Genomic DNA, 72,089 nt, shown 5'->3' on the forward strand with positions numbered 1-72,089 from the left:
CATAACCATTATCATAACCCTGACCCTTTACCCCATCAACATTAAGATCAAGAGACTTCAAAAAGTCTCAATCTAGATTTATCATCAACCTTCAAAAACTCTAAAAAGTACTCCTCAATTTTTATTTTATTAGTTGACATATTCACACATCGTACTATTAGAGTCATTTCTTCTTGATGACTAATATCAAGGGTACAATCAAGAATTATAGAAAAATATTTTGCCTATTTGATGGTCTTAATTATAGAACTTTTAATACTACCACTAAAAGGAAATCAACTCATTTTGAATTTTATGCCCATGATAATGATAATGATAATGATAATGATAATGATAATGATAATGAATTTCATGGTTTTAAATCGTCTAACATGATCTTGCATTATCACATCAAATTTCGTATTCGTTTCAATCAATCCTAAGAAATTACTATTATTATCTTGATAGAGTTTTTCATTAGATCCTCGAAAAGCTAAATTATGAGTAGCAAGACATTTCACAACTGAAAATATTATGAGTAAAACTTGCCTACATCACTCTTTCTCTTTCATAATCTGTTCTTACAAGCTTTTATCAATTGTTTCATTTTTTATCTAACCTTACTCTCATTTCATTCTAAGTATTCATATTAGTCATATGCTCAATATTGTTCCCATGTTGTTTGAGTCCTTCACTAATATGCCTCCAATCACTTAAACCCTCATTTGCTAACAAACTTTTGTTACTAATAGATTTGAACAACTTACAACAAAAACAAAATACTTTGGCAACATGTTTGGAATAAACCAACCATCTTCTATCGCTAATCTCACAATTGCTCAACTTCCTAGAAAAAAGCATATAAAAATTTCTATTATTATTATCAAGAGGAAAATCAAGATTCATTTCTCTTAATATAGGTCCCTTTTCAACTAAAATGTTTATTGTTTTGTTATCAAGATTAGCCCAATTTCTAGGATCATAAATATATAAAGAAGAAATTGTTTGTTCTTCATTAAGACTAAGATTTTCAATATTGGATACATTTGGCACATCATTAGGGCTCATTTGGATAATTAATTTCATCATTTTCATTGGCATCATTATGTAAACTTTCATTTAATTGATCCAAATTTTCATTAGAAATTACTTTTTAAAACAAATTTATCAATAGCACATTGCTATGATTTTTTAACTCTTCACATATTTTCTCTTTTTCTTTTTCACTTCCGAGAAATGCTTTTAGGTAACATTGTATAAAAAAGATAAATCGATACTCAAGTAACACAAGAAAATAAAATAATAGCACTTGATAGAAGAATTCCAAGTTGAATATTTGTTTTCATATTTGCTAATTCCAAAAGTCAAATCGAGTCACTGGAATTACGTAAATATAATTATAATAATCAATTACAAATAGACATGGTAATTAACAATATCCAATTATTTGTGAGGGAAATACAGCTAAAAAATTAAATGAGTAATAAAAACAAATAAAATTTCAATCGCATAAAGTTATAAAGAAAAGGTATGCAGTAGTATATTGTACTATGGTTCATCAAAAAAGGAATTAAGGGGGGAATCTAAATATAAGGCTGGCTTAATGATTTTATTAGTTATGTAACACCTCAAACCCGGCCTAGACGTTACGACCAAATATCAAAAACTACATTAGCAACATACGAAATCATTTGTTTATTTTGAAAAAATAGAGGTTTGAGTTTGAAATCGTAAAAATTTCTAAAATTGACTAATTTTATTTCTTCAAAAACTATTTAGTAAAATATATTTATTTTTAAAAGAAAAGCATCATTTAATTGTAATATTGTTTGAAAACATCTAAAATGAAGGATATTATATTATAATTATAAAATTAATTTTTATAAAGAAGCCAACAACGGATTTTCATAAATCTATTTGAAAATTCACGAATTATTATTTTGTTTAAAATTTTGAAAAAACATAATTAATTTAGAAGAATGACATAATTTAAAATACTTAAAATTCCATAATTTTGCATGCATGCATGATAGTTTTAAAGTCATAAAAATATGAATCACAACCAAAATAAAGTAAAGTCCAAAGTCCAAAGTCCAAAAGTCCACAAAAACACAACCCAAAATCAAAATAGTTAAAAATCCTATAAATATCCATGATGTAAAATTTTCTGAGAGCCTCCACCAAGTGCTGATCCAAGTCCTATGTTTGAGTGTTACTTAAAAGGTTGAAACACTAATGGGGTGAGCTTTTGAAGCCCAGTGTAGATTAACACAAACTCATTCACAACATAAAACATATATGATACAAAGTCATAAAATCACATATCTCAATATTTCATAAGCATATCATGCATGATCATGTCAATGCATAATTCGTAAAACAATGCAGATTTTAGGAAAACAGTCCTACCCATCTCTGCTACACACCATAATTGAGTTTACCCAAAACTCGTCCAACCAACACATCAAATTGTGAACAGTATCACAGTAATGCAAATAAACTGCCATATAAACAAAATCATGGACAAGCCACCAAAGTCGCAGATAAACTTTCATATAATCAGAATAATGAACAGTGTCACATTAATACAGATAAACTGCCATATACTTCCACTTTTCACATATCCCATCCCATGCATGTGATATGGCCAAAACACTTGAAATCATATAGGCATGTTTAGCATGCAAATCACATACATAATCAATGTACCAAATTTTCACATCTTATTTTCATACGAATATTATATATGCCATATAATCAAATAACATGAGAATGAGATGTACATATTTTCATATTATTAGCAAACATCAATATCACACAACATGTTTTTCATAAGTATACGGTTTAAGAAAAACACTTACTTGATAAAAATCCATAAGGATGACTTATCTCACTTTATGGATACATATAGTATCCCCATCAAATAACATTATTTTAATAGCAACATTTTAGCAATATAATAATAGTATTAATTTATTTAGTGTTAAAACCCACACTTGATCATAGATCTGATGTGCAATAAATCTCTCAAAACCCTTACACATGGATTTACAATTAAATTACCTAATTGAGCAACAAATAATGATCTTGAGTTAGGACTATCGTCTTAAGAGTTAATCCGATAAATTGATTATTATTAACACTTACCCTTAAAAGATCTCTTGAATTAGCGACTTAATCCCAACGGTTAATGGTAAACGGTTAATCATTGAGAAAATAAATCATTAAGGTCCCCCTTAAAGTAAACGGCCAATGGAGAAACAGTGAGGGAGGAGTGATTCTCATTCAGCCCTTGTACTTACTTTATTTTGGTCGAAAAAGAGAGATCGATGGATCATCTTGATTTTGATCCAAGAAAATTGAATGATCTAAAGAGGGGGTTGATTAAGAGTAAGTTTACGAAATAAAGACTTAGAATTTAAGAAACTAAGTGAAATAAATAGTGCATAATTTTATTTACTAAAAGAAATTATGTAGGTTGAAAAATGATGAAGAAAAGAGGAGGAAACACAACCGTCGGCGATGGTGGTGCTACGGCGACTACAACGATGGTCCAGTGATAGAGGTGAAAGTCCGACGAAGGAGAAAGAAATGATGAGGGTTTCGGTCGCTAGATTAAAGAAGGAGAAAGAAGAAGAGAGAAAAAAAGAGAGAAAAGGGTGATGTTTTGCAGTGGCACGCAGTGGTTGTCACGGTGGTAAAGGGTGGCACTAAAGGCGGCAGTGGAACAAAAAGAAGAAGAAAAGTGATGTTGCAATGGAGGTTCGATGGTGGTGAAGGTGGTTCAAAACCAAAGAACGGTGGAGGAGAGGAGGAATTAGAGAGAAAATGGATGGTTGATGGCTAAACAAAAGAAATAGAATGAGAGAATGGGGAGGAGCTTTAGGGAAGTGTAGCAATGAGAGGGGAAGAATGCAAAGATGGATGAAAATGAGTGTTGACAACATGTCTAGGTTTAATGAACATCACTCATGGTAAGGGTGAAGACAATGGCAAGTTATGAGGACAAAAGAGTGGAAAGGGGATCATGAGAGTGAAAATAAGGCTTAATGAAGGAAGGTTGACTCACACAAAAGGAAAGAATTTTCCCCCATTCATGGTAACTAGCATGGACAGTTTTGATGGTGTTGACAACTAAAGTTGGCAAAACAATTAAATAAAAAAATGGAATGTGTAGAGACTTGAACCTAGAACCTTTAGAATACTAATTAAGTACTTAAGTATAAAACCAACTCACTTGATTGTTATCATTTTAACAGAAATATTTAAAAGCATAGTATGACCTTTGCTAAGGGTTTGAAACAAATTTGCACTTAATAGAAATTAGTGCGAGGGAAGGGATTTAAACACAGATCATCAAAGATAGCTTCACCACTACTCAATCACAATAATTGATTTTTATTTATCAAAAGCGTGAAGATAACCTTAAAAAAGTCAAGGTGTGACAGCTCTCAGTTCACTAAGTCAATTTCTACTAACCTGGATTTGGGATGTGACAAGTTAAAACCCAAATACATTATCAAATTAGAATGAAAAGATTACAAGAAAGAAGAGGAATGAGGGAGAATTATACCTGCAACAATAGTAGATCTGGTAGACCGCAGATGGGAGGCACCATGGGTAGCAAGTAGGTGCAATGGCCAATTGAATACCGACAGTCCGGCACAGTCACATAGGACAACAGGAGAGAGAATGACTATCATGCCAAAGCCGTCGTCAATCGTCGGAAAAATTATTTTAGAATCTCAAACTCTCGATCTCTCAAATATAAAGTAAAATTAATAACTTCAATGGATTGATGCTGATAACTGATGACTGATGACTGATGTATTACTCAAATGTAATTTGGCCCTATTTAACTTGTAAAAAATTTCTCTTGTTGCCATAATTATGAGAAAATAAAGAAGGTTGAATGTTTAGTAACCATTGAATTTGTTGAGGAAAATTGAAATTCTCCATTACCTTTAATGGTAGGAGTTGGAATTTAGGAACTACAGGAGGTTTGGAGAAGCCAAAGAGTTGGAGATGAAGTGTTTATGACGAAGAATTGCAAGAGCTTTTTATTTTATTTTTTCCTACCTGCAATAAAGTATCTGATGCGTAAAGGAGGTAATCCCTTAGGCATTTCAGAAGGAAATACATCCTCAAAATCCTACAAAAGATCAACAAAGCAACTAGGCAAATGTGTATTAGGGTTAGTCAAAACAAAGTTTTCCCTAAACCTAATAATTACAAATGTTTGTTTTGTACAAAGAGCAAATTTGATATCTCGAAACCTAGCGAATAAACTCACTCTCTCATCTCGTGACTTGTGTGTGCAATCACTCACCAATGTTGGGCCTTTAAGTTAGCTTTTAACACTAAGGGCCTCTTTACTCTCAGCCTTTTTCAATGATTTTACCTCACTTCCTTTACCCATCTCACTAGCAAGTTTGAGTTGATCATTGTAGACTTCTTGAGGAGGAAGTGGAGCCAAAGTAAACTTCTTTCTAAGGAACACAAATGTATATTGGTTAAGGAAACCATCATGATTTACTCGTCGATCAAACTGCCATGGCCGTCCAAGTAATATGTGCCCAGCTTGCATTGGAACAACATCACACAAAACTTTATCAGAGTATCTACCAATGGAAAATGAAACTAAGCATTGTTTAGATACTTTTACCTCCCCACTATCATTCAGCCATTGCAAGCGGTATGGCCTTGGATGCTTCACACAAGGTAGGCCAAGTTTCTCAACAAGGGAAGAACTTACCACATTGGCGCCACTTCCACTATCGATGATCAATGAACTAGGTTGTCCACCAATCAAACATCTCGTGTGGAAAATGTTATCTCTTTGTTCACGCCCTTCCTCTATAAACTGGACATTTAAAGCCCTTCGAGCAACAAGTGCTTTCTCACCATACTCCAAGTATTCTTCATACTCATCATGAGTATGCACATCATCAACATCTTCTCGAATCACCAATGACTTTTTATTAGGGCATTCTCGAGCATAGTGACCCCTTCCTTGGCATTTGAAGCAGGTAATATCTTTTGGCTGCTTAATGGCACTAGGAGAAGTAGAAGAAGAAGATGAAGCTCGATTAGTAGAAGTAGAACCTTTAAACGAATTACGTATACCTCTATCTTTGGAGTAAGTTCTAGGGTTATTTGGCTTGAACCGTGCATCTCTCCCATTCCACAATCTATCATCTTGTTTTTGCCAATTTCCTCTTCAAGCAGGATTAGAAACTGAACTAGCACCCCTCGGTGTCCCTTTCTTTCGTAATTGCTTTTCAATGGTGAGTGCGGTTTGAAGCATCTCTTAAACATCCATGTAGTGTTGTAACTCAACTCGATTTGCAATCTCAGGCTTTAGGCCGGCAAGGAATCTAGCCATAGTCACCTCGGCCTCTTCAACAAGATTGGCTCTAATCGATTAGTCTCCATCTCTTTGTAGTAGTCATCCATGATCTATCTCCTTGAACAAGATGTTGGAGTCTTTGATGGAGTTCTCGATAATAGTATGGTAGAACAAACCGTTTTGCAAGATGCGCTTCATTTCAACCCAAGTAGTAAAGGTTGCTCTCTATAAAGAATCCTCGCTTTTACATAATTGATTCCACCATGTTAGTGCATAATCAATGAACTCAATGACGACAGTATGTTACCTTTTTCTCATCGAGTAATTGTAACAAGCAAAGACGCTTCCATCTTTTCCTCCCAATCAAGGTAAGCATCAGGATCATTCTTCCCTGAGAAAGAAGGAAATTTTGGTTTGGGGGTGTCATTGTTTCGTTCCAACCTTTCTCTAGGTACATACTTGGACTCAAAGTCATCATCAAAAAATGGTCCTCCCTTCGTTTAAAAGTTCGATCTCACGAATTTGATCGGCTTATAAAGGCTTCGTTCAACTTCTTGTAATTATCGGCAATGTATCTCTCTTGAGTTGTAAGTTTTGTATCAAGATACTCCCTTTGCTCTTGTAACATCTGGGTCATGCGATGTTCGAATTGAGTTTGCAACTTTTTCATCTCTTTTTGTAACAACTCGACCAAAGGATCGTTCTCTCTTTTTTGCTCATCCTCTTCATTTTTATTAGTTTGGGATCTAGTGAGCGGCATGATATCTGTGAAAGATCAAACAAACAGGAACAAGAAAGAAAAAATAATAATAACCTCACTCGTTAGCTCTCAAAAGAATAACTCTTTGAATGATTCAAAACTTGTAAATATGTTTGTAGAGGGTTACTAATCAAGATCAAATAACGGAGGTGCAAACTTCAAAGAAACAATAAAGACCCTAATTGCTCTAAGAGGCCAATAAACTTGACGAGAAAATTTGTAATAGAGGCTACACGGATGAAGGAATTGTGCGTGCCTTTAATATCTGCTAACACAAGAAGAAACAAAGTGTTAGAAAGTGTAAGAGAAACAAAAAAACGTAGACCTGCAACAATCTCTAACTCTAGAGTCAAAGAAAAGCTTTAATAAGAAGAACACTTAAGAAAACTCTACCCAATTTTAAAACAAAAATCGGAAACGTTTGGTGTCTTAAGATTTTCAAAAATTGAAGCTTGAATTATACTTGAGTCAAGAAAAGAAGAAGGAAAAGAAATTCAATTTTGGGAAAAATAAAAATAAAAATAATAACAATAATAGGAAAAGAAGAAACCTACGTATGAAAGGTAGGCAACTTTTTTTTTGCGGTTTTTTTGCGCTTTTTGCTTTTTGTTTTTTCTTTTTTTTGACTCGTTTCGGATATGATTTTAGCTTCAAAAATAACACTGGCCTGAAACTGATACCAACTGATGCGGAAACCCGGATCTAGACACAAGAGAAACACAAATTAGAAATAAAACGAGAATAAATAAAATTAGTTAAATAATAATAATAAACAAAAAGAAAAAAAAGGATAGGTTTGCCCTATGGAACCCTTGGTTAACTTGCAACCAAAAACGCCAATGATTGAGCAGCTCCCTACGAAACCCCTAGAAGAAGAACCTCTAGAAACACCGATGAACGGGAAAGAAATTTGAATGTTTGTAACTCCGAAATACCCTCGAAAGTAACAAACTCCAAACTAAATAGCAAGAGAAGAATCACTCTACTCTCAAAAAATTGCCTCACGCAAATTTTGGAAGAAAACAAATACTCTCTTTTTATTCCACCCCCTCAATGTGTAGAAAGCAAGCCTATTTATAGGTAAAATACAAGAGTAATTGAACCCTAATAAAACTCTTTAAAATTATCTAAGAAAATAAATAAATAATAACCTAACCAATAAAATTACTTAAAACTCATAAGTGATGTGTCCCAACCAATGAGAATTAAGTAAATAATAATACTAAGATACATAAAAGATTAATCCACCAATTTATGGGCTTTCACTATTCCAAGATTGGTCCAGTGAATTACATTCCCGTATTTGTTAACGTCACGAACATGATGAATTAAATTTGTAGCAACAAAGTCTTGGACAAAAGCATACATCTTTGATTTTAATTGTCGTGCCTTGCTTCGAGTGATTGGACCACTAGGAAAAACAACCCCTTGAGTGTCACCTCCTTGGCTCGTATTAGTATCAATGAATAAACTTAAAAGGATGAATTTTTTTCCCACATTAAATGCTTTGGGCCCCTTCTAGCCTTGAGCACTGGGCAGCCATACTCCGAGGCTACCCCTAAGGTCGAGCCTAATTTAGATATGTTGTTTTTTTTTTTTCATATTAGATTTTGAAACATAGGTTGCACTTAGTTACTTTTTAATCTAATTCTTTTTCTTGTTATATATCATGGTTTTTAACATTTGTTGATTTTTAGTTCATGAAATGTTACATTCTGCCACATTTTAATCCGTAAACTTTTATTTCTTTGCTATAGTTATGTTTTTTTATTGATTTTTATACCTATTAATATTATGGAATACATTTTCACGTTGAATCTTAAATTTGGTTTTGTTTTTATTTTCTTATATTTTAGAAAAATAAAAAGAAATGAAGTAGATATAAAATCACCATCAATATAGTTTCTCATCCCAAACGTATGCTTTCTATAGATTATTATTATTATTATTATTTTGAAAAAAGGTTGTTTTTGGTTCATGCAGGAGAAAGCTTGTTTGTAAAGAAATTGAGATATTTGGTTTAATTTTTGATTGCATGTTTGATTAAATTATATGCCATTTTAAATTTCCAATTTCAATCATTGGTAATGAAATATTATTCTGAATCAATAGAAAACAAGTATATTGGAAAATTATTTACTTTTTTATTGTTGAATTTCTTATCTTTTTGTCACGTTCTTACGTAATTGTTTTTCTGCATAAAACTTTATTACCTATTTGAATAGTCTTACGATCTATCCTATAAATAATGAATTGTATATGTTTGTCTCATTTCTCTCCCAAATTTCATTGAAGCTGTTGGCACATTCTAAAATTGAATACAGCATCATGGTACCTAAATTAATATCAAATATTATCTTTCTCTTTTATTTATTAAATTTGCCATAATTATTGAAAAATAAGACAAATATTATATCTTTCCAAATCAAATTTCAAGTCATTTTATTTTGTTTTGGCTCAAAGAAAATGAAAAGTAAAATCTATTTCGTAAAATGTAATATACAGAATAATTAAAAATTAGGTTGATTAAAAGATAATTTTAAAAATATATAGAAAGTTAAACATGCAAAGCATGGTGATATTTTAGGAAAGGGAATGATTGTATGAAAACGGTGACATCACGCCATATGTATCCCTTTTCTAATAATTTAATATTACATCGATATTTTCATCACGAAAAAAAATCAATTCTAAATGAAAGTCCTAAACTTCAAGATAAAATTGCTGATGTGGTATTAAACTATTGAAAATAGATAATATCCTGCTTCATACAATACTTTCTCTTCCCAATCCCCATTAGAATCAGTTTCGTTATTACATTTTATATGCACTTTAAAATTTTAAATTTATACCAATTCAATATATGAATTAACATATCTTGGGTTGTCATAATGCATAGGGGTGTGCAAATTTCGATTAAAACTTATTTAACTGACTGAACCGAACTAATTTGGTTAATCGGTCGGTTAACCGATCTAATTCAGTCGGAGTTTGATTAATAATTTTTTGAAGTTCGATTAACGATTATTTCGGTTCGAAATCGATTAATTAACCAAACTTAATAATTAATATTATATATTAACCCATCAGGCCACTACCCACCCCCACCCAGGCCCCAAACACTAATCTACTCCCAAATAAACCCTATCCACTGAAAATAAACCCAAACATAAAATTCTAATTCCTCCTAAACCTAAAAACAATGCACATGGTAATACACCAGCCACCAGGTCCCAAAATGTCACAAACTCAAAAATCCCTAACCTTAAATTGAAAATCCCTAATTTAAAATCTCCCAAGTCCCAAAATCTCTACCGCTAGTCACCATCGTCCGACGTCCACTAGTCACATCATCCAGCGTACACCAGGTCACCATCATCTTTCGATGTTCGTCTGCCATCGATTTAAACTTCACCCAAAATCCCTAATCGAAAATCTCCCTAAACACTAACCCAACGCAATGACCGGTGACACAACTCTGATTTCGACTTCACTCACCACCATTTGACACTCACCTTGGATTTTTCAGGTGCTTTTCGTCAGGTTTTTTTTATTGAAATGAGTTTTTCTGCTGCTTCTTTTTTTTTGAAAAAATTTTCATTCTTCGATATTTCTGCAATTCTTCTGCTTTTTTTGTTCTCAACATGTGTTTGTGAATGTAATTTAGTAGAAAGGTTACTGACCATATTTGCTGCTTCTTTGTTCTGCTGCTTATTTGTTTTGCAATTCTTGGATTTTTCATATATGCAGGTTAGTTACCATGCACCTCAAATACAAATTGAAACTTTACATTCATCTTTGGATGCATTCCCAATTCTAATGATGATAGCAATCTAATGCCGATTTTCTACTATAACATATTAAAATAAATGCATAATATTATCCTGTAACGCCCTGAACCCGTGTCCGTCGCCGAATTAGGGTCACGAGGTATTACCAAACTAAAGTACAAATTCGAATATTTATGCAAGTCATATTCATATATATATAAAGTATATGGCTAATTAAAGGTTAATCATACAATATAATTCATATTACAATTACAAATCAATACCTCGAATTTTTTTTCGAATCCATACCATGAATATAATCACATTTCAAACAATTTGACATGTCTCAAAGCTATACAATATGTACACATGATTTACAAACATAATACTCAAATCATATGCACAACATCTCAATAGTATTGAATACTTAACAATAATTAAACACTTTATTTCATAATTTCAGTACATGCTTATACTTAAATTAATGTCCATAAGCAAATACGACTTTAACCACTCGTAATATGTTCAAGTATATTCCATTAGTCATTAAAACCTTATGCACAATTAATCACATCAAAATAGATCATTCAAGCATGATCATGTGCACACTTTACCATTCGTTCCATTCTCTATTTGGCTATCAAGTTACAATATAAAATTTTATACCATTCATGCACTACTTATTTGATTAATATTAGCCATATCCTATATCCATTAATAGAAAGATCAATCCACAACCAAAGATACCATAAGCATATAACCAAGAGTCTTACCTATTGTTAGCCGAATATAGACATGCTTGTAATGTAATCATGTGATCAACTATATTAACCTATTTTTAATCCAAATGCAAGGCTAGACATAACTAATTATCATAACTAATTATCACTAATAAATAATCAATCTAATGTGGCCATACTACCATTAATTCATATATATATATAGCATTATACACCTAAATAAAATCCAACCTTTAAATAACCAAATTATCCATCAAATACCAAAACATATATAATCATCATATATCCGCTTACATAATATAATCAAAGTATCCACTGTTCAAAATTGTTTACAACTCAAACTTTCAAAAATTAGCTAACTATCAAACCAACCATTTAATCTATTTACCAATTTCTCATTGCTGAATTTCAACCAACATCCCAAATATATATATATATATATACTAATAACATACTTTTATAATAGGTTCAAATTCTAGCCTAATATATATACACAAACTTTAACATATACTTTCATAATAAGCTTTTACTATAACCGAATACACATAAGTACTAATATCAAAATTAATCTATTTTCGCATGGCTAAATTTATATATAAATACACACATCATAACTAAACAAGACAAGTGCTAGCCTATACATGCCATATATTCAAAGTTTCAAGCTTTCAAAATACCGAAATAAAGATCGATAGTGTGACGGATTTCCTTCATTATCCCCGAGCTCGTAACTAGCTTTCAAAATCTATAAAACATTGAACGAACAAATACACAGTAAGCTTAAATAACTTAGTAAGTTGTAAGCAAAAAGTTTCAAAATTCAAATACAAATTAAACAAGTAGGCTAATTTCACTAATCTTGTACACATACATATATATTCATATATAAGTGATTCGTTCATCTTTTCATGCTATACATATTACTTACCCATATTTTCAACTTCATATAATTCAAACATACCTGAAATTTTTTAATTCAAATACATGTTCGGTTTTGCCATATAATTTCCCTATATACCATTCAAATTCACAGAAAAGATGCTCGGATACCTCAAAAGCTCGTACAACGCCAACGTCCCAGACATGGTCTTACATGTAATCAAATAATGATGCCACTGTCCCAGACAGGGTCTTACACGTAATCATATACGACGCCAATGTCCCAGACATGGTCTTACACGTAAATCTCAAATCGAGGCCAACGTCCCAGACGTTGTCTTACACGATGTCACATTTCAGCATTTCTGTAGTTCGTATCGTTTTCAGATGTTGTAAATCAATCAAATTAGGCTCGTAACTAATCAACCTATGCTGAATTTAATTCGGCAATGTATAAAATAAATACAATCAATTTAACAAAATTTATTCACTTACGAACTTACCTCGGACGAAGACAAGCGGATGGAATCGACTATTCAACCACTTTCGACTTCCTCTGTTCTAATTCTGTTTTCTTTGGTTCTTGATCTAGATAAATTCAAATTTAGCTATTTAAGGACAATTTTCATTCAATTCAAGTCATAACCACATAATTTGGGCAATTTGCACTTTAGCCCCTAAAATTTACATTTTTCACAATTTAGTCCCTATTTCATAAAATCACAAAATACACAAAATTCATCAAAACCATGCCTTAGCCGAATTTTCATATAGTCCTTAGCAATCCATATATTTCTTTTATTTTATATTTAGGTCCCTAAATTTTCAAATTTCACAAATAAATCCCTAATTTGGATTTTTATCAAAAATTACTTAACAAAATTTAATAATCTATCAACAAATATTTATTTTTCATCATCAAACAACAAAAACAACAATTTCTCATTAATGGAAATTCACAAAATTTCACAACCAATTCAAAAATTAGGACACGAGCTAGCTAGAATACGAAGCAACGATCTCAAAAACTTAAAAAATCATAAAAAAAACCGAGCTCAAATCGTACCTTAATTGAGCTATGAATGTGCCGAAACTTAAAATGCTTCAAAGCCTATTTCTTTCTTCAACATTCGGCAAAATGAAGCCATTTGCATGGCCATATTATGTTTTAATGAATTTAATAATAAGTTATTTACTAATTACTATTGTAGCCCTACTTAAAATCATAATATAAGTCACCTAACTCATGGACATAAATATCCACTAATTTTATAATGGTATAATAACCCTTTAAGGACTTCTCAAAAATCAAATCATGACAAATTAACACTTTAACAATGAGAATGTCACTTTTACTTTTTATGCAATTTAGCCCTTTTTTTCTAATTAAGCACACAAACGGATAAATTAAATCACGAAAATTTCACACATGTCAATTCACATACTAAAAGCATGGAAAATAATATTAAAATATTTTTCTAACTCGGATTTGTGGTCCCGAAACCACTGTCTGACTAGGGTCTAAACTGGGCTGTTACATATCCAAAATTCATTCAAAACATTGAAAAAAATAATAAACAAGCTTTGCCAAGTTAGAAGATGAATAAGATGTTGTGGAAAAATTTTCGTTAATTTGGTTAATCGATCGAATTAACCGAAATATTTTGGTTCGGTTAATTTTTTTGGAAAAATTTTGATTCGGTTAGTCGTAGTTCGATTCGGTTAATCATTTGAACACCTCTAATTATGCAGGCTTTGCATGAATGCTTTTTTTACAATGAATAGGGTTGAGAGGTGTTTTTTGATAAAATAAGCATGAGATATACTTGAAACATTTTTCAATTCTTAAGTTGATATAAGTGGTGGAAAACCACTTGAAATATTGTGGGGGTAAATTAACTAAAAAAACTGAGTTATACTTTTTAAAATTTTTATGTAATTTATCCTAAAAATTTGAAAAATACCTCATCAAAATTTGATTTCATACAAAATTTGAAAATCATCCACCAAAATTTTATGAAAAGAATTATTTTATAAAAGAAAAATCCCTAATCTGTTGTAAATCCATTGATAAATGGATGTCTATGACCTCCTCAAATTTATTCTATTGTAACCCCTAAATAATGAATGTCCATAATCCATAAATTCATTATCTTGTAACCCCTAAATCATTTATAGGGTATATTAATGTTGGTCCTTAATGCTTTGTAACTTATGGTACTTGAAGCCCTATAAATAGAGGGCATGTACAAGCGTATTATATCCTAAGTGAAAGTTGAATCATCCTTTCATTTCTTTATATATCTTTCTCTCTTAATCTTTGTATTATTCTTTTAGTTTTACAATATGTTGTCAACACGAGCCTCTACAAGTTCATAGTGAAGTTAATGTCATTGCGACTATATATAACTTGCCCGTAAAGCTCTCGTTGAACTATATACGATATACATATTTTCATCATTGTTTTAATTTGTTCATCATATTTCTACAAAAAGAGAAATATTCAAAGCATACAAATCAATTTTATATACATATTACCAACCCGGTTTTCCAATGGTGTCGGAAATTACGATTCTGAAATGCCATTTTCGTAAATTGTGTTCATAAATATTAATATTTAATATTTATGAGGCTAGTATAAAAATATATTAGAATTTGGTCTTGTAATTTTGTTTAATTGAAAGTTGATTAAGGTACAAGTGTAATGATCCTAAAGTCGTGGTTTTGGAAAATGAGATATTGAGACCTCATTTCCATAATCGAGCTCGTAAATATTTTTATTAAATATTTACGAGTTATTATAAAGGTGAATTGAATTTTGAATAAGTAATTTTGCTGAATTAGTGACTAATTAAGGTATAATGTTTAAATTGTAAAAGTGGTAAAAGTTAATCGCTATAGATTTTAGTTGCTCAAAAGTTAAAAGGATTTGTTTAGAAGTTAAACCAATGTGTTTAATTGAAAGTTAATTAAGATACAAAGTGGTTTTGGAAAATAAGATATCGGGACCTTGTTTACGTAAACCGAGCACATAAATATTTTTATTAAATATTTACGAAGTTATTATATAGGTGAATTGAATTTTGAATAAGTAATTTTACCGAATTAGTGACTAATTAAGTTAAAAGAACTAAATTGTAAAAACGGTCAAAGTTAATCGCAATTAGACCTTATGTGATATAATGGATGGTTAGTGTGATAGTTTTATTAATAATATTAATAAATTAAATTTTAAAGTATTTTAATATGTGAAAGAAACCATAAAAAGAAAAGCTATCATTTTTACTTTCATTCTTCCACCGAAAACATTAAAGAACATAATAAGCCATTGTTCTAAGCTTCTAAGGTTCGGCCAAGTGCATGGTAAGGATTTTAGAGTCTATTTCTCTTAAATTTTATATTTTTAGATCGCTAAAGTTCGATTTAGCTAACCCATATATTATTTTTTAAAGTTTCAAATTGTTTTCATTGATGAATGCTTGAAGTTTGGTGTTAAAATGTTAAGTTTTAAGCTTAGAAATGAAAAATGACTAGTTTGTATAGTTTAATTATTAGTTTTTGAATAAAGGACTAAAGTATGAAAAATTAAAATTGATATTTAATTTTGAAATTATAGATAATAGAGGGATGTAATTGAAATTGGATTAAAAATCGGAGCTTAGTTTTGTAAGTTATAGTTGTTTCAGTTTTAGAAACTAAATTGAATAAAATGCAAAACTTTAGGGCATCTAAAAATAAAACTAAATTAATATATGATTACAATAGGCTATTTTAAAATGTTTGAAATTGATAAATTGAAATAATTTGTTATATAGATAGAGATTTGAGCTAATCGAAGATAATTGAGAAAAAGAAATTACATATTAGTCCCCGACACTATAATTGCTTTTTTTTCCGTAAGTTCATATGAGAGTTACTTTAATAATTGATGATATATTTTATTATATTATTTTTTGGTAAGTTCATATGGGAGTTACTTTATAGTACTTGACCTAACTCAAATTTTTTAAAGAAATTGTCTTAATTTTTGTAAAATATTTTTATATTACAATTTATTTTTGTTTGAATATAACAATGACAACATCTCTAATCCGTTTGGAGGAAGTACATTTCGTAGATCAATTACAAATGGTAAGAATTTTTTATTATATTTAATGTAATTTAATTTAAATATTTTATTGATATATTTTAATTTAATATATCATATTATATATATAGGCGGATAGAATTTTGGAGACTTATATTCTTAATTTACTCGCTTATCCATCACCATCAATCGAATCATACTTAAGAGATGTCAGATTTTTGCACGCAGCTATTACTGGTCGGGGGTTTAAATTAGACCCCACACTTGTAAGCAAATTGGTGGAAGGGTGGAGACTCGAGATACACACATTCCACTTTTCATGCAACGAGTGCACTATCACTCTGGAGGATGTGCAGTTACAACTCGAGTTACCGGTGGATGGGTCGGTAATGACTGGGTCAGTTCACGCAATTGATTAGAGAGACGTATGCGAGCAACTTTTGGGTGGGTTCTGGAAACCATTATTGGAGCCTGGATAGATATGAATTGGCTAAGAAGAAATTTCGGTGGGCTCGATGAGGATTCGACTGAAATTGAAAGAGAACAACACACTCGGGCGTACATCCTTATGATTATTGGGGGTCTCCTAATACCCCATAAGTCACGAAATCTTGTCCATTTAAGGTGGCTTCTAAAACTCGTCAAATTTAGAGAAGTAGACGAACTCAACTGGGGGTCAGTCGTGTTGACGATGTTGTATCGAGAGATGTGACAGACGATCGAACCACATAAAATCAAAATCAATGGTTGCATGCTTCTACTACAATCATGGGCATGGTACCGACTGTCATTTTTATGTCATCGAACGAACTACCCTTATACGTTCCCACTCATAACAATGTAAATTTCATTAGTTAAGATATTTACCATAATAAAATTATTTAAATTTTAAATTGTTGTGTTAACATATTATTTCAATAGGTGGAACCATGAGCCGAGTTACGTAGGACTACCTGACGAGCTTCGAGATATGCGGCTTCTGTTAGACCAACGATCGGAAGCGGACGTATGTATTTTTTAATTTTGAATTATATAATATTAACGTAGTTTATTTAAAAATTAGTAGTATATAGATAATTAAGTTTATTATTATTAAGTAATATAGTTTGAATGAATACCTTACTTAAAGTCGGCAATTCAAGAATGCATCCCCAACGACTCTATTCATGTTTCCAACAACCACAATGGTTGGAAATGAATTAGAGGGTATAAATACCATCTTCCAAAGGTCCTACAACAACAAGAAAGATCATCAAGCCAAAAGATCAATCAATACAACCTTAGTGCTTAATTTTTTCATACTTTTCTTGTACACAGTTGAGAGCCTTCATTGTCATTCTTTAGCTCAAGTGTAATCTTGTTTATTTGTGCTTAATTGGTAAACATCCTGATCTTGTAAGGATTACTTTTGTAACACCTCTAACCTGTATCCGTTGTCAAAATAGGGTTACGGAGTATTACCGAAAACTTTTAACTTAAAACATTCAAATACAACCATTACATAAAACACATTATATTACATTCAAACACATGCATATCCTCCCTTATTTGAGCCCTCGAGGCCATAAAATAACATTAGAAATGATTCGGGACTAAATCAGACACACGACCGTGTCCCAGCCCGTGACCATGCCCATGTAACTCTCTAAATTGGGTCACATGACCAAGCCACACGCCCGTGTGCCAGGCCGTGTAACTCTTGAAATGGTCTCACACGCCCGTGTGCCAGATCGTGTGCTAGGCCGTGTAACTGCTTGACTTGCAACCCTTTGAAACCTATAGGGGACACACGGCTATGTCGCATGGTCGTGTGTCACACACGGCTAAGACACACGCACGGCTAAGACACACGCCTGTGTCTTAGGCTGTGTGGACAAGAAATTGGCCATTTTCAAGCCAATTCTCTCACCCAAAACAAGTTCACCATTCAAGCCATTTGCACCTATGCTCACGCATTCAAAATGTACCTAAAATATGCATATTCAAGCTAGATCATAATGGTATTTATCCATACAACAAATATGCCCAAAAGGCACCTCAATCACAACATCCAAACATGTTTAAACATTTGCAAAATCTAGCCATTAACCAACCATACATTTCTCATCTAATTTCCTTACCAAACTTACCACCATGACCACATGCCAAAATCATACTCAAACATACCAAAATGGTTACTAAAATATACATCAACTTGACCATTCCAACATTACCCATAAAAGCACCAAAATGCCAAAATATCATCAATCATAAAACTACATATATACATGCCAACATGACAACTAGTTCATAAACCAAAATACCATATTTACAAGCCAAACATAATGGCCACTTCATCAAGCACAAAACACCTATACATTCCATTATAATCATGACTAAAAAACATCAAAATCTATCGATATAGCCGATGGATAGTGTGATAGGTCTCTAACAAGCTTCCAACCCGAACGAGCTTCCGATTAACTATAAAACATAGAAGAAGAACACAAAGAAAGCATGTAATGCTTAGTAAGTTCGTAAGTCATAAACAATGCTTACCATTTCAATGCATAAGCTTATAAATAACTATGAATTAATCCAACATAGCTTGGCACAAGCCTAAGCATCATTAACAACACAAATTAGTGACTAAACACATAACTTAGCAAAAATCACCACATGGTAAAATAACTTTCATGAATATAGCATATAAGCATTCATACTTTTCATGAGCATAGCTATACACACTTTGATCATCAACATTTCATACGTATCCATACCTTTATGACATTGCAAATCGAAACACGTGTCGCTCTTTCCCTTTATATGTCCGTTGAATCACTTAGAATAATATCAGATACGGGGGAATCTTACACAATGTGTGCTAACATATGGTCGAAACCATTTCTTTCCTTTTCCTTTACATAGATGCTGTCTCTCGAGCCATGAGTGGGTCTGCTCACACAAGCTGTTGGTCAGAACGTAGCTACACGGTGTTGCTTACACAAGCTGTTAAGTATCCGCAACACATGCCGAAACTCAGCCACCAATAGGACATTTAGGACTAGCACTCGAAACATGGTAACCCTAATAACATATCATTTGTATCCTATATATTCCTAAGGTTCAAACGGGGCTAGGTAGTCGTCAAAACGTCGTTGGATTTTTAATCGAAACATGATAAAATAATATACCATAATAGCATTTAAATCAAACACATTAAAAATGCTATTTAAACATACGAACTTACCTCGATCACAAACTAAGAGATATGATCAACTAGTCTGACACTTTTTCTTTCCCCCCGATCTAAATCTGTATGATGCTTAACTTGATCTAAATAATCAAATTCAATTCATTCAATAATCATTCTATTCAATTCAATCCAAAAATCATAGTTTTGTAAAATTATCCTTTTGCCCCTAATGTTTTGATTTCTTTACATTTTAGTACTTAAGCTTGTAATTTAAAATTCATGCAATTTTATCCCTACCCAAGCTAGCCAAATTTCATATACAGCCATAGCAACTCATACATTCCATTATTTCATAATTTCCACCACACATTTTACATATTTTATAAATAAATCCCTAACTGACATTTTCAACCAAAATCACTTTACAAAAGTTGTTTATAAATAAACTAGGATTCATTTTCTTCCATCAAAATTCATAAAAAAACATGAATAAATTCATGGAAAAGCCCTAATATTTTAAATTTTTTGCAAATTAGTCCCTGGAATAGCTAGATTAAGCTACGACGACTCCAAAAACATAGAAATCATTAAAAACGGGACAAAGTATCACTCACATGCAAAGATGAACTATGGCCGAACCTTGAAGCTTCATTAATGGCTTTTCCTTAGCTTAATTTTGGTGGAAGAAGACAATAACAAAGATGATCTCTTTGTTTTCTTTAATTTTTATTAACCTTTATTTAATAATTTACTTATTTAACCTTATTAATAACCTTTAAAAATCACTTATATAATGTCCATAAAAGTCCACTCATAATATCAATGGTTTAGATACAATATAAACCTTCTGACCATTAAATATCATAGCTATTAAATCCCTTTAGCTTATAGAACTCAAGTTTTGCACCTTTTTCAATTTAGTCCTTTTTACCAAATTAAGTATGCAAACGATAAAATTTCTTAACAAAATTTTTATAAAATAATAACATGCTGTAGATATTAAAATAATAATAAAATAAATATTCTCACATCAGGTTTGTGATCCCGAAACCATTGTTCTGATTTCACTAAAAACAGGTTGTTACAACTTTTTAGTTTGCTATTTGTATTTACTCTTTAAGAGGGTTGAGTCTTAAGGTTTGGATAGAAACCTTAAGGGAGTTGCAATCTTAAGATTTTGGGTAGAAATCTTAAGGGATACTATAAGGTTAAACATTGTTTTCAAAGGTTATCAAATTCGTAAATTTGGGAAAATCCTTAGTTGTGGAAAGCTAAGGTAGTGGAGTAGGCAATTGGGGTCGAACCATTATAAATTGAAGTGTTCATTGTCTCTATCATTTTCTTAGCAACCAAAAATTTTTAAGAGTCAATTCACCCTATTCTTGGGGATTTCGAGTTGAATTATCGAGCTAACAAACATGTATAGCTCAATTGAAGGATGGTTACATCAAAGGTGATAGAACGAAACATATTTCACCAAAATTATTCTTCACTCATGATCTTGAGAAGAAAGGTGATATAGAAGTTCAACAAATTTGCTCTAGTGATAATTTAGTAGATCTTTTTACTAAGGTATTGCCAACTTCAAAGTTTGAAAGACTCTACACAAGATTGGAATGCGTCGACTCAAAGATGTAATTTGATGTTGCCATTAGGGGAGTAAAAAATACATTGCACTCTTTTCATTTAACCAATGTTTTGTCCCATTATGTTTTCCTGGTAAAGGTTTTGACGAAGCAGCTTGTAATAATAGATTATGTGCTCTTTTCCTTCATTAGGTTTTTATCCCATAGGGTTTTTCCTAATAAAGTTTTTTTTTACTAGACATTTTCATTGTTTGACATTCAATGGGAATGTTGTAAATCCATTGATAAATGGATGTACATAACCTCCTCAAATTTATCCTATTGTAACCCCTAAAGAATGAATATCCATAACCCCTAAATTCATTATCTTATAACCCCTAAATCATTTGTAAGGTACCTTAATATTGGTCCTTAATGCTTTGGAGCTTATAGTACTTGAAGTCCTATAAATAGAGGGCATGTACAAGCTTATTGTATACTAAGTGAAAGTTGAATCATCCTTTCATTTCTTTATCTTTCTTTCTCTCTTAATCCTTGTATTCTTCATTTAGTTCTATAATATAATCCTTATTCTCCTTTTAGCACTCATCATTTTTTAAAAATTTTCTTATTCTCTCACACTTTATAGAATTCCTTCAAAAAGGTGATAAATATTTTAATACTTTCAAGTGGGTCTCTCTAATTTGGTAATAACTTCATTTTTCTTTTCAAGTTTTATTGATTAATTTCTAAAATTTAGGATTATGACTTTTCTTGTGATAGTTTAGGATCTATGCAAGATTTTTTATTTATTTATGCAAGATTACTAATATTTTGATTTTAGAGGTTAATTAATATAAATCCTTTAAGAAATTAGGATTGATTATATTTATATAATCTTAAATTTCTTGAATATTGATTAGAAACACAACAATTTTATTTAGAAATTGTTGTTGCTAGTGTGATTATTGTGAATCTTGCGTTTGAAAATTAACATATTGCATTCTCATGATACCAAAAACACTTAAAGTGATTTTTATTTTTGTGAAAGAAAATTACTAGTTGTATGTTGGCTTCATGAAAACTTTTGTAGTTCAGGCTTAGATTTTTTGTTTTAAATGTTTAATAGAAATGAGAAAATATTTCAAAAGAAAATTTACTAATGAAATAGAGGAAGAACAAGAAGAAAATAAAAGTGAATAGCCAAAGTGTGATACAAAACCAATTCAAAAAGAAAAAAAAAAGATTAAAAGAGTCAAATTGAGTTTAGCCTCGAAAACTTTTTAGCCGATCCAAGATTGAGAACTGATATTACAAACTACCATTTAAATGATAGATATAATATAAGAAAGACATATTTTAGCAACATTGACAAAGATAAGATAATTAAGTATTCAACGGTTTCAACATATGAGAAAACATCGTGCACAAATGTAAAAAGTTACAAATTATTTAAATTTATTTAATGTATCTTTTAGTTATTATTTTAATAATTTTTTAATAATCTTACATTTAATCATATATATATATATCGATTTATCAAAAACTAATATTATGGAAAGAGAAAAACCAAAAGCTTTAGCTAGCAGTTAAGGAGAGAGTCCATTGGTGTACATATGGTTAATCCAAAGGTTCTCCATTATTATTATCATATTGATATTCGACATGACACTTGTTTAAAACAATGTAGAAATTTGACAAATAAAAAGAAATTAAAATCCCAAAAGTAAAAGAGAAGGAAAGCTTGACCCGCGACTTCTTTAATTTTGGAAACCACCTCAGCTTATATATTAAGTCACAAGTGCCGTACAATAGAAAGCTAGTTTTCTACCGCGCATGAAATGAAATAAGCCAATCAAAGGCTGGTCCATCCACCAACATATCTTTAGCTGCATTTCGAGCTCTTTTTTTGGCTGTTGTCGTTGTTGCTTTGTCGGGTTTTAGCAGCCTTGTTCTTGTCTGTAACATGTCTTCTTTTGTAATATAATACGAAAGGATTAGTGTTGATTGTGTATTAAGAAAACAATGAGAACGAGTGCAGTGGCATTATTCCAATTTCCAATTGTCCACTAATGGTGGAGAAGATCTATGAAAGCATCCTTAAAAAGTGGTGGGTTTAGGTAACTCCCTTTTGTTAATTTAATCAATAATTGTTACTCCTTTCACCTCCATGAACCTTGTGGGGGCTTTAACTTCTTGTGTTAGCATTTCAAGGTTTATTAACATGCTTTTTTTCCTTATCTGTGGGCGAAAGCTGATTTGGCCTTTGTCCTAAATGAAGACATCTATCTTACACAAATGCTATACCTATTCAACTATGACAATGACTCTTGGATTTATTAAATCAGTGGCAAATCCACCAACACTAATCAGTGGACAGCTACCACATTAAAAAATGTGAAAAAACGAACCCTCTAAAAGAGATGTCCATCCAATGGAATGCCATTTCTAGGCTGTGGGTGTGGCAACTCTCTTCCATTGGTTCTCATTAATCTCTAACCTTTGCTTAATATGGTATAATCTGAATATCAAATATGTAAATGTGATGGCCCAATATTAACAGTGACATTATTCTATTCCTTGAATTGAGTATTGGCCATTCTCAATTTTTGTTACTCTTTGATATCAAAAGACTACATTTTTTTCAGTATCTCTAGAACTGAGCCAACCAAGGAAAAGGAGATGTTAATCATGGACAGCATCAAATATTTGTTTTCTGATTTGAAAACATCTCTTTGACGATTGAAACAATAAATAATAAAACCAAATGCATCATTACTGTAAATCCAACATATGAGCCATACTAAATTAAATGCCAAAATTCTCCAGCAAATGGGGGGGTTTCTTGCAATTGTAAATTCATTACTCTGATACCCTGTTCTTTTTTCTTTCTCTATATATCTCTTCTATCTCTTTCTTTGCTTCAAATGTTATAGCTTTTGTTACTATTTACTCTCTACAAACTGTAGGCTTCTTTGTTTTCATTTTATTGACTTACCCTCTCTGGTAAGTAAGCTTCTCTTCTTCATTCTCTATATTTCTCTATGTGTAATGTATTGTTTCTGTTGTACTTTTGTTTTGTTTTCATAATTTCCAGACACCCTATTGGTTGTTTTCTGTTATACATATGTATATATTTGTTCATGAATGGATATGCTAATATAATCTGAATATGTCAGATGAGTATATCAGCTTGATCTGAAATAATTGTAAGCTTTATGTCCAACATGCTATGCTTTTGTAGGGCGTTTTCATGTAATCTTCTACCTGTTTTCTGATGAACAACATGGCTGAGGAGAGCTGCAGTGACCCCTCAGATTTAAGATCTCAGGATGTAGATTATTCATATGTTCCTGAGCTCAGTGATGAGCTAGAGAGCTTGATCTTGGCTCGATTTCCGAGGTCGGAGCATTGGAAACTTTACTTGCTAAACAAGCATTTCTCGGATCTTCTAAAGAGTGGCGAGTTGAACAAAATCAGGAAGGAAATTGGGTTCAAAGAATCATCCATATTCATGTCACCCAGTGGCCAAAACTGTTGGTGGGCATGTGATGGGCTGTTCAAGTCTTGCAGGAAGCTCCCAGAGTTACCATCATTGGATATATGCTTTATAAATGGAGATAAGGAATCAGTTTGTGCTGGGAGCCATTTAATTGTATCCGGCAGGGAAACATTTGGTTCTGTCGTGTGGAGATTTGAACTCGAAATAGGTAAATGGTTCAAGGGTCCTTCCATGATTGATCCTAGGTGCTTGTTTGCATCTGCAACCTGTGGCACCTTTGCTTTTGTGGCTGGTGGGATTGGGATGGACACTAGAGTCTCGAATTCGGCCGAGAAATATAACCCGGAGACGAAATCGTGGGAGTTGCTGCCTAGGATGCATCAGAAGAGGAAGCTTTGCTCAGGTTGTTTCATGGACAACAAGTTTTATGTGATTGGTGGGAGAGATGAGCACAACAATCAGCTCACTTGTGGGGAGGCTTATGATAAGGACAATAACACATGGGAATGGATCCCAGACATGTTGAAAGATGATAGTACTGTTACCCAACCAGCTGCAGCCGCTGCTGCGATGTTGCTGCAATCGCCACCGCTTGTTGCGGTAGTGAACAATCAGCTTTACTGTCTTGAAACATCATGCAATGAGGTGAGGGTGTACATGAAGAGCAGCAAGACATGGAAGAATTTGGGAAAAGTACCAGTTAGAGCTGATCTTCATGAAGGATGGGGTGTGGCATTCAAGTCTCTTGGCAATGAGCTGCTGGTGATCGGATTCTCGTCTTCCGTTTCAAGTGGCGGCAATGGCAGTGGCATGACTATCTACACTTGCAGCCCGCGGCCGGAGTCGGATGACTTGAAATGGCGGCGCGTTGAGGGCTGCGAAGACCGCCTTAACTTCTTTCTTCTCAACTGTTCAGTCATGGTGGCTTGAATTTGTACTCGCACGTTACTGTTTAATAAACTTTTCCACATATGGCACCCAGAGTCTTTTCGACAGAAATTTTCGGAAAAGACATTAGTAAATCCGTCCCTAAACGCTAAAATTTCCTCCAACATTAATCCATTGGAAAAAATCTTGAATATTTCTCCCCCATCAACAAAATCCTTTCATCAATATTTAAAATTATCAATTATATTAAATTATAAAGATAAGAAAAAACCATATGGCCATTTATTCTACTTGTTGATATTGGTAGAAGACGGGTTGACACGGTTGTACCGGTACTCATAAAAGCTGTTTCTTGATTCATCACACATATTAGGTTCATATCAAAATACTTATACTAAGTTGTTGAGTTACGGGGATGGCATCCTCATAACTTGTCTATAATTATTTAATGAGTTAATCTAAAATCAATTTATTCAGGTTCGTTATAGACAGTTTTTTATATTTTTTAAATAATTTTTAATATTTTTATAAGGTTTAATGGCATCAAAATTTTTAAAAAAAAATCGATAAAGTTCTTTCAAACTTTTTACATTTAATTGAATCTCTAAACTAACAAAATTGATCAAATAAATCATTTGATTGACATTATTCAATAGTGTTTAATAGCAACATGGACATTGTCGTTAATAAACGCCATATTAACACTGTTTGTTGACATAACACTACCACTTCATTTTCAATCACTGATATGGCAGTGCAATGTTATCCTCGATAGCAAAAAATAAAGTATATTTAAAATAAGTACACAATGAATCTGAACATCTATTTGTCCACTACATTTTGAAATTATAAGAAGTTTTTATAAATTTTATAAAAATATTGTTTTATAAAATTTTTATAATTTTTAATAAATTTTTTTAGAAAATATATAAAATTTAATAATTTTTTTATTAATAATTCTAGAATGAATCTAGATAATCGGTGATATGCGGCACTACTACATCAATATTCAGCATGATATGACACTACCACATTAACAAACAATGTAGATGTGGTGTCTGTTAACGGCCACGTCAGTGTTGCTATTAAAAACTAACTGTCAACGTATGTCAAAGGATTTATTTGACCAATTTTATCGGTTTAATAACTCAATTATGAGCAAAAAGTTTGTAAGGATTTAAATTTTTTTTTTAAAATTTGAGGGCTTAAAATACCCTTAACCCTTCTATAGTTATTTGAAAAACCATGTACAAATGAAGATGGACAAAAAAAAAAAGAATATTTATTTTTAGGAATTTACTTTTTTTAAACATGATCATGTTAGCAAGAAATATATGTGTTATTATCTAATTATTTTATCAGTCATATTAATAAATAAAATAAAAATAAATAAAATTTTTAACAAAATCAATTTACTCTTTAATCTAACATATAAAAATTAATTTAAATTTACTAATTTATTAAATAAAAATATAATTCAACTTTTGCGTCCAAAAGATAGATTTAATGAAATCCTTCCATGGATACTTGAATGGTATTTTCTTTTCAATTTAGTAAAAGTGAAATTAAAAATTTACTGTACGCTTTTTAAAAGAAATTATTTATTGAATATATCTCATTAAAATATAATCACTCTAGTAAATGGGATTGTCACTGTAAAACATATGATATTAATAAAATGGGGTGATCCGAATCGGCCATTAACCGACCCATAAGAGTAGACAAATGCTCCGTAGGTTGTTGCTGACTGCTGCTCTTTAATTGCTGGCAAATTCACTCTTTCGTGAGACATCTTTTTTAATAATAAATTTATTCTTTCCATGAATCTTACATTGTAATTCAAATTCTACGTTTCTTGCATTTTCTATCTCTATTCCCTTCACTTCGTCATTGTTGCATATTTAGAAGCTTTTGCTTTTGTGGGGTTAAGTTCTTATTTAGCGTCTTTGAGGTTTAGTTATCCTTTAGGGTTCAATTTATAAAGGTTTGATTTTTTACTGGAAATTTTGCTTCTTTGGGTTGTTAGGTGTTTGCTGAGATAGCTTGGGTGGGTTTACTTTGTTCTGAATGTTATAGATTTTGGTGGCTATTTGATATTTTCTCTGTCTGGAAACTCTGCATTCTCACAGTTGGTTTTCAAGCTCAGAATCAGCTATCCCAAGCCTAGGACCTTGCGCAAGTGAGGGTAGCTCATCCCCAACTCCAAGCACGCTTTCAAGCTCGAGGGTTGTCCCTTAACCAGGCTTAGAATTCTGGTATTGGGAGTTTAGGCTCGTCTTCGCTCTCCATGCCTACCCTGGCCGTGCAACTGCGAAGAGGATCGTTCAAAAGCCCCCTGTGTGTCCTCCTGACGTGCCTATGACAAACACAATGCCCCCTTTGAGAACAATGGAATTTGCACCCCTGCACATAGAAAGAAGCAGAAGCTTTCTGAGAAATAATGACAGGAAAGAGTGGCAGCCATTCTTCCAAAATCTGCCTTGTATACCCAACTTCTGGAGTTCTAGGAACGAGTTGATTTTGAGTTAGCTCGTAAAAGAAGTTGATATTCAGGATGCACTTACTAACCCACCTTCTGTTTGAAAAAACTCTTCGAATATATGTTTTCAACACATATGCTAGTCACATTAGGATAATTCCAAATAAGCCTAATTCAGAGGTCCCTACATAGACCCTTACGATAATTGAGAGGTTCTTGGAAGATGGGGTAGATCCAGATCAGCCCGGGTTTGTCCTAAAATCAAACCCCTTGCACCCTAAGTTCTTATCTTTCTTCAAGAGAGTAACAAATTCCTTGGATCAGGGACTATATCCGAATAATCATATCATTATATGGAAGCATGCACGATGACGTGCACCTCATGTAGGTTTTGAACTGAAGAGAAAAGAAGATAAGGAGTTCAGTGAACTCAGTTCACTGTATATATACGGTTGGAAACAAATTATGTACAGCAGTTCAGGCTTTCTTCAGCTTTAATTTGAAGTCCTTGGTATTGAAGTTGATACGTGCCCCAGAACTTTTGCTGCAATTTGGCATTATGTGAAGGCTAGAAAACTTCAGAACCAGAATGATCCATCTTTCTTTAATGGTGATGAACAACTCCAGAAAGTTTTTGGGGAAAAAAGGTTAAATTTTACCGTGGTTTCGCAGAATATATCACAGCATTTGTCTCCACCACCGATACATTTGAACACAAAATCAATCTTTCCTGGAATAGTCCTGCAGGAACTGCATGCTATGATGTGTTAGTTGATGCCATGATTTGTCTTCTCTGTTGGCAAATGTAGAGAAGTGCAAAGAGATTGATGCTTGTCATGAAGCAATATGTGCTAGTGTAAGGAAAATCCATTAGCACCATAAAAGGTGTGTGTTCTTTCTAGGCTTCAATCAATCACCAGTGGAATTTGTTAATGCTTTAATCGAGCCTCAGAGCATGGATCTAAAATTGGTAGCTCGAGAAGCTAGTCAAAGTGCTGAAAAACTGCAAATCAGAATTCTTCAACCAACCATGGTAAGCTCTTTTTTTCTGTTTTATTACAATTCTTGTTGAGTTTTGAATCATTTTCCTCAAGTTCGAAACCCTAGCCTGTCACTTTGGATGTGCAGTTATTGCTGCTAATGGCATATTGAATTGTGATTGATTTGGTAGAAACCCGTCTTTGATTGGCCCTTCAACATTATTGCTATTTAATATGCGTGCCTTGTCAAAACTATTTCTTGAATCTTCCCTCTGATATCTGAATTCTAAGTAATACCATTTCTCAAGCTTTTTTATGCTTTTACTAGAAACCACATGTGAAACGGCAGACTCGGATCTTGTTTAAGCTTTGAGATTGAATCTTCTTAAAGATTTTTTGATTGATATGTGACCACCTTTCCAATATTTGACATTAACTTTCCTGCGGTAGTTGGAGTCCACTCTTTCATGTGTATAATGCGTGCTTGGATTATACACACTTGGCTTCCCTAAATAAATTTCTTATAGAAAACCTAATGATTGTGAAAAGGATGAAAACATAATCAAGTTCTATTTTGGTCAGTATAAATTTTTAACAGGGTCAAGGATGCTGTTATCTAAACTGCAGGCCAGCTGCTAGAAGTGATGCACCAGGAAGCACATGAATTATCATTCTGAAAGCATTGATAGGCCTCACTTACTTCATTGATTTGTATCATTTACCTACTGTAGAGTGTAGACCTTTCCCTTAATTGAAGTAGAATTGCCAAATATTGTTGGATGGCAATTGAGAGGAATGTATAACAGGAAGCAGCCTTTATAGGCATAATAACCATACTTGATAACAAAAAATGGAAATTAGCAAGGTGGTTTATTATTTTGTTCAATCCATTATTAGCAACACAAAGTAGCTTGTTTATAGCATAGTCTCCTAGCAGATTTCTTGGTTTATATCTATCATGGAAAAGTCGTGTTATGAGTGTAGTTATTTTGTAACTTGGTGAAGCATCAAGGAGAAGACTTGCCAGGACTCAGCTTATCTAATTCTAGCCAATTGTGACACAGAATTCTTTTCCGAGTTTAATTGGTGATGAAGAAGCAAGAGCCGCGATAGTAGGTAATATTCTGGAGAATGGACTTTTGAAGCCTTCAGAAGAGGTCATTGGTGCCACTTGTAAGTTAACAGAAGGTTAGCTTCTGTCTTATTCTTGTTTTATCTTAGCTATTCTTCAAAATTTACCTTTTCCAGTATCTTTCCTTTGCAGGCTACACAGGATCAGATATGGAAAACTTGGTGAAGGATGCATCTATGGGCCTCTTAGGAAGGGTCCGAGACAAGGCATAGAAATTACAAGGATGAAGAAAAAGGATATGCAGCCAGTAATAATTCAGGTAATGACATGCAAATCTGCAGTAAATTGCACCCATGTCCACACAGTGAACACTTATTAGCATGATCACTTGAAGCCATCTTGTGCATTAAGAGGCCAGGCCATCGGTTTCTCTGTAAGAATTGGCATGTATGAAGAATGGAACAATGTAGAAGCTTATCATTAGAAAGACCGATAATTGGTACTCGATGAAGATTGGAAAAGTTTAGAAACTTATCTATGTTTTTAGAAAGACTGAAAATAAGAAAATAAGAAATTGTTTTTTTCTTTCAAGTGGTGGAAAACAACCACAGTTGTAAGCACTAATCAGCGTGTTGTACTGGAGGTGTCTATGAGGGCCCGACCAAAAAGAAAGAAAAGCATGTTGTACCAGTTACATTCATCTTTCTTTAACCTCTATGAAAAGAAAGAAACTTCTTTGATGTCTATTTTGTGTTATTATCTTTGTTTTTCTTGTTTATTTCTTTGTCCCCGAGCAAGATGAGAAAGAACAAAAACAAAATTCCTCATTCTAGTTAAGTGTCAAGTTCTGGGTCTCTATCTAACACGTATGCCATTTGAGCTAAAGCTTCTATTATAATCGTAAAGATTGCTTTGAATATTGAAACAGGATACTGAAGAGGATAGTCTATGTTTGAATATCATAGGTTGCTTTGAATTTTAAAACAGGATGCTTTTATTATACATGCCGTAAGAAATTAATATTATTTTGAATATTTAATACTATTCCCACTTTAAAAAATCAATACATGTGACATAATCCTTCCAAACATGCATGCATGTGCATTTCTGACCGTGTATTAGAGGTGATTAACTAAGCTCATGCTCTTACAATCACAAATTTGTTGCTTGAAGGATAACCACATGATTTTGAGTCAATGATCTAGATTGATGCCAATAATAATGAACGGTCTGATAAAGATTTGTACAAGTATGTGATTGTTTTAGCTAATATTTTTCCTCCTAACTATAATACAGATGAGACATGATAGCATATTGCCATCTTACATTGGTCTTACAAATCTTTTTTTTTTTTTTTTTTTAATTTCTGAAACATTGGCTCTCACTAAATAATGTAATTTTTAAAGCCTTATATTGAATGATCTCGTTTCTTGATCAAAACCTTTAGTCCACCGGCCATGTGAGCCGTCAAGAGTGGCACAAAAATAGGCTTTTCTGATCTGATTGGTTTGATTTCAAACCGTCTCAGTATGGAAGCCACCACATATTTCATCTGAATGAAGGCCATATCTCTTCCAAGACAAATTCTTGGACCTGCCTGAAAAACTGGAAACTTGTATGGACTTACCTTCTTTAGTGATCCTCCCTGGTGACTTGGTTCAATAAACCACCGGCTCGGTCTGAACTCGATGCAGTCCTTTCCCCATAACGCTTCCATCCTCCCCATTCCATAGGGAAAATAGGTTACCCTATCCCCTGCCTGGACTAAAGTACCATCAGGTAACATATCATCCACCATGGCATGCTTTGAGTCCCAAGCTACCGGCGGGTAGAGCCTCATGGACTCACAAAGAGAGGCTTTCAACAATTTCAATCCCTCCAATGATTCATAATCTGACAATCTTTTATCATTTTTCTGTATCTCTTTCAGCAGTTCTTGCTCTATAACTGGATGGCATGAAAGCAACCAGAAGAGCCATGTCATTGCTGCTGAAGTTGTATCCCTTCCTGCCATGATGAAGTTTATGATCATATCTCTTATCACTTCCTCATCACAGCCAGCCAATATCAACCTCGATAGGAGATCTTCACCGCAATTCTCTTGGCTTTCATCCATCTTTTTCTTCCTGTTACGAATGATTTCCTCAACATATGCATGAACTTCTTCAACAGCATCCCTGAGCTTTTTCTCCGATCCAACTCCGAGCCATTTCTTGACCTTCCAAACCAATAACAAAGGAGCTGCTCCACGTTTGGCGCATATCTCCGACGCCATGTCGAAAGCTTTGTTGAGAGGCGAAACAAGCTGAGAAGGGTCTAAAACACAGTGATCCACCCCTAATGAGACCTTGCAGATCATATTGAACGAAAGTCGTCTCAGCAAGTCCTGCAAGTCTACCACTGCTGATGCTGCAGCCAATGATTCTAAGGAAGGTAAAAATTGATTCTCTACCTCTTCTTCCAATGTGCTCATCACGAATTCTCTCAAAGAATTGGTGCTGAAAGCATGGCTTGCTAACTTGCGTTGAATGCGCCAAAGCTCCCCATCCACATTGAATATCCCATAGCCAAGAAAGTCACCCAGAATTTCAGTGAAAGGCTTGCCTTTAGGGAAGTTATTGAAATTGGTTTTCAGCATGTACTCAACGTTCTCCGAGTTTGCAGTCACAATAGTCCTTCGAGCACCAAGCCGGTTAACCACAATTGTATTGGTGTCCGACTCCGCGATGAGCTCTGTATACCAATCTATCAAACGAGTGCGGTTTTTGTAGAAAGAAATCATGCAGCCGATTATAGGATAAGTTGGGGGGCCATGTCCTGATAATTCTGAAACTCTGCAGACTTTACATAAGATTGCATGCAACAAAGAGAAAAACACTGATATCAACACAAACTCCAAGGGAACAAGCTTAAAGAAAGACGTGAATATTCCCATATTAGCATAAAAATGGCAGAATTTGATACTTCTGCAACTGCGACATCAAGGGGGGCTTGCAAAACTAGCTTCCTAGATGGTTGTATGAGAATATATATATATATATATATATATATATATATTCAGCTACCGGTTTCATTATTTTTAAAACATTATGTTATTTTTTTGCTATAGTCATTAGTACTTTTATCAAAATAATGAATAGGTATAGTTGACCCACTACCAAGGTGGATTAAGAGAGAAAACAATATTTCTATAAAATATTTTAAAAAGGTAGAGATTTATTATGATATTGTGCTCTACCTGAGGTACACCAACAATAAATCAATGAAATTTGAATTAATTTTTAATGGTGGCTTTATTTTCAAAACTTACTTTGTTAATCTTCAATGTGTTGGATATGGTAAATTTAAAGGTTTTGAAATAAGATATAGATGGGTGTGTTTTCTTTGCCAGGTTTTTCTACAAGCCTGTAATTATTTCATTGTTTACTCTATTTCTCTTCTTTTACAAGAAGATTCTTTCACAAAGTGATTAAAGAATAGGGCAGTTAATCTTTGTCCAAAGTATAGAACTATCAAAAGTCATTCTTTATATAAAGATTAAGGCAATACTTTGTCAGGATTCAATTGGCTTTTAGCACAAAACTTATTCATCCTCTTCCAAATATTCTACTCAAGTTTCCCATGGTAGTCAAATTGTGACTACCATGTTTTATTATTTGATGCTTTTTATAAACCCTCTTTCAGCTGCTTGATTTTGCTGGTATCAATTATATAAATTTGGTGGATGAGTGACAAAGGACTCATGCTCCAATCTTCCATTAACACCAGCCCTGGATTCAAATGAATTTGGAAACGTGTAAGTCATTGTATTAATGTTTGAAAGCTGGAAAAAACAAAAACACCCTGTCTTCATGTCTGTTATGTTAGCAGACACGTTTGGACCTGACTTGACTAAATCCATGGAAATTGATGTCTAAACTTCATTGAAAGGTATTGTATCCAAACCAAACCCTCGTGCCTTTAAAATGTTGCAGTGAAGAAGATAAACATAACTATGACAATGTTTGTCTTATATTATATATATGATCGAAATGAAACAATAAAAGATGACTACCATCATTACTAACCACAAAAAATGGCCTGCACTACTACCCACGGCTGCGATCCGTAATAATTTGCCCTCATTTTTCCTATCATATTCTTTTATCTATCTGATATATGTATTATTGCATTGAAGCAGACACGAGTTAGCTACAAAGTCGTACTAACTATGCATGCTCTCGACCACACATTGCCAATCTTTTCTTTTATTTTCTTGTTTTCTAGTAAGCAATCTCTTTGTTTTCGCTGTAGCCGACCATAAAATGGCACCCCATGTAAGGAAACGTGACTGAATGTACTAAAGAATCATTAAATCAATGGCTTACTGCACCATTCCAATATATAATAGTGGACTGGATGTGGTTTCTGATGAAATGTGAATGATTGAAATGCTAGTGATTAATATATATATATATATATTGTTAGCCTATGAATGAGACAAAGAATGGGATGGTATTTAACAAATCACCGAAATATTTGTTTCCCATGTCTGTATGCTGGAAAAGTTTTTCCTTGCCTGCCAAAAACAAATAAAAAAAAAGTGGAAAAGTTTTTTGTAGTTGAATGGAAGATTCAAAGGGTTAGCATTATTAATTGGTTCGTAGTGCAAATCCAAGTGTTGGTTTTTTATGGCACGTGGTATGTTAGGACAGAAGCAAACAAGCACAGTAGATTGGAAGTACATTTAAGTAGATGACAATGGTTTGGTTGGTTAATTGGTTAAATGTAGCTACTCAGACCAGGGGAACTTTGGATGGAACCAGTTGAAGAAAAATACAAGAAATTTATCTATCGAAGAGGGGAAAAAGATCAGTTGAAATAGTTTTTGCGTATTCATCAATTCATTAAATAAATTCTAATTTTACATTTAAAAAATATATATTTAAGGGTTCGGAAAAATATGGATAATTTTAGTTATTGTATAAAAATATGATAAAAAACTTATAATGAGATTAAAATTTAAAACTTACTTTTTTTTGTCAGGCATACAAATCTAAGATCTTACCAGAAATTGTGCTCAAAAGGATTGAATAATCATGTATTGCCTGATATGGACTTTCTTCTACATGAACATATTTAATTTTTACACAATTCATCACTTTAAAACTTTATACTATTTACAAGGTTACTTAAACCATATTTTGCAATTTGATAGTTCAAACTTAACCAACTTGGCATATAGTACCATTTGTATATTTCAATCAATGCAACACTATACTAAATCACATGAATGCATTCAACTATCGTTATGCTTAGACACAAATGACAATACCATTTCAAGATTCCAAAATAACTGTTTACATTACAAAATCGACTCAACTTTAGATACATGCCATATATATATTAAAACGTAAAAGAAACCATACAAACTTTGCTGAGTCGAGAACTGTTGATTGGATGCTGAAATCACCTATTGAAACTTTGAAATCCACTAAAACCTACGAACGAAATAGACAAACCGTATGTTAAGCGATAAAGCTCGGTGGTACTTTCATGATTCAAATCAATAAAACATTAGCAATATAAAATGATCACATTGAATTTAAGTTCAATATCAAACCAATACATATTTCATTATGCCATGAAGTTACGTTCCCATTTATATATGTATGCATATAACAATTTGCATACAAGTCAATAACATTGCAAAGAAATTTACCTTACCATACCATTCAACAAGTACCAAACTATTTACCATTTCATTATATAACCATTTACAACATTCAATATCATGTCTTATATTGATGTGTATGCAACAATCCATTTAAGTTTCAAACATATACATTTAACAATTTAATACTCCAGTTTCTTATTAATCAATGTCATTTCATATATTATTATCAACTTTATACCATTTCAATTCAAATCATACATTACAATAGCTTACCAAAATTCATTTTATTTCATTTTTTGATTCCAAGATTTGATTTCAATGTGCCCAATAGAACCTTAGTAAAACGGACTCGGATACACAGGTGAACTACACCACTCCAAATAGCTCGTATGAATTTAAACTACACCACACCAAGGCACTAAATTGCAAAGCCCGTAGGCATCAAATGTATAAATATTTTCAATTACATCCCTCCACCACACCAAAGTTTCCATAAAGACAAATAATAATCGATGATCCACAACAAATGCTAGATCTTAATATAACCTTTCATAATCTTCGTATGATCACATATCTCGTAAAAGTGCTCATATGACCCTATTGACATGTCAATCATATCCTAACCTTTTACTAAGTTCATATGGGCATCAATATTCATATTTTCACTATCATACCTGTAATCACTCTTATTTGCATTTTCATACCTTGTAATCATTTACATTTTCCTATCATACCCTGTGTTCGTTCACATTTGTATTTCCGTATCCTGTATGATGTTCTATCGCATAACAATCATTTATCTCATTTCATTTCATTTTATTTCAATCCAATTTGTATATATAATTTCGCACTCAATTTCAAAATCACATTTCAATTCATCATCAACATACAATATCTCATACCATATAACAGCTTCTAATTCATTCTTGTATTACAAACCATGTTCCACTAAATCATACTACTTTCCATTTTATTCAATTCAGTCCACTATCTCGATATTTAATGTCAATCACAACAAATCAATTCATACGACATGAATATACAAATCGAAATCTTGCGTCACTTGTCAACGACTCTCTCTTTCCCTTTCCCTTTCGACGACTCGGCGTCGTCTTTCGCTGTGATCAATAATTTAATAAATAAACAATATCAGATTTCATTCAATCCACATCCAAATACAAAGCTACACATATTTTGCATTTTATTCAACTTAGTCCCTGAACTCGAGATAAGCATATCTTTCGATATTTAGCTTCAGATCAAAATTCAAATTTATATTCTTTCATTAAGGACCCCGTACTTTCTATTCCTAGCATAATTTCATAGCATGTTTTGAATTTATTCAATTTGGTCCCTTATGTAACAAAGTTAACTATCAAGCTTATTAAGCTTTACAATTTAGTCTTTATCATAATCTAAGCTTAATTTCTATCATTTTCAAGCCTAATTCATCAATTTCTCAACAATGGAAATTTGATAAAAATTCAAAAATTGAACAAATTGATACATGGACTAACTAAATCAAGCTCCCATGATCATAAATCTATAAAAATTACATGAAAAAAAGGCTTGGTTATCTTGGAAATTGGCTTGGCCAAATGCTTAAGCTTCAACCATGATTTTCTTTCTTTTTTTTTTTAACCTTAGACGATGGAAGAAGAAGATGTTATCGTCTGTCCTTCCACTAATGCATCATATACGTAATTAAACTTTTATTAATAAAAATTAATTAAATTAATTATATAATTTTATCTTTTAATCAAAACCAAATAAGTATCATCATTACCATCCACTATTTATTATTCATTATTGGTTTGTTTACCATTTTGGTCCATTGGATAATTGCCCTCTTGGCCCCAAGCCTTTTCTTAGTTAAAACTCCATAGTGATTGAACTTTTACAATTTAGTCACTGAGCTTTAATTAACTACATTTTCGGTTAAATTTCTTAATCGAACTTCAAAATATTTTCATAATAACTCCGTAAATATTTTTATTTTATATTTACAGACTTGGTTTACAAAAATGAAGTTCTGATGCTGCATTTTTTGACACCATTGAAATTCGAGTCATTACATGCATGGTAGAAACTCCACATTGAACTTAGTAACTAAATAACTCACTCTCCCCCCTTTTTTCAGACAAAAATCCAAAGACCTTTAAGGTGCACTAGCTTGAATATCATCCTTATAACAAGCAATGTGACTTGTCTTTGTGAGAAACATGATTTGATTATCTAGATATTTAATTATTATATCCAAATGTTGCAACAATCTAGCACACTCAACTTCAATTTTGCCTGTTGTTGCAACTTGAGTTCCATCTGCCCTAAATCATCATTAGAGTTTAAGTTTGCATCTTCTTAACTACAGCTAGAAAATTAACTTTATGCTTTCCGTTCAACCACTTGTTGGAAAACTTAAGCTTAGATTGCTGCTTTTCATAGATATTATTCTTTATGAGCACACTCTTTTCACTTGACAAACTTTGAAAAATCAGAGATGGAAATGACAACATATGTCTCTTATTCTTTGTTTTTGCATGCTTAACTATCTCACTAGAAATAAGTGCCTTTCCTTTGTCTAATTTTTGTTGGATAATTTTTTTGTGAAAAATCTGGTTTGAAAATGGTTTTCTTGCACAAAAAAAATTAAAACTTTGAAAATCGACCCGGTTTGTGATGTTTATAGCAATAAACCTTAACCGAATTCATACTTGTGTTTTTGGATAAGAGGGTCATTGATGTTTTCTAGCTTGCAACCAAACGATCTTCTTTGCTATTCACATACCATGAATTGTTTCGAGTGTGAGCTCGAACCAATTGAATCAGAACACAGAACTAGGAAAAGTTTTCCTTTGAGGTGAAAATGTAAATTCTCTCTTCTATAATAGAAACCAGTAAAATTGTTATTCTGAAAAATATATTTATAAGTTGAGAATAAATTCTTTTTATTTTTTTGGGAGAATAACAATCTCTTTAAAGTTGTGTAAATAACTCTATCAATGCCATCTATTTATAGGAAGAGAAGGTAGAACCCTTGTAGAGTTGTAGAAGTTTATTTTAAATAGAAAAAATCCTACTTAGAGTAGGAGCTGGGTGAACGAATCACTCTTGTATTTGTACTAGGTTTGTCGCCCCCTTCATGTTATATGAGGGGTTTTGGGTCTCTCTCACATCGGGTCAGTTACGAGTACTTCTTGGGCTTTTTAACCAAGTACTTTGTAATATGATCCAACCCAATTTAGTTTTTCTATTTCTCAAAATAAAATTTTATATTTACATATTAAATAATTTTCTCATCCTAATTTTACTCTAGTAAAATTTGACGATTTTATCCCCGATAAAATTTCGAGAAAATTCGTTCAATATGTTACAACTCAACGTGTTCACTATGACCAAATGATTTATTTTCATTTTTGGGCTTCAAAATAGTCCAAAAAAATAAACTCATTCTTCCATCATTTTTAAGTAATTCTATATAGGATTGCAAATTTCTATTTCTATTTCCATTTTTGGAAACCTGCATTTTTCTCCAAATGATTCCATTTCTCCATTTCGGAGAAAATCATAATCATTCTTGAATATTTTCCATTTCTCTTTTTTTTAATTCATTCATTTCATTTTTATTCAAACACGTAATTCATTTATGGTTTCGACGAGCTAGTGGAGGGACCAATTGGACATATATAGTTGAGGTTCAAATGATTTATAATTAAGTTCTGGCTTTTCGCCCATTAATTATAAACTCATTTAGTCATAGTCATTCCACTATAGTATCATGGTTGAGCTCTCCCTAACGACTTAGTGCTACCCTCATAGGATATCCTTGATCTCTTTGGAATAATATATGTTCTCTCAATATGATCCTATTTGATCTCATGATAACCATTATATCTTCCTTCATGAAAAGTCAATAATTATCAAATAGTGATCAAGTCATCCATCACAAAGATGGATGACCTGTGGTCACATTTACTTTTCATCAACCATGTAATGCCAATGACAAGATATCATTTACCTATGTTTTGGGAAATGAATTCCACTGTTGTGAATGACACTACATACTACAGAAGTCGTACACCTAAGGCACCAGCTTTTGGTTCCTTATCTATTTGAACTCAAGCTTTTACTTACATCAAAGTGTATTAGTCACACATACATAGTTTTCCATCCATTCAGGATTTAGATATGTCACACTATGAATGTCACAAGTGAATAAATCTATAAATAAATTTAGGATCTATTCTGATTGGGTCTAGTCTGATGTACTATCAGTCCAGTCGGTCACATCAATGTCTCTATCTTCTGGGAGTCATCCACTCCGATGCCCAAGACAAGACTTCTCCCTAATTGGACTTGATAGATGACATATTAGTCTCTCAATTGGTTTGCTCATTTTCGATTAGACTAAGGATATGTTTAGGTTCGTATACTAATACAAGTTGTCTTTTTGTACTACAATTCGACTACATAATGCTGCTTAGTATTAGTTAAACATTTAGACAACCAATGAGAAACATTTGTTTCTATTTTGCTTTGCGTGCAAAAATCATGTGAGGAAAATATACAAGTATTAATATAATTGATGAATAATTTTATAAACGAATCTATTTAAAAAAAATTACAAGTGTACTTAAATGAAAATACTACACTTAGGGCACCATATATAACAACCCGGTTTTAATGAAATCAGAATAGTAGTTTTTGGACCACAAATTCGATGAGAAATTTTTTTATTATTTTAATGTCTACAAAATGTTAGTAGGGTCATATTAAAATTTCGTTAAGAAATTTTGACGGTTGCATGCTTAATTATGTGAAAAGGACTAAATCGTAAAAGGTGCCAAAATGGAGTTCTATTAGTTATAAGTGTCAAATATCTATGAAATTTTAAAATGAAAGGACTTAGATGGTAATTAGACCATTTTTGTGGTTAGTGGACATACATGGCATGGTTTTATTGAAATTTTAATAAGTTATAAAGGTTAATTTAGTAAATAACAAAATAAAACTAAAACAAAACAAAAGAAAAAGATGTTATATTCTTTAATTTTCTTTCTCCACTGAAATTGAGCATAGGAAACTCCATTTTTCAAGCTTAGGTTCGGTTGAGATCTTTTTATTGAATGGTATGTAATTTTGTCCCGTTTTTAATGATTTCTATGTTTTCGAGATGGTTGTAGCTTAATCTAGCTAACTCGGGGATCAATTTACAAAAATGTTAAAGATTTAGGGTTTTTCCATGAATATTCTTTCATGATTCTTGATGTTTCATGAAAGATTATGAGTCCTTGTTGATTAATAAACAAGTTTTGTAAAGTAATTTTTGATGAAATTGTCATTTAGGGACTTATTTGTAAAAGTAGTAAAAGTACATGGTGAAATTATGAAATAATGATTTGTATGGGTTGATATAGGTCCCTAGTGTATTCGGCTAGCATGAAATGAGGATGAAAATGCTTATATTTCAATTTATGAGCTTAAGAACTAAATTGTGAAAATTGAAAATGTTAGGTAAAATGGTAATTTTACTAAAATATGAAATATGGACTGAATTGTATAATAGAAATATTGAATGAATTTAATTTATCTATTTAGATCAAGATAGACCTCGAACGAATTTAGATTGTAAAAAAATGAAAGCTTCAGATTAGTCAACTCTGTTTCTATGTCTTTGTTATCCAGGTAAGTTCGTAAGATTAAATATCGATTTAATGTTATATTGATCTAAATGTTAATATGTTATTTTCCATATAACTAAATTATGTATATCCAACGATGTCAGAATGATTATTGAGCCTTGTTTGAACCTTAGGAATTCGTAGGATACAAATGACATGTCATTAGGGTTTTCATGTTTCGAGTGTTGGTCTTGAATGTCCTATCGATGGCTAAGGTCCTACATTTTTTGTGGATACTACATAGCTCGTGTGAGCAGAATCGTGTAGCTTACATTCTGACCCATAGCTCGTGTGAGCAAGTCCATTTCACAGCTCGTGTGAACAACAATGTAAAAGAAAAGGAAATGTTATATGTTTAGCACACTTCGTGTGAGCTTCCCCGCATATCTGATGTTATTTTGAATGGTTCAACGGGCATGAAAAGGAAAGGAACGATAAGTGTTCAAATGAACTATGTCATGAAACAATGAAAAGGTTTGATATGGAAATGTTCAATGAAAGTATATCTATGTTCATGAAAAGGATGAATTCAAAAGTAGTATATTCATGTACACCTAGCTTACCTTATGATAATTCAAGTGAATTATGTGTTAATGCACTAACATATGTTGTTGATGGTGCTTAGGCTTGTGCCAAGCTTATGGTTGGATTATATCGTGCTTAATTTTAATGTTTTGCTTGAAACGATAAGTTATGTTCATGTTTTACGAACTTACCAAGTATTATATGCTTACGTAGTTTTCTTTCCTATGTTTTATAGATAATCGAAAGCTCGATCGGTTTGGAAGCTTGTCGTCACACTATCCAGCGATTATATAGGTAGATTTTGATGTTTTGACCAAAGTTATAATGACATGCATAGGTGGACTTATGTTTGAATATTAGTTGATAAGTTTAGCATGTATATGTTATTTTGGATTAATGTACTTTTGGTACTTATGATGCCTTGTTGGTATGTGTTAATATGACTAAGTTTGATGCATGTTTTAATGGCCAATATGATATGTGAGGGAATAGTTTCAAAATGGTTAGGATAAGGTATGCTTTGGAAAGGTATTGAACTAGATGTATATGAAGGAAATATGGTCAAATGTGCATATGTTTAGGTATGTTGTATATTTGCTTTTGAGGTGCCTTGTATGGCTTATTGGTTGTATTGACTTGGTCTTTTGAATTGGTCATTTTATGCATGTTTTGGTAAGGTTTTGAAGCTTTGAAGTTATGCACAAAATGCTTGTAGGTACAGTTTGGGATGGTGATGGAAATGAATTGAATTTGGCCAATTTCATGTCCATACGGCCTGAGACACGGGCGTTTGTCCCTTGTAGGTTTTAAGGTTTGCAAGTCAGGCAGTTACACGGCCTAGCACACAGCCTGACACACGAGCGTGTAGCTTGGCCATGTGACCCAATTTTGAAAGTTACACGGGCACAGACACAAGCTAGGACACAGTCGTGTGTCCCTATTTCAATTGTTACACAGCTTGAGAAATTGGGGTGTGTCTCAACCGTGTGACTCACACAACCTGGCCACACGGTTGTGTGACCCCTGCAGTTCAATTTTGTTTCAACTTTTTCTTAAATGTTCCAAATGTTTTCAATTTAGTCCCGATTTGTTTCTAAAGTATTTTTTAAGGCCTCAAAGGCTCGGTTAATGGACTATGTGCATGTAAATGAATGGATTATGCTATGTTTATATTAATGTTTAGAAATGTATGTTTTTATGTTACATTTATTCATTTATTCGGTAATGCTCCGTAGCCCTATTCCAACGACGGATAAGGGTTAGAGGTGTTACACCATATCCAACACATTTTCCAAATATATGTAGTGTTCCAATAATTGCAAATAAAAAGTTATTAGTAATAAAAAGTTATACTTCTTGGTCAAGATTTGTCACTTTTTATGGTGATAAGTTATATCTTTTCAATATCAAAATTTACGTCACTTAATTGAATAGTTAGGTCTATTTAAGAGACATGTCTATCAACAAAGGTACCTAATGGATAATTACGTCTTGAGGAAGAGACATGATAACTCGTATTAATAGGAGTGAAATTTCATCTGCATTGCACACCAAAATTGAGAAACAAATCTATTCTTCTCCATATTTAGATATTCAAATATTGTTCTATAAAGAATTACTGAATAAGTTCTATACAGAATTTGATACTCTTGTTATGTTCCGCTTGGTGCTTAGTGGACTGTTTCCATCAATGCAAAACATAGATAGTATTTGAGTTTCATTGTATCCTTGAGGTTCATTTTGTAGTAATTTTTTTGTACAGCAAAATATAAGTTGGGGCAAATGGAACCTTAAAGATAGTGGCATGGTTTCACGCCTTAAAGACTTCAGTTAATTTCTCATAAATTTATTTATATTTCCATGCACCAGTATTTTCTTTTTTTGAGCATTAAGAACATGTTCTTTCTCTTTTTCAGCAACTTCTTCTGATCAAAAGCTTCTTCAACAACCTTGTTTTTTGTTGCATGATTTACACATTAAGTTGTAACTTTAGTTGACTAAAGTTACAACTTCCTTTAGTTCTTCATACATTGTCTCTATTTTTGCTTTAACAACTTGATGTTATTGGTATTACTATGAGAGACTCCGTCAAAGGATTCTCATGTTTCAATGGCATCAATACCCTAGTGTAATCCTTCAATAATTTGATATATGGCTTGGACTTAATCAATTAAAGGTCTTGAGCTAGGGCACTATATGCTACTTTTTGGTCCTTCAACATCATTATGTTCTTCACTCACAATATATTTAGAAAGCAAAATAATATTTTGGATAAACATAATCATCATTTTAAGGTTTTGGTATAATAATGCCCTTACCTTTGGATGACTTGGGATCAATAATTGTACTAGCATGGGAGCTATTGGGTTTCAAGCATAAATGAATGTTCTTTTTTTAAAGATTTCTCTCACCATTGTAACAATATTGAAGGAAATATCTGGGAAAGCTTGAATGAAATTTTGGCAGTGAAAGAAAACTTTAAAGAAAGTTTTATTTAGGGCTTTGGTACTCGAGGCAAAATCAAACTCAATTAGTGAGTATCATTTGTTCCTTTAATACAAGATATCTCCTACTGAATCTTTCTTTAAAAAAATTTAAGAGAATGGACTTGGAAATAGTAATCTCTCTAAGATAAAAATAAATAATTTTTTAAAATGTTCATCATAATCAAAATGACACTTAAGATTGGAGTTTTGGTGCAGTTTCCCCCTAACCAAGTCAAATGCATAATACTCCTACATTATTCCTCAACCTTTCAAACTGAGATTGTAACACTCCAAACCCAGCCTAGACGTTATGGCAGTATCTGTAATGTCACACGATAGTGTTTTTGAAACTTCGTTGTTACGATGAAAACATTTCATGTTATTATCTTTAGTAAACCTTTGTTAGAACTTAAGAAGTCGTCTTTATTCATTTAAAACATTTGTTTTGAAACATCCCTCGTTGCGAAAGCTTTAATAAAACAGTCTAAGTGATCATGCGTTTAGAAAATACTTTAACTTTTTGAAAACCGAATTTCCTACGACTAGCAGGTATAAATCCATAAAGTAAAATAAATAAATAAAAACACAAATTTAAAACCAAAGTCCCAGAGGGTCCTTAAATTACAATCCAAATAATCAATAATAATCAAATCATAAATCGTAAATTGAAAACCATGAAGTCTAAAAATTACTGTGGTCACCGCTGAGTCCTCCGTCGTACCGGTCCATTTAAGTCTGGGGACTACCCGTGCACGTTAAACAAAAATGGTGAGTTTACGTAAACTAAGTGTGTAATCCCTCAGAAACAAACAAACAATCAGTATTCATAGTGCATAGTTAAACAGTCTTAGGCCTAAGCCCTTTTTAGTATCAGTGACAGTATGGGCCTTAGCCCATCTCAGTACAGTGTCAAAAATACAGTAGGGCCTTCGCCCATCACAAAGATCGAGGCGAATATGATTATGCAAGAGCAAAATCCTACCCAACCAGCCTCTACACACCATCTCCGTCCAACCCTACACTCCATGTGGGGATATAATCAACCCACCCATCCCTACACTCCAAGTAGTACTGCATGCGGCACAAAATAATAGTTTGTAGCTGAGCTGCCAGTAAATTAGGCTTAAAGCCTTTCAGTACACTTCTTCCGAATAACAACCCCCAACCCAATGCAATGCAACATACCATGGATGATATGCTATTATGCAATTTCAGTACATATATTCAGTTCAGATATTAACATGCTCAGTACAGATATCATTCAGACAATTTCACACATTTAGGGATCTAAGTAGCGGTTACCGACCTTACAGTAGGTTCACGGTTGACTTGGGTGACCCATGCAACCTTAGAAACATTTCGGTAAAAATGGGCCCACACGTTAATGTATGCCAGTGTGGGCCCCCACGCTCATGTGGCCCACTCGGCCCAAATTGGCCTTGACCGTGTGATCCATTTTTAATGTAACCCACACTAGTTAAATATTCATATATGTTTTCACTATTTACTTATATGTTCATTCAAAGCTTCTACTTGAGTCATTGTCACTAAATTATTTATATCCTTAGCTACAAAATTCCAAATTAAGATCCGCTTAATGTTTTTGAAACTAAACTCAAATACCTTTCTACCATAAAAGTTTCAAAATTTATAGCTTATCAAATAAGTACAGTAAAATCTTCAAAGTTATCCCTATTCTACTGTTTGACAGCTTCAACCTTTCCTTACTAAAATTATTTATCTCTTAGTACGAAATTTGGATGATGTTTCCATTTGTTTCTATTAAAATAAACTAATTAAGGATTTAAAATTATAAATTTAAGCCACTAATTATTTTTTTACAATTTTTTATGATTTTCCAAAGTCAGAATAGGGGACCCCAAAATCATTCTAGCCTTGTCTCACAAACTTTATTATATCTCATAATTTACAATTCCATTGCTTACATGTTTCTTCCATGTAAAACAAGACTCAGTAAAATTTAATTTCATATTTTATTCAACCTCTAACTCAATTTCCACTATTTGTGATGATTTTTCAAAGTTAGACTACTGCTGCTAGACAAAACTATTTTAGTGCAAAATGTTGATTTCCAAGTTTATAACACCCTTATTTACTTTCTCTACAATTTTTTTCGCATCATTTTCTCTTATTTTCTCTTATTACATGACAACAAGAAATTTTGGCTTTTCACCGAATCCTATTTTTTGCATTTCGGGTACACACCGGTATCGTTTCTGATGCGTAAGCACTCCTAAGCCTACAAAACCTAAAAATCGACCAATATATCTCCAGATTAATCACTTAATTCATTTTTAATCAACCAATTTTAGAAGGAACTTGACTAAAAACCTAACAAAACCCTTACCTCGCTTCAGTAACCACGACTTCGCACAATCACAGCGTCGATTCAAAACCATTAGCCCATTGATTAACTCCTAAACACCAAAAAGGAATCCCCCTTTTAGAGATTAACCAAGAACGATTAACAATAGACAAAACCGTTACTTACTAAACACGCGCAACCAACGATGAACAACCGAACCAATTGGAAAAAAAAAGAAAAAAACAGAAGGGGAAAAATAATGGAAATTTCGGTAGCAACTAGGGGAAAGAATAAGCAGAGGAGAGAAAGAAGAAGAAGAAAACATCAAAAAAAGTTTGGGGAATTGGAGAGAAAACTGAAACTCTATTTTTTTTTTTTGCAACAAAAAGATAATTAGATTATTTTCTGATAATCTCTCCCCAATTATCTCCTAAAATCACTCCCTATTAACCCACTAAAACACAATTACTTAGAATTTTGGCCCAACACAACTCTTAGCCGAAGTTGGAGCAAAAATACTATCTCCACGCCATCACAGAGAATTGAGCACAAGACCTCCAACACTCCAACACTCCACTTAATCCCTAGACCAGCAGGCCCATTCTGAGATAAACTCACCAACAATTAAACTTAAGCCCTTTGAACAAGGTTAAGGCTTTATTTATAAAAATACCAAAATCTGCCCAAGTAAGGCTTGAACTTGGGACCTCACACACACACCCAGAAGACTTAACCACTGAAGCTGACAGATATTTGTGTCATATTTTCACAATAACGAAATTAGAAATTTTGGGGCATTATAGAGATGCATTATGGCAAGCTTGTTAATTTATTTTCAATTGGAACATGCTTCAATTTGATATTTTCAACATCTACCAACTCTTTATGAACTAATGTTTGGCTTCAATGTGCTTAGTCCTAGAATGCAACATAGGATTTTTTTTGTGGTATTGATGGAACTAAGGTTGTCATAATAGTTAGTTGCAACTAGAGAAGCAACCTCAAAGTCCTCTAACCTCTACTTCATCCACAACATATGTGCATAAGAACTTCTTATAGTTATGTACTCTAACTCAGCTATAGATAAGGAGGTTGGATATTGCTTTTAGCTGTACCAAGATACCAAGTTGGTTTCAAGATAAAAACAATCCCCTAAGGTACTTTTCCCGTCATCTACATTCCCTACCCAATCCGTATCACTAAAGCCTACCAAGACATGTTTGTGTCCGTTAATAGCCAAGTTCCAAGATCAAGATTGTAAAGACACGAAAGCCAGTGGTGTCAAAAAGTGTGGTTTCAGAACCCCATTTTCATAAACTGGAATTGTAAGTATTTTTTATTAAATTTTTATAGAGTTAGATTAGAAGTGAATTGAACTTTGGTCAAATAATATTGTTGAAATAATGTTTAATTAGAGTATAGGGACTAAATCATAAAAGTGTCAAAAGTTTAATTTTTATTAAATCATAATGTAAAATATTACTAAGGGACTCATAAGGTAATTAAACCATTAGTTTAATAGCAGTGGACGGTAAATGAGCATATTACTTATGTATTTGGTGTTGTATTAATAAAATAAATAAAAATAAAACAAATATAATAAAACATATATTAAGTTAATAATAAAAGAGATGTTGGAAAGAAAAAGAAACCGAAATTTCTCATTTCTTTCATTTGGCTGAAACTTTAAGGGAGAAGAAGAGGGACAAATGGCTAGGCTCCAAATTTTTCAAGCTTCAATTTGGTTAGTGCAATTTAGTTATTTTCTTGTAATTTTTATGTTTTCAAAATCCCGGGAGCTTAAGCTAGCTAATCCATGTTGTATTTTTCAATACTATTAAAGAATTAGGAAGTTTCCATTGTTAGATAGTTGAAGCTTTTGGTGCTATTTTGATAGATTTTAAGTTTAGAGTTGAAAAAGGATTAAATTGTAAAGTCAATTGATGATTTTGTGCAATAGGTGCTAAATTGCACAAATTTCAATTTTTTTGGTAGAAATGAGAAATAGGAAGTTTAATTGGGCCTAGAGTGAAACCGGCATGAAAAGTTATGGCTAAATCTGAAAGTTATATTAGTCTCGGTTTTAGGGACTAAATTGAATAAAATGCAAAATTTACACAATTTAGGAATTGAATGAGAAAATGATTAAGTATTGATGAATAGCTAATTTCAACCCAGATTTGTAGCTAATGTTGACCCGAATTCCTCGAAAAAGAAAGGAAAAGATAAAGTCGTCGACGAATAGCTCGGAGTTTACGGTTTGTGTTTCTATAATCCGAACTACTTGTAAATTGCTAAATATTGAACTGTTGTTGCATAGTAAAAACGTAAGGGGAGACGTTTTGATATGATGAGGTATTTTGAGGTTGATTTGAATTGAATAAGGTTAGAGAGGACTAAATTAAAATTATGTGAAAAATATATATGCTTATATAAATGTGTAATGAATGCATATAAAGATGATTGATGTTGTAATGAGTATGAAGGAATGATTTAACGATGAATCTATATATGAAACTAGATGTTGATTGATAATAAATTAAGTAATGAGTACCCTATTAACTATTTGGGCAAAGTCAGATATAGTTGGCAAGCCATAGGATAGGAAGAATTTAGGGTTACTTCAACTACAAGTCGATGAGGCACTGGGTGCCAATTTGCTTCGGTTATAGCGGTGAGACACAGGGTGTCAAACTTATTAATAAGAACTGGCCATTATTTGTTTCGGATTTATCTAATGAGGCACTGGGTGCCAAAATGGTGTGTTGGTGGATTCGTGTATTTGTCCGAGTCTGATTCGTGTTAATAGGGAGTTAAATGATAAAAATGAAATGTTTATAACTGAAATGATGATATTAAATTAGTCATCACATCCCTATGTTTGGAGAGAATCTATATGAGATGTAATTTTTGTTATTGAAATGGCAAATGGATGAGAAATAAAAATGAAATGTGAAATGGGATACTCAATTGTGAAATGAGTTGGAACATTGATAAAAATGTTCATTGAAATTATGGATTTAGAAATTGAGATGGAATGTATTATCATATGAATTGAGATATCTAATTATATGTAAAGAAGATTTTCCATGTTATAACATTAGTAAAATGTATTAGATTTAAACAATGAATGTATGAATTGACATAATTGACATGTTAATTGCATAGCATAATCTAATTTAAACTTAGGCATTTTAAATGTATTATGTTATGTTTTAATGTTCGGATTATAGAAATACCATTGAGTTATAATCAGCGTACGATTTTGTTTTCTGTGTGCAAGTTAGGTGCTTTACAATTCAGTCAACGACTTAACATCCAACAACAATCTTAGACTCAAGTGTTGGTGATGATTTAATTTTGGTCTCGGCATGTACCTAGGGTGTCATTTGGATAAATATATATAATGTTCTATGGTGGATTTATGTTGACTATTTTGAGAATTATGTATATATATATATGTGTGTGTGTGTGTATGTTAGCAATGATCATGATGATGATTTTTTGTTAAGTAGTTGGCATGTATGTTATTTCTTTATAAGGTATTTAGGTGGTATGTCATAGAGTACATATGAAAGAGTGATATCTATGCCTATGCAATGCTTGAAATGATTTGGTAGATTTAGTGCATAAGTTATAAGGTACATTTGGAGCTAATTGTGAAATGGTTTGAATGGTTAAATGAATGCACGTTTGGTTTGTTGTTTTCAAATTCCATTGACGGCATATTGGTATGGTTGAATGTGGTCATTTGGTTGATTTTGAATTGTTGATTGAGGTGAAATTGTGGCATATTGGTTAGACACTTAGGATGATTATTATAAGTGATATTTTTGGTATGATTTTGATGTTTTTGAATTGGTTGAGATATGGTATAATGGTTGCTTAAGGCCTAAGTGAATTAAGGTTAGAAAACTTGTAACCTCTCTAACCCGACCTAGAAGTTATGGCTAGATTGAGAAGGCTACATTAGCCACCAAAATGGCTAAGCTAACTTACATTACTTTTGAATACTTTAAATAAACTCATTTTAGAGAAAAATCGTATTTTCACTTTGAGTTAGTTTAAAAGAGTTCATTTATTAGATAATCTATACTTAAGACTCATTTTATTATTGATAGTATTATTTAAGAAAGAAATCGTTTGCCTGTCACTTTTCTTTGTAAAAACTCGATGTTAAACTAATGCAGCGGAAAAACCATTTTTCAAGTCATTTTGGAAACTTAGTTGCCTTATCGATTTGTTTTTAAAAAACGATTCCTTTGTAGTGCAGCGAAAATTAGGGATTAATGTCAAATTTTACTTAAGCTTGATATCATGCATTATCTGGTTATTATGCTTAAGTAATCCATGCATGCAAAAATCCCCAAACGAAAAGTTACCAAGCCACAAACCAGAAATAATTCAAAATTACAAATCAAAACAAATAATGACATAATAATACTTTTTAAGAATAATCTGAGGTCTAAGGTGATTCTTTCAATGCCGAGTCCGGTCCTAATTTCAAGGTTTACCTGAAAAGTTAAACACTGTTGGGGGTGAGCTTATCAAAGCTCACTCTGAGTGGCACAGTTGTTTTGTAATGGCCCAAATTCAAGGTTATCGGAATAGTGGTTTCGTAACCACAAATCCGATTTAAAGAGAAATTTATTTTAATATTTTTGCATGAATATTGATATGATAGGAAAATCGTATGAAAATATAGATAGAAGAATTTTATCGATTTAGTGGTTAGTTAGAAAAAGAAATTATTGAAGAAAATGGGTAAAAACAAGGTATCGAGACCTCGATCTCATAAAATCGAGTCAAAAATATTTTTATAAATATTTATGAAGTGTTAGTAATATGGTATTAAAATTTTGTTAGAAAATTTTAATGTTTGGGTAGTCAATTAAGTGAAAAGGACTAAATTGAACAAGGTGTAAAAGTTACTAGAAGGATTAAATAGCTCAATTGTAAAATGAGGAGAGACATAAATTGCAAATAAGCCCAAAAGAAGATATTTTGGGCGGCATACACTGAGAAAAATCAGGAGAATTGAAGAATTAAAGGTAAAATTGGAATATTGCAAAATTTATTTTAAAAGTTAGGACTAAAGTGGAATATCTAGAATTCTCTTTATTTTTCTGCATTCTCATCAGCCAAAAAACATCCTAAGGGTTTCTTCAAGCTGGTTTTTCATAATTTTTGCACCAAGTGAGTTAATCCTTGCCTTTTTCTTGTAATTTTTGTGTTTCTAAGACTTTTACGACTAGGTCCTATTACTAAATTCATTAGTTTTTGATTTTATGAATGAATTTGAAAGTTGCTATGAATATGTACTGGAAGTTTATGATGAAATAGGATGAAATTAAAGCTTTAATTTGTTTATGAGATGATTTGATTAGGTAATTTCAATAGAAATTGATTTGTAGGACTTAATTGTGAAAAAGTTTGGAATTAAAGTCTAGTACTAAAATTCTGATTTCCAAAGGTTATAAAGTAGTTTAAAGTGATATAATAAAGTGTTGGTTGAGAAAAATCAGCTCAATTGAGAGGTTAATTGAGCAGGGATGGAATTATCATTTATTGAAAGCTTAGGGAAAGAATGGTAATTAACATTATGCACTAAAACAGTTTTGGATAGCAGCAGTAGTCTAACTTTGAAAAATCACCAAAAATTTTAGAGATCGAATTAGAGGATTATTAAAATATGAAATTAAATCTTATTGAGTCTAGTTTCTTATAAAAGAAACGGTGTAAGCAATGGAATTGTAAATCATGAGATATAATAGATTTTGTGAGACAAGGTCAGAATGAATTCGGGTTCCCCTAATCTGACTTTGGAAAATCATTAAAAATTGTAAAAAAATGATTATGAGTTATAATTTATATGGTTAGAATCCTTAATGAGTATATTTTCAGTAAATCAAATGGAAACATCATCTGAGTTCTGTACAATGAGATAATTAATTTTTAGTGAAGAGAGGTCGGAACTGTCAAACAGTGAAACAGGGGAAATTTAAAGAATAAACTGTACTTATTGGATAAACCAAAAATTCTGAAAATTTTATGGTAAGAAGATATGTGAGTCTAGTTTTGGGGAAAATTAGAGGATCTTAATTTGGAGTTCCGTAGCTCAAGATATAAATAATTTAGTGACTGTGACTCAGTGAGACAGCTTTGAATACACTATAAATAATAATGGAATTATAGAGAATGTTACATATGAACATGAAAAGTATTAGATTAATGATTCAATTTATTTATTTAGATCCGGAAAATTCAAATACGAAGCAAGATCGAGGAAAAGAAAAAGTTCTGGATTAGTAGATTTTTGGTTACGAACAAGTGTCGAGGTAAGTTCGTGTAACTTGAATTATATTCTTAAATGCCTGAAATGTTTGTTATTGATGTGAATATGATTTGAATGTTCATTATATGAAAATTGATGAAACATTGATATATTTGATAAAAAGAGGAAGAAATCCCGGTTGAATGGAAGGAAAATTCGATGGATCTCTGAAAAGGAATTGACGGTAAAAAGGATCTAGCCCGGACGGGTGATCCTATCCTGGTATAGCCCTCCTGAAGAATATGTGGAAAATGGATTTAGCCCGGACGGGTAATCCGAATTAGGGTCTGAATTTAGACTGGACTGGTAATTCAGATCCAAGCTCATTAGAGTAATTGTCGTTACAGGGGATTTAGCCTGGACTGGTAATCCCGACAATACTCTATGAGTTTATATTACAAGGGATTTAGCCTGGACTAGTAATCCCGCTGTAAGGATGAGGTTTGCGGGAGTGTGCTCTTTGAAATGGAAATGTGCGCACATGAATATGAATTGACGGACCCGAATTTGTACACTAAAGTGTACCTCTGAAAATCCATCAAAATTCCAAGAAATTCAACGGGATAAATATGAAAAAATAACAAGGGAATGGAAAATATGGAATTGATGAGCTCATCAATCATTTGTCTTTGTAATGAATTTATATGATGTTTACTTAACTAATGCAAAAGTTGAGTTTGTATGTGATAGGTATATGTTTATGTGAATTGGATGTGTACTTGTGTTATTAAATGATAGGTGTATAATATGGTAAGTATAATTCTTGTTGTATGAACTTACAAAGAACAATGTGCTTACCCCGTTCTTTTTCTCTATTTTGTAGTGCTCGGGAGCTCGAAGGTTGGAGATTTAGTCGGAGCTTTATCACACTATCAACCCATATCTTTTGGTATTTGAAAATGACTTATTTTGAAAGAATGGCATGTATAGACTAAATACCAATATTACATAGAAATGAATGTTTGTAACTTAGCTATTGGTATGGCTAGAGCAAGTATAAATTTGAGATTTTGCGAAAAATTTCTTATGCCTTCGATTTAATATCAGTTTAGTCTCGATGTATGTTTTGGGCTTCGTAGGCTCATCCAAGGGATGTCATGACATGATTCGATAAATGAATAGTAATTAAACTCGTAATAACAGAAAAATTAATTTAGTAAAATCTGGTAATGCCTCGTATCCTATTTTGGCGACGGAAATGGGTAGGGGTATTACATTTGTTGGTATCAGAGCTATGGTTTAGCCGGTTCTCGGACCGACGTAGCAAATATGATATTAGCTATACATGCCATTTAAATTATTATTGATAGTGTGATATCTCCTGACCATTTGAAATGTGATTTTCTTATAGTAAATTTCTGCCGACCGAGCTCAACCTGAGGAAGCCGGGAGTCATGCTCCGGCTTCAAAACAAAGAGAAGTTGAAGCTACTAGTAGTAGAAGGTCCGAGACAAGGGACCAAAATGAAGAAGCTAAAATGGCCTTCTATCAAATGATGAATGAATGGTTTACTCAGTATATTAGAACTAACCCTGTAGTGCAGCAAACTCAAGCTCCCCCTCCTCCTCCTCCATCGGTTCCCGAGATTCTGCAGGGTACAGGTGCCGAATCTATCAGAAAAGGGAAAGCTCCGGTTGATGAAATTAGAAAATATGGGGCAGAGGAATTCAGAGCTATAGTTAATGATGATCCCGAACGAGCTGAGTTTTGGTTAGAAAATACTATTCGGGTTTTGGAGGCATTATCTTGCACACCAGAAGAGTGTCTGAAATGTGCAGTATCATTGCTAAAAGATACAGCTTACAACTGGTGGAATACTAAAGTTTCATTTGTTCCGAAAGAAGAAATTACGTGGGAATTCTTTCAGACCGAGTTCAGAAAGAAATATATTAGTCAGAGGTTCCTTGATCAGAAGAGAAAAGAATTTCTTGAGCTAAAATAGGGTAACAGATTAGTATCTGAGTATGAAAGAGAATTTGTCTGATTGAGTAAATATGCTCGGGAATGGGTACAATCAGAGGCTGAAATGTGCAAACGATTCGAAGAAGGGTTGAATGAAGAAATTAAGCTACTGATCGGAATTCTTGAAATTCGAGAGTTTGCTACATTAGCAGAGCGAGCTTATAAAGCAGAAGAATTAAGCAAAGACAAGAAACAAGCTGAAAGAGAAGCTCGGGTTTTCAGTAAAAGATCGATGGAAAAATCTCAGTTTTCTGCTTCAAAGAAATTAAAGAAATACCAGGATCGTTTTACCTCAACCACTGGGTATTCAGGTAGAGAGCGAGGTTTTCAGCGCACTAATCCAAGACCTTCTACTCCATCAGTGACCAGTGTTGGCAGTGTTGGTACCCTTAAGCCAAGATGCCAGTACTGTAATAAAACTCATTTTGGTGAATGCTGATTAAAGAGCGGGGCTTGTTACCGATGTGGTTCTTTCGATCATTTCCTCAGAGATTGTCTAGAAAGGGGTGAAAAAGAAGCGAAACAGACATCGAAGTCGAGTAATCCAGTTTCGAGGGGTAGACCACCTTGACCATCTGGTGATGTCGGTGGTAGCCGAGGAGCTACGAGAGATACTGCAGGCAGGCCCGAGGCACGAGCACCTGCTAGGACATAAGCCATCCGTGCTAGAGAAGATGCTTCAGCACCTGATGTTATTACTGGTACATTTTCTTTACTTGATACTGATATTACTGCATTGATTGATCCTGGTTCTACACATTCATACATATGCACAAAATTAGTATTTGTTAAAAATTTATCTGTTGAACCTACTGAATTTGTGGTTAAAGTCTCGAACCCCTTGGGCCAGTTTGTGATGGTGGATAAAGTTTGTAAAAATTGTCCACTGATGGTAAGAGGTTATTGTTTCTCAGCTGACTTGATGTTACTTCCTTTTGATGAGTTCGATGTGATATTGGGTATGGATTGGTTAACTCAGCATGATGCAGTAGTAAACTGTAGACAAAAATATATTGTGTTGAAGTGTCAGAATGGAGAATTACTTCGGGTTAAATCTGATCAGACAGAGGAATTATCTAATATGATTTCAGTGCTGACAGCTTAGAGGTGTATCAGAAAAGGGTATGGTGCTTATTTGGCATATTTGTTAGACACTAAGGTATCTGAGTCAAAGATCCAGGCAGTGCCAGTTGTATGTGAATTTTTCGATGTGTTTCCAGAGGAATTACCTGGGTTGCCACCAGAAAGAGAAGTGGAATTTTCTATAGATCTGATTTCAGGAACTACTCCGATCTCCATAGCTCCGTATCATATGGCTCCTACAGAATTAAAGGAGTTAAAGACACAGTTGCAAGAACTTGTTGACAGGGGTTTTGTCCGACCAAGTCATTCACCTTGGGGTGTTCCGGTTCTATTTGTGAAGAAAAAGGACGGGTCTTTAAGATTATGTATTGATTACCGATAGCTTAACAAAGTCACCATAAAGAATAAGTACCCGTTGCCTCGGATTGATGATCTGTTTGACCAGTTGAAGGGTGCCACTATATTTTCAAAAATTGATATCCGATCAGGCTACTATCAGTTATAGGTAAAGGAGTCAGATGTACTGAAAACAACTTTAAGAACCAGGTATGGGCATTACAAGTTTTTTGTTATGCCATTTGGGCTGACTAATGCACCTGCAGTATTTATGGACCTGATGAATCGGATATTCAGACCGTACTTAGACAGGTTTGTGGTAGTTTTTATTGATGATATCTTGGTCTATTCCCGAGACGAAATGAGCATGCAGAACATTTGAGAATTGTGTTGCAAATTCTGCAAGAAAAGTAGCTATATGCTAAATTCAGTAAATGTGAATTTTGGCTTCGAGAAGTGGGTTTTCTCGGACATATTGTAGCCGTAGAAGGCATCAGGGTAGATCCGAGTAAAATCTCAGCTATTGTCAATTGGAGTCCACCGAAAAATGTATCTGAAGTTAGAAGTTTCTTGGGTTTAGCTGGTTATTATCAGAGATTTGTAAAGGGGTTCTCTATGATAGCTTTTCCGATGACCCATTTATTACAGAAAGATGTTAAATTCGAGTGGACTGAGAAATGCCAGCAGAATTTCGACTAATTAAAAGATTTGTTGACAAAAGCATCTGTGTTGGTACAACCTGAATCTGGTAAAGAATTTATTATTTATAGTGATGCATCATTAAATGGTTTAGGTTGTGTTTTGATGCAAGAAGGTAAAGTTATAGGTTATGCTTCGAGACAACTTAAGACACATGAAAGAAATTACCCGGTGCATGATCTTGAATTAGCTGCTATTGTATTTGCATTAAAAATATGGCGGCATTATTTGTATAGTGAAAAATGTCATATTTATACTGATCGTAAAAGTTTGAAATATCTGATGACACAGAAAGATCTGAATTTAAGACATCGTAGGTGGCTTAAATTGATAATGGACTATGATTTGATTATTGATTACCATCCGGGTAAGGCTAATGTTGTTGTTGATGCTTTAAGTCAAAAATCTTTGTTTGCTTTGTGAGCTATGAATGCCCAATTGTCTTTGGTTGATGATGGTTCAGTCGTAGCTGAGTTGAGAGTTAAACCGACATTTCTACAACAAATATATGAAGCTCAGAAAAATGATGAGAAGCTACAGGCTAAACGGGTACAATGTAAGTCAGGTAATGATTCAGATTTTCAGATTGGGATTGATGGTTGTTTATTATTCAGAGGCAGAGTATATGTACCAAAGAATTCAGAGCTTGTACAGAAGGTTTTACACGAGGCACACAGTGGTATGATATCCGCGCATCCGGGAGGTAATAAAATGTATAATGATTTGAAGAAGATGTACCGGTGGTCAAGTATGAAACGTGATATTTCTAAGTTTGTATCAAGATGTCTGATATGTCAATAGGTCAAAGCAGAACATCAGGTACCTTCAGGATTGCTCAAGCCAATTACTATACCGGAATGGAAATGGGAAAGAATTACTATGGATTTTGTGTCAGGATTACCATTGTCACCGAAAAAGAAAGATGTCATTTGGGTGATCGTTGATCGATTAACAAAATCAGCACATTTTATCCCAGTACGTATGGATTATTCTCTAGATAAATTGGCTGAACTGTATATATCTGAGATTGTCAGGCTACATGGAGTGCCAATCTCTATTATCTCTGATAGAGATCCCCGATTTACATCTCGTTTCTGGGACAAATTACAAGAAGCCTTGGGTACTCAATTGCATTTCAGCACTGCATTTCATCCTCAGACAGATGGCCAATCTGAGTGTGTAATTCAGGTACTGGAAGATATGCTCCAATGTTGTATATTAGAGTTTGAAGCTAATTGGGAGAAGTATCTACCTTTGATTGAATTTGCTTATAATAACAATTATCAGTTCAGTATTAAAATGGCTTCATATGAAGCTTTGTATGGTAGAATATGTAGAACACCATTATATTGGACAGAGCTTAGTGGAAAGAAGATATATGGGGTTGATTTGATCCGAGAAACAGAAGAAAAAGTTAAGGTGATTCGAGATAGTCTAAAAGCATCTTCCGATCGTCAGAAGTCATATGCTGATCTTAAACGAAAAGAGATTGAATTTCAGGTGGGTGATAAGGTATTCTTAAAAGTGTCTCATTGGAAGAAAGTTCTCCGATTCGGTCGAAAGGGCAAATTGAGTCCAAGATTTATCGGGCCATATGAAATCATAGAAAGAATTGGACCGGTCGCTTATCAATTGGCAATTACCACCGGAACTTGATAGAATTCATAATGTTTTTCATGTATCTATGCTACGACGATATCGATCAGATCCTTCACATGTTATTTCTCTGACAGAAGTGGAGATTCAGCCAGATATGACTTACAATGAAGAACCGGTCAAGATATTGGCACGAGAAACAAATGAGCTTAGAAATAAAAAGATAAATTTGGTGAAAGTATTATGGCAAAAGCACGGGATAGAGGAAGCGACATGGGAACCGGAGGAGGCAATGAGGAAATAATACCCGAACCTCTTTACTGGTAAGATTTTCGAGGACGAAAATCCTTAAAGGGGGGAGAGTTGTAATGGCCCAAATTCAAGGTTATCGGAATAGTGGTTTCGTAACCACAAATCCGATTTAAAGAGAAATTTATTTTAATATTTTTGCATGAATATTGATATGATAGGAAAATTGTATGAAAATATAGATAGAAGAATTTTACCGATTTAGTGGTTAGTTAGAAAAAGAAATTACTAGAAGGATTAAATAGCTCAATTGTTAAATGAGGAGGGACATAAATTGCAAATAAGCCCAAAAGAAGATATTTTGGGCGGCATACACTGAGAAAAATCAGGAGAATTGAAGAATTAAGGGTAAAATTGGAATATTGCAAAATTTACTTTAAAAGTTAGGACTAAAGTGGAATATCTAGAATTCTCTTTATTTTTCTGCATTCTCATCAGCCAAAAAACATCCTAAGGGTTTCTTCAAGCTGGTTTTTCATAATTTTTGCACCAAGTGAGTTAATCCTTGCCTTTTTCTTGTAATTTTTGTGTTTCTAAGACTTTTACAACTAGGTCCTATTACTAAATTCATTAGTTTTTGATTTTATTAATGAATTTGAAAGTTGCTATGAATATGTGCTGGAAGTTTATGATGAAATAGGATGAAATTGAAGCTTTAATTTGTTTATGAGATGATTTGATTAGGTAATTTCAATAGAAATTGATTTGTAGGACTTAATTGTGAAAAAGTTTGGAATTAAAGTCTAGTGCTAAAATTCTGATTTCCAAAGGTTATAAAGTAGTTTAAAGTGATATAATAAAGTATTGGTTGAGAAAAATCAGCTCAATTGAGAGGTTAATTGAGCAGGGATGGAATTATCATTTATTGAAATCTTAGGGAAAGAATGATAATTAACATTATGCACTAAAACAGTTTTGGACAGCAACAGTAGTCTAATTTTAAAAAAATCACCAAAAATTGTAGAGATCGAATTAGAGGATTAATAAAATATGAAATTAAATCTTATTGAGTCTAGTTTCTTATAAAAGAAACGGTGTAAGCAATGGAATTTTAAATCATGAGATATAATAGATTTTGTGAGACAAGGTCAGAATGAATTCGGGTTCCCCTAATCTGACTTTGGAAAATCATTAAAAATTGTAAAAAATGATTATGAGTTATAATTTATATGGTTAGAATCCTTAATGAGTATATTTTCAGTAAAACAAATGGAAACATCATCTGAATTCTGTACAATGAGATAATTAATTTTTAGTGAAGAGAGGTCGGAACTATCAAACAGTGAAACAGGGGAAAATTTAAAGAATAAACTGTACTTATTGGCTAAACCAAAAATTCTAAAAATTTTATGGTAAGAAGATATGTGAGTATAGTTTTGGGGAAAATTAGCGGATCTTAATTTGGAGTTCTGTAGCTCAAGATATAAATAATTTAGTAACTGTGACGTAGTGAGACAGCTTTGAATGCACTATAAATAATAACGGAATTATACAGAATGCTACATATGAACATGAAAAGTATTAGATTAATGATTAAATTTATTTATTTAGATACGGAAAATTCAAATACGAAGCAAGATCAAGGAAAAGAAAAAGTTCGGGATTAGTAGATTTTTGGTTACGAACAAGTGTCGAGGTAAGTTCGTGTAACTTGAATTATATTCTTAAATGCCTGAAATGTTTGTTATTGATGTGAATATGATTTGAATGTTCATTATATGAAAATTGATGAAACATTGATATATTTGATAAAAAGGGGAAGAAATCCCGGTTGAATGGAAGGAAAATTCGATGGATCTCTGAAAAGGAATTGACGGTAAAAAGGATCTAGCCCGAACGGGTGATCCTATCCTGATATAGCCCTCCTGAAGAATATGTGGAAAATGGATTTAGCCCGGATGGGTAATCCGAATTAGGGTCTGAATTTAGCCTGGACTAGTAATTCAAATCCAAGCTCATTAGAGTAATTGTCGTTCTGGGATTTAGCTCGGGTGGTAATCCCGACAATACTCTATGAGTGTATATTACAGGGGATTTAGCCTGGACTGGTAATCCTGCTGTAAGGATGAGTTTCGCGGGAGTGTGCTCTCTGAAATGGAAATGTGCGCACATGAATATGAATTGGCGGACCCGGATTTGTACACTAAAGTGTACCTCTGAAAATCCATCGAAATTCCAAGAAATTCAACGAGATAAATATGGAAAAATAACAAGGGAATGGAAAATATGGAATTGATGAGCTCATCAATCATTTGTCTTTGTAATGAATTTATATGATGTTTACTTAACTAATGCAAAAGTTGAGTCCGTATGTGATAGGTATATGTTTATGTGAATTGGATGTGTGCTTGTGTTGTTAAATGATAGGTGTATAATATGGTAAGTATAATTCTTGTTGCATGAACTTACTAAGCACAATGTGCTTACCCCGTTCTTTTTCTCTATTTTGTAGTGCTCGGGAGCTCGAAGGTTGGAGATTTAGCCGGAGCTTTATCACACTATCAACCCATATCTTTTGGTATTTGAAAATGACTTATTTTGAAAGAATGGCATGTATAGACTAAATACCAATATTACATAGAAATGAATGTTTGTAACTTAGCTGTTGGTATGGCTAGAGTAAGTATAACTTTGAGATTTTGTGAAAAATTTCTTATAGCTTCGATTTAATATTAGTTTAGTCCCGATGTATGTTTTGGGCTTCGGAGGCCCATCCCAGGGACGTCATGACATGATCCGATAAATGAATAGTAATTAAACTCGTAATAGCAGAAAAATTAATTCAGTAAAATCTGGTAATGCCTCGTATCCTATTCCGGCGACGGAAACGGGTAGGGGGTATTACATGTTTAAACAGACATAAATATCGAATATAGTGAAACATATTAGCTTTAACAGAAGAACACAAAACCATCATTGGAATTTCATATCATTACATAGCCATTATCAAATTGATGTCAAACGGTGTATGAGCATGAGTGATGATTCGAGTAACAATCATTAATTTCGATACCATTCAATACAACACAATACAATGCATAGCATAGCATAAATCAATAACATCTGAATATGTCGTGAGCATGATGTAAATGCAAAAAGGTTCCAACCCATACCATCCGCTACAAACTACGAGTTCCCCAAAACCCATTTGCGAAACTCCAACAAATGTGAGCATAGCTCGATGTGGTAAAACCACCGAATAATCAATAATGCAGAAAATCTGCCAGATATCAAATAGTGCGATACAATCACCAATAACATATAATATGTGATAAAATCACCAATCCCCTTGGTACTCTATGTACAGTGCACTGACTACATATAAATGCAAACTTAATATGCCGCCGGTACTCCACGAAACTCATTCGTAACCACAATATATCCCATCTCAATGCAAATGCAATATGTCACACTAACTCATACATAATCATATCTCAATACTTTTCACATTTATTTGACATGTTCAACATGCCCTCAATAATCACATACTTTTAGTAAATGGAAACAGTGTTCCAAATTTCAAATTACCATTAAGATGATATCATTCAATATTACACAATTTCACATACTTTTACGATTTTCCAATGTGCATGTATAGCAACCTTTCCAATATAACATAACAAACTATCCATGCAATTATATCATGCATAAAATCATACCTCAGCAAATCATGCTATATATACAATCAATCTCATACCAAATAACACAATCATGCATCACAGTATCATTCACACAGTCACACTATCAAACTAGCAACTTTGCTAACATATCAATCTTTTAGGGCTCGAAAAGTACTTGGTTCGGCCACTTACAAAATTAATTATTTAGCTATTAAGCCAATCCGACCAGAAATCTAATTCATCAAATATAACATGATAATTATCAATTTCAAACAAACTTATGAGTTTAGGACCCATACCTTATTTTATGTTCTTTTGCAGCACACTAGCGAATCTTCCGATTTCTTTAGTAAGCTTTAAATTGAACCTTAATTAAAAACCATTATTCAATTAATCCAGCTCTTAAAAATCCCCCTAAACTCTTACAATGGTTTCAAACCAATCTTCACAATTACAACTATGTTACAAATCTAAACTAGATAGATTTCTTACACTATTTTGTTGTGAATCGTACACACGAACGTCTTTCGGCTTTACGGTTGATTTGGGGTGTTCCAGTCACCACCTAAAATAATTACATACTGGAAAATCAGTAGCTAATATTGATTAAAATCACTCATTTAATCAATCCATGAAATTTTCCCAACAACTTTGTCGAAACAACAAACTAGTTTACAATTAATCGCACTTACACTTCCTAAAGTGTGAGATCCGAATGACTAATTGATCAAGAACATCTTTCCTTAATTAACACATGATTAAAGGCTGATTAGGATAACTCAAATTAATTTTGGAAAAATATGGACAAGAATTAAGAAACAAAACAGCCCCATTTCTTGTACATAGGAACACGCACCATCATTCATGGTGGCGAAATTTGAGGCTAATTTAAAAATGATTTAAAAATCCATTCAAAATCTAGAAAAATACCTTAAGAATATTTAAAATTCCCCTAAATTTTAGACCTTGAAATTTAGGTTTTTAATTGTCAAGATTATTTAAGAAATTGAAAAAAAAATATTACACAATCTAGTTGAGAGAAACGAACATGACACTTTCTTGGAAATATTCGGGATCGATCTTGGAGTTCAAGATTTCAGATTTGGGATTGATTTCAATAAGAAAAAATGACAGCGATATGGTGGAGAATATGTTAATAAATTTTGAGACAAAAAGAAAAAGAAATAGATGATAAAACTAGGTGTAGGCGACGACAATAATGGAAAAAGAAGAAAAAAATTTGAAGATCAAGGAGGAGAGGAAAGGGGAGGAACGACTAGGGTGAGTAAAAATTGAATAAAGGCTGATTATTTTGTGTAAAATTAACATTTATTGTAATAGTCTATTTTCAATGATATCGGAACAGTGGTTTCGGGACCACAAATTCAACGAATAAATTTCTATTTTATTGTTTTATTATTATTTTAATGTCCATGGGATATCAAGAAGGTCGTATTAAAATTTTGTTAAGAAATTTTAATGTTTACATGATTAATTAAGTGAAAAGGACTAAATCGTAAAAAGTTTAAAAGTGAAGTGCTATTAGTTAAAAGGGCTAAAAGACTATGGAAAGGAAATCTAAAGGAATTAAATGGTAAATAGACAATTTAAATAAGATAGTGGATATGCATGGCATGGTTTTGATGAAATTATTAAAGTTTTTAAAGGTTAAAATGGTAATTAGGTAATTAAGATTAAAACAAAAGAAAAGAAAATAGTATCATCTTCCTTAGTTTGTTTCTCCACTGAAATTAGGGATAGGAAACTCCATTTTTGTAGTTTGAAGGTTCTGTCAAGCTTCCTTGCTTGTATGGTATGATTTTTAACCTCGTTTTTAATGATTTCTATGTTTTTGAAGTCGTTTTGGCTTAATCTAGCTAGATTAAAGATTTAAGGTTATGTCATGAATGTTATTGAGTGGCTCTTGAAGTTAAATGCTAGATTATAAACCTTTGTTGATAAATAAACAAGTTTTACAAAGTGATTTTTGATGAATTTTGGAAATTAGGGACTAAATTGTTAAATGTATGAATTCTAGGGTTTTAATGTAAAATGATGATAAACATGGATTTTGATTAAAATGGTTAGATTTTAAGTTATTAGTCTAAGGACTAAATTGTAAAAAGTTAAAATGTTAAGGGCAAAATAGTAATTTATCATAAATATGAAATGTGTATTAAATTGAATACTATAAGTATTAAATGGATTGTAATTGTCTATTTAGATCAAGATAGACCACGGACAGACCTAGATTGAGGCAAAACAAAAGCTTTGAAATAGCTCGATTTAACTTTTACGCCCTAATAGTCAAGGTAAGTTCGTATGAACGGTTATCATATTAATTCTATTTAAATTATATGTGATTATGTTACTTATAATTTTAATTGACTCATCAATGCTATGACGGTTATCGAGTCCTGGTCAAACCTTTAGCAATTCGTAGGATACAAATGACATGTCATTAGGGATTTCATGTTTCGGGTGCTGGTCTTAAATGTCTTGCTGATGGTTGAGGTCCTGCATTTGTTGCGGATACTCCACAAATCGTGTGAGTAGCATCATGTGAGCAGTATCGTGTAGCTTACATTCCAACCCATAGCTCGTGTGAATAATGATGTAAAGGAAATGTTACGATTATATAAAGGCACACTTCTTGTGAGCTTTCCCAAGTATCCGATGTGATTCTAGATGGTTCAATGGGAATGAAAAGGAAATGAAACGGTAAGTGTTCAAATGATATGTATCATGAACTTATGAAAAGGAAATGGTGATTTAAATGATGAGAATACATGTGTAAATTACTTGTTATGGATGAATTCATTTAAACCATGTACAAATGTACTAACTTGTGAAATTTGTGATGTTGTATAAGCATTATGCCAAGCTTATGGATTAGTTGGTATTATATTTATGCTATTTACATTATGCAAATGAAATGGTAAGTTGTGTTTAAGTTATACCAGCTTACTAAGAATTAATTGCTTACGTAGTTTCTTTCCTATGTTTTATAGATTACTGGAAGCTCGATCGTTTTGGAAACTGTCGGAGATATATCACACTATCCAGTATAAATATCGGTAGTTTTTGAATGTTTTGGCCAAGGTTATAATGGCATGTATAGGTTGACTTGTAATGGTATTTAGTTGAATGTTTAGTTGATGATTTGGTATGTATAAGTTGTGGAAGTTAGCTTGGTTGGTACCATTTGATACCTTGCTAGATTGTGTCATTTTGGTTAACTTATGATGCATGTTTGGAATAACTTCTATAGTATATTTGAAATGGTATGGTAATGGTCAAGTTGTGGCATGTTTGGTAAGTTTTGAACTAGAATTGAATGATTAAAATGTGGTAAATTTTGCATGTCTAGGTAAGTGGTGATGAATGCATTTGAGGTTCCTTTGAATGACATATTGGTTAGTTGTGTTAGAACTTTGAAATGGTATTTTGATTTATGTTTAGGTTCTTTTAATGCGTGTATGAATGGTTTGAGAAGTTAAGCATGATATGGCATGAAACTGGTTTGATTCCAGGTGAATTTTAGATTTACACGGCCATGTGACTCAGCTGTGTGTGGCACACGAACTGGCGACACGGCTATGTGTCATCTGAGAGTTCCTTTGTATGCAAGTCAGTGAGTTACACGGCTTAACACATGGCCTGGCACATGGGCATGTGGGGCAACTCAGAGAGTTATACGGCCTGGCACACAAGCGTGTGACACGACCATGTGGCCTTACTCATACGACCATGTGACCCTTGTTTCCAAATTTTTTGACATTTCTCTAAACTTTCCAAATGATTTCAAATTGGTCCCAAATCGTTTCTAAGTTATTTATAGGGCCTCGAGGGCTCGATTCAAGGACAGTATGTATGTGTATGATTAGATTATGATATGTTTATGTTATCGAATGAAATTAAGTTTAAATGTTTTGATTGTATAGTAATGCTCCATAACCTTATTTCGGCGACAGGTACGAGTTAGGGGTGTTACATTTATACCTAAGTTTACAAGGTATTGATGGCACACACATTAAAACAAGGGATTTTGTAAAAAAATAGTTATTTTACATGAGAAAAGATTCAAACTTAGGACCTCAATTTAATTTCCACGCCTTTACATTTATTAATTAACCACTAGGCTATTTCCTTATTTTAAAATAATTTTACAATATTTATTCTAAAAACAAGACATGTCACATCCTAAGATTTGAGGCAAAATTAGCAAAATAATAAAAATGATGAGAGAGAAGGGATTTGAATTTGGGTTTCAAGGAACATTTCACAAACACTTATCCAACAAACCAATACCTCATTTATTCCTAAAAACGCATAGATAATCTCAAAAATTAGGGCATGACCACTCTCTCTCGATTCCCAAACCCGATTCTACTAACCCCTGATTTTTGGGATGTTACAAAACTTGTATTGAAAGGTACTTTTAGGTACACACGGCCTGGCACACAACCGTATGCCACGCACGACATATGGCACGACTATTTGGTTTGTGTGTTTTGAGTGATTTTTGGTGCACACGACCACAGCCTGTTACACTTTTGACCCATACGACATCAGTGAGTTACACAATTTGTTTGCACGACTGTGTGACTCCAACCCTACATGGACTTATGCTGTTACACAAATTGCCCACACGACCATGTGATCCACCCTACACGGCCTTAGCCTTCCACACAGTCGTGTGACTCTTGTTTACAGATTTTTCTTATATTTTTTTTTGTTTCAAATTGATCTTTGTTTGATATCGGGTTGGTTTTAAGATTTAGTAAACTCGATATAAACTCAAAATTGATTGAATTACGTGGTATACTTGTTCATATATGATGTAATGATATTTAATTGAGATTTTTTATTAATAAATTGCAAGTAATTGATTTGTAAATTGTTTGTAACATCCTATTACTCGGGTTTGGCAACCAGACTGAGTAAGGGGTGTTACAAAGAATTCCATTAACTTATCTAATAATGCATGTAACAACTTTTAAGTATTACTTCTTAAGGCATAGATTGATTCTTGGCACACATACCTACACTATAGTACAAATTTGGCTTACTTCTAGTGAGATAAAAAAAAACTACCTATCAGTATTGTAGTTGGTAGGGTCAATTGCAACTCCTACTGCATTTGTGATTTGTTTTATGTACTCCCATTGGTGTCTTCACTACCTTTGGTATCTCAAAACAAAACTTCTTAACCAAGTTATAGACATGCTTTTCTTGGGATAGAAAGATTTCATCTTGAAGCTGCTTGATCTAGAAACCCAAGAAATGTAACAGCCCGATTTTGACCCTAATCGGAACAGTAGTTTCGGGACCACACATCCGAGTCCAAAAAATATTTTAATATTTTATTCTATGTTTATTATGTGTGAATTTACATGTGTGAAAGTTTCGTGAGTTAATTTTATTGTTTGAGTGCTTAATTTGAGAATTGTTGTCTTTATAATTTGGAGGCCTTATGTTGTAATTTAGCCAATGATAATAGGTAGTGGATGGCATAATGATGATATGTGATTTTTACATATATATAAAAAAAATAAAAGTTAAAATAATAATATATGTTATAATAAAACAAAACATTAAAAAGCCACCATTTTTTTATGTTCATCTTTCTTCGCCGAATGTAGAAAAGAAAAACAAGGTTTGACAGCTTGAAACATTCGACCATTTTGAAGCTTAATTCAAGGTTGGTTTTTGTTCGGTTTTTGATAATTTTTACGTTTTTGAGATCGTTGCTTTGAATACTTCAAAAACCATGTCTTAATTTTGTGAATTGTTGATGATTTTGATAAATTCCATTGATGAATGCTTGATATTTGTGATAGTTGATGATGAAATATGAAAGATATGTGAAAGATTAACATGTTTTGTCTTTGAATTTTTGATGAATTTGAGTAATTAGGGTTAAATTGTAAAAATAAATTTTTGAAGGACTATAATGTGAAATAAATGAAATGTGTGGGCTTGTATGGACACTAGGAATATTCGGCCCTTAAGGAGTGTAGTCAAATTTTGTGTATTTTGTATTTTGAGCAAAAAGGACTAAATTGTAAAAAGTGTGAAATGTTAGGGGCAAAATTGTAATTTGCCTATTTATGTGTTTTGAGGCTAAATTGAATAGAATGGTGTTTAAATAAGCTTAACTTGAATATGCTTAGATCAAGAATTAAAGAAATCAGATTTGGATCGGGGAAAGACAAAAGTGGTCGAGTAGCGGATTTAACAGTCAACGACATCCGAGGTAAGTCAATAAGCATTTAAACGTTGAACTAACTATGGTATATATATTTTTTATGCATTGAAATGAATTATTTGAAGTTATATAAGCTAGTTCCGAATGTAATATTGTGAATTGATTATATTCCGAGAATGATATAAATTAGATGTGAATTATGTGAAAGACCGATTTTGTAAGTTCAGGCTTTATGCCTAGCAGGCTCTGTGCCGGTGAATTATATTAGGCTTTATGCCTAGCAGGCTCTGTGCCGGTGAATTATATCAGACTTTATGTCTAGCAGGCTTTGCGCCGGTGAAATGTATCGGGCTTTGTGCCTAGCAGGCTTTATGCCGGTGTTTTATACAAGGTTCTATGTTCTATAAATCTTATGTGAGAAATAGTAAAAAAAACAAACAAATGTGTTAAGAAGGCTAAATTATTCAGGTATGTGTTAGCCATTTGCTTAATTGATGATAAGGTAAGTTGGTTATTTTTAATTGATAATAGTTTCAAATGAAATATCGAGTATGAGTTAACCATTTGAGTATAAGCATGTTTTGGCATAATGATTTATTGGATATTCGATTTTGCTAAATATTTATGTGTATTTGGCCATATGGTTTGTTTATATGAAAATACAATGTGATCTTTATTCAAGTGTTATATGGTACAAAATATTAGGATATTTGGTTTATTTAACTTAATGATGGAATAAGTATTAATATATATACATATATGAATTTTTGCTTATGACTTACTAAGCTTTAATAGCTTAATGTGTGTTTGTATTTGTTTACTTCTGTTTTATAGATTTTGGAGTCGCATTACGAGCTCGGGGATCATCAGCATAGTTTATCACACTATTGATCGTCTTTGGTATTTTATAAATTTGAATTTGAACCTAGGGCATGTATAGTCTAGTTAATATGTTTAATTTTGGGATATGTGAATATGAGCCATGCGAAAATGGCTTATTCATTTTGGTTAAGCTTGGTTTTATGTTTTTGATCTATTGATATATATATATGATGTTTAAGTTTATGCAAATTTCGGTATATAGAAGTGTAATGTGTTTAGCATAATTGTTAATAGTTGTATAAATTAGTTATATTTAAGCCTATTTTGAAAGTAATATGGGTATTATATGTATATGATGTATTATGTATATGCTTCCCATTTGTTGTATATATGCTGTTAAATTTTGCTGTAAAAATACTGCTCAATTTGGTATGTATATGCTGCCCATTTGTTGTATATATGATGTTAAATTTTGGTGTAAAAGTGCTGTTAAATTTGGTGCTGCCCATTTGTTGTATATAAGCTGTCCAAATTTTGGTGTTTAAATGCTGTTTAATTTGGTGTATAAATGATGTCCAAATTGATGTATAAAAGCTATCCAAACAAGGTAGATTATCTATATTGTAATATGTAGTATAGTTAGTAAATTTAAATGAAATAAATGTGTACAAATAAATGTTTGGATACATGCTTGATTTATGATATATAATCATATAGGTTTGAAATGTTTTAAGAATTTGAATTATATCAAATTTTGATTAGGTAAATGATAATAATATGGTTGAATTTTGAAACATAGTTGATAAATGTAATTTGATAAATGATGCATGTTTGATTTTAATTGATTATTTGCTTAAATATATATATTTGGGAGGAAATTTTGTGGTTGAGTTAGTATAATTTTAATAAAAATAAAAAAATAAAATCGGGTTGGGTTTTGATCGGTAATGCCTCGTAACTCTAATCCGGTGACGGACACGAGTCGGGTTGTTACAAGAAATAAGATTATTCTTCTATTGTACTCATTTCACACTCAAGTTGCATCATTCTAAAAAAAAAGTTTCTTTAGCTTAATGGGATGTTAAGCCTAATATAATATTGTCTACATACATATATTCAACAATCATTTCACTATTCTCTTTCTTTATAAACATGGTTTTATCTACATTGTCGCCATGTAAACTTACTATAATAGAAACTTCGAAAGGCTCTCGCACTATGCCCTTAGTGCTCGCTTCAAGCCGTACAAGACTTTAATAAGCTTATAAACATGGTTGGGATGTTCTAAATCTTCAAAACCTTTACATTGTTCAACAAAGACTGTTCCATTTAGGAATGCATTTTTCATGTCCATTTGGTATAGTTTGATATTTAGGTAATTTGCAACAACTAATATTAACTTTATGGCCTCCAAACAAGCAACACGTGCAAAAGTCTCATCAAAGTAATCTTCCTCCACTTGAGCGCACCCATATGTTTAAGCCTAGATTTATTCCTTTTAATGTTGCCATGCTTATGTATTTTACTCTTAAAAATTCACTTTGTCCCAATCACATGCCACCTTCTAGTACGGGAACTAACTATCATATGACATTCCTCTTGAATGGGTTCAAATATTCTTACATGGCCTAAATCCAATGTTCATCCTTGAGAGTTTCGTCCACTTTATATGGATTAATGAGGGATTTGTAACAAGCTAGCCTAATCATGTCATATTAGTTTGGTCTAATCTCGTCTTGGTCTTTATGCCACTATCAAAACCCCAATAGCATCATCAAAAGGGTAATTTTTACATACCTAGAAGGATAGTTGAGGCTAAGAAAGTTCATCCACATGTTGACTTCCATTGTCATTCCATTCAATTGCTTATTCTATTGCAACTTTTTCTGCAATTGTCTCCACTAGTTAACCATCAGGGTATTCATTTGTTGAGGGGTTTATTGGTTCATTTGTAACCACCATAGAACTCCATCACAAGTTCAATGCATTTTCTATACATTTTATAAGCCTTTTTATTTGTGGAATAACCAAGGAATATGCCTTCAGCCTTCATTATTGCGAGCCTCAAAATTCCCTTTTGTACACTCTGTTTAAAATTATGGCTCCGTTTGTTTGCCAGTAAAATGTTTTCTGGAAAATGATTTACTTTTCTGGTGTTTGAATGAATCTGTGTAAAATATTTTCTGTTGTTTGGTAGATTTCCTGAAAATATTTTCCG

At 32.7% G+C, this 72,089-nt stretch overlaps 2 protein-coding genes, 1 long non-coding RNA gene and 1 pseudogene across 5 annotated transcripts; 3 read left to right on the forward strand and 1 right to left on the reverse strand.

Annotated features, from left to right (window-relative positions):
- The first annotated feature begins 23,938 nt into the window (after nt 1-23,938).
- LOC105780895 (F-box/kelch-repeat protein At3g27150) lies at nt 23,939-25,868 on the forward strand. Of its 3 annotated transcripts, none has more exons than XM_012605424.2 (2): nt 23,939-24,314; nt 24,549-25,868. In XM_012605424.2, the coding sequence occupies exon 2, from the start codon at nt 24,582-24,584 to the stop codon at nt 25,734-25,736; it is 1,155 nt and encodes a 384-aa protein (XP_012460878.1). In that variant the 5' UTR covers nt 23,939-24,314; nt 24,549-24,581; the 3' UTR covers nt 25,737-25,868. The 3 variants fall into 3 exon arrangements, with proteins under 3 accessions (XP_012460878.1, XP_012460879.1, XP_012460880.1); XM_012605425.2 differs by having other exon boundaries at nt 23,939-24,310; XM_012605426.2 differs by having other exon boundaries at nt 23,939-24,157.
- Nucleotides 25,869-26,364: 496 nt separating this feature from the next.
- LOC128032038 (SWI/SNF complex component SNF12 homolog) lies at nt 26,365-29,210 on the forward strand (annotated as a pseudogene).
- A 2-nt stretch (nt 29,211-29,212) lies between these two features.
- LOC105778973 (uncharacterized) lies at nt 29,213-30,969 on the forward strand. The gene is made up of 2 exons (XR_008195286.1): nt 29,213-30,341; nt 30,418-30,969. It is a non-coding gene; the product is annotated as an uncharacterized LOC105778973 (long non-coding RNA).
- Nucleotides 30,970-31,411: 442 nt separating this feature from the next.
- On the reverse strand, nt 31,412-33,229 carry LOC105781059 (cytochrome P450 94B3). Its single transcript, XM_012605632.2, has one exon. It carries the CDS (start codon nt 33,158-33,160, stop codon nt 31,634-31,636), a length of 1,527 nt encoding a protein of 508 aa, XP_012461086.1. The 5' UTR covers nt 33,161-33,229; the 3' UTR covers nt 31,412-31,633.
- Nucleotides 33,230-72,089: the final 38,860 nt, after the last annotated feature.

Source organism: Gossypium raimondii, chromosome 4 (genome assembly GCF_025698545.1).
Source record: "Gossypium raimondii isolate GPD5lz chromosome 4, ASM2569854v1, whole genome shotgun sequence".
Taxonomy (NCBI): domain Eukaryota; kingdom Viridiplantae; phylum Streptophyta; class Magnoliopsida; order Malvales; family Malvaceae; genus Gossypium; species Gossypium raimondii.

What these genes read in the sequence shown, in the direction of transcription:
- LOC105780895 (XM_012605424.2), top strand. Translation starts at nt 24,582, where the DNA reads ATGAACAACATGGCTGAGGAGAGCTGCAGTGACCCCTCAGATTTAAGA.
- LOC105781059 (XM_012605632.2), bottom strand. Translation starts at nt 33,160, where the DNA reads ATGGGAATATTCACGTCTTTCTTTAAGCTTGTTCCCTTGGAGTTTGTG.